Source organism: Plutella xylostella, chromosome 12 (assembly GCF_932276165.1).
Source record: "Plutella xylostella chromosome 12, ilPluXylo3.1, whole genome shotgun sequence".
In the NCBI taxonomy this organism is placed as follows: Eukaryota; Metazoa; Arthropoda; class Insecta; order Lepidoptera; family Plutellidae; genus Plutella; species Plutella xylostella.
The window spans coordinates 4544426-4616514 of NC_063992.1; the positions used below are offsets into that span (position 1 = coordinate 4544426).

Here is a 72089-nt window from a genome sequence, read left to right on the forward strand (position 1 = left end):
ACGGACGACCGAATGGCGTAGTGGTTAGTGACCTGACTACTGAGCCGAAGGTCCCGGGTTCGATTCCCGGCTGGGGCAGATATTTGTTTAAACACAGATATTTGTACTCGGGTCTTGGGTGTTGATATGTATATTTAGTATCTATCTATCTATGTATTTGTGTAGATATATCAGCTGTCCGACACCATAACACAGGTTCTGCCTAGCTTGGGGTCGGATGGCCCTGTGTGAGATGTCCCCACATATTTATTTATATTTATTTATTTATTTACATCCTTTCTCAACTCTTTCGCACATACTACACCATCTTCTTTCAAATCATTTTCTAAATAAATATGATGAATTGATTCGGATCTTGCAGGTAGAACTAAAACGTCATCAGAATAAGATTTTGGTTTTTCACAAATACCTAATAAACATTCTTTTCCGTTATTGTTCAATGATAAAGTATTTTGTTCAAGATTAATTTTCGATTCGTACTTAGCCAAGAAATCTAAACCGAGAATTCCATCTGCCTTTAATGGCAAGTTATTAAAAACATGAAACTTGTGATCAAACGTATCATTTTCATTTGTAACCAATCTTAAATAAACATGTCCTAACGAGTGAATCTGGCCTCCTATACCGTTGACGACAGTGTCATCTCTATATATGGAAATGGAATGTGGCAATACTTCTTTTCTTATTACCGATAATGATGCCCCCGTATCAATGAGCCAAAAATATTTTTTACTATTTAATCGTAAAGGGACAAAACTGGATAACCCGTTAAAAGATAGAATAGCGTGGTTAGTCTCGAAAAAACTGATTATTTATGCTTTCATTTTCATTTGTAGTAGTGGCATCGCTACTATGTTCTTGTTGTTCTTGCGCCGTGAATACATTTCTTTGGTTGCGATAATTTCCGCGAAATGATGAGTGGCCTCTCTGCATGTTTCCTTGCTGCGGTCCAGCTGACGATGACGTAAAGCGTCCGCGACCGTTGTAATTCCGATTGTAATTATTAAAGTTTCGGCTAAAATCGTTAGAATTCTGCTCGGCCGCATCCCGTGTACGGTTATAATTCGAATATCCACGTCGCTGCGGTATAAAATTATTAGACCTACCTCTGTTGTATGTTGCTGAAAACTGTAGCACTTCCGAGGAACTCGTTGACATGGTCTCCTCGTCCTTGGCAGCCTGGATCGCCTCCGATAGTGAGCTGTAGTTCCTGGCGGCTATGATTGTACTTAACCGTGAACTACGCAGGCCGTCTGAAAACCTCTTAATAGCCGTTTTTTCGTTAAGCGGCTTGAGAACCCCATAAGCCTCGGAATTGTCGTCGGATTGCGATATGGTTAGGTCTGTGAATAATTTTTCAATATAACTACCGTATTGGTCGATCGTCCTTGATCCTTGCGTCGCCTGCTGTAAACGTGCTTGGATGGCTGTAAATGATTTTTTCAACAACAAATGCTTTTTTAAATCTTTTATTAATTCCGAAACTGAAGTACAGTGAAACTATAAAGTCCTGAAATTAATGTTTGAGGAACTAAAATTTTCAGGAGCCTGGCACCATTAGAAAAGAAACATAAAAGTCATAACAATTGTTTATGTCAATAGGCGGTTGGCTGTTTTTTGAATTTTCTTATTAATTATAAGGATAATCTAGATAAAAGCAACAATTTACGCTTGGTTGCAATTAGGAAGATGAAGAAAAATATTCGTAGTCAAGCTAGTGAAGTTATTTATCGAGTTTTAATACAATGTTTAGCGGAACATCAAGCTGGACACATTTTGTCGGATTTGGAGGATGTTTACGCTCGTACAGCGTCTATGACGGGTATGTAGCATTGTACAAATTGTAATAACTCATTTTATATTAGTACCAACGCTTCATTTATCGATAAACCTAGGTTTAGAGCCCAAGTCGAACATTGTTTACATACCACTGATTGTAGGTTTCATCTGGTTTCAGTTGAGTCAAACCTTAACATTTTGATACTTGAAGATATATTTTTTGTCTACTTACTAAATTCACATTGTGTGAATTTGGGGGGCATTGTGTAACTCAAAAAGATTTTTTTATTTTATTTTATAGTTATATCGGACCAGCGTGCCAAAGAGGGCCAAATATGGAATATTTCTAACTCCTGGAAGAAACAGAACTGGCCGTCCAAAAAGAGAAATTGATGTCTTTACCATGTGTGCCCTTCGTCAACAGATCCAGTTTTTTTATACAGTTGTAATAACGTTATCTAAATAAATATTTATTGGTTTCACTATTAGCCTTCATATTAACACCTTCAAGCTTGTATAAGAGATTTTTTGTGGATGGTAAGATGTTTTTAAAATACATAAATAGGTAGGAAGTTAACAGGCAAAATTTCAAGTATCAAAGTCAGTTATGTTCGCTATATAGGGTTGCTACATGAAAGATAGCAGTGCCCTCATTTAATTTCAGGACTTTATAGTTTCACTGTATACTGAGTCAAAATACGTAATTTTGCGTTTTCGGACAGTCTGCTTTTCAGTACAAATGTTATCAAAAGTGACTTACCAGTTTCATTCAGCATACCGGCGTACATCTCGACAGCATCAATCATTTTCTTGGAAGTGGCCTCCTCGCCGTCCATCACCGGGATCAAGCTGCAGGCGGACTTTAAATCAAACTCCATTGTGGCTGAACAAAATCAGAACTAGAAGGCAAAACACACAAACTAGTTATTTCCGTATAAACCGACCTTATTTTACTATATAGCTGAGTACACTCATAAAATAAACCCTTTTCTTCATCAGAAATATTTAAAATAATATCCTCACACTCATTAACAATTTCATTAGCCTGTTCTAATTTAACTGTGGTAGTTTTACAACTGTACCTTGATTTACCCTTTTTTATTAAATATTTTCTAATCTGCACAAGAGTATCATAGTATTCATTTAAAGTATTTTCCGTTATAGGTAAAATTATAATATACAGAATAAATGCAAATAAACAATTTGATTAAATCATACCCTTAATTATCATTAATTGTCCATAAAATCATACCGTGATAAAGTTCATCAGTCAGGAATGCGCAACAATTCCATTTACGTTCGGGAGTATCGAGTTCGCGGAGGTAAACGCGCACTTATTAACACCGTTTCGCTTCACTATTCATTTATATTACGAGCACTATATGTAAATATTTATTTTTTTAAACACTCAAACACTTGAAGAGACCCGACGAGCTGCTTCCTCGCGCCCACGGTACCGGGCTTCCAGACGTCGATCAGCAATCGCTTCTACTCGCTGGTTCAAGCACCTCTCCAGCTTGATTATTATTTTGTAGACTGCATACAGCGCTAGCATAATTAATATAGCCATAACAGTCCAAGACAATAATGTCATATTTTCCTTCAAGGGGTGTTCCACATTCGTAATAGTATTGGAATATCCAATTTGTGACAAAATGTCCTGACGCGGAGGGGCGGGTGTTGTAGATTTAGTATTGCCCATTTTCACGTAATATTTATATAATTATTTAAACATTTTATTCACACACGAGCGCGATACTTTTTGAGAATGTCTATCCCGCGAACCAAATACGGCATGGCAGGGTCGCCATGGAATATGGTTGGACTAGTAAATAAAAGAGGACCGCTAGAGTCAAGAGATGTTTAATGACTGACTAAATATGGGTTGAGTAACATACAAAGATACATGCTTACACTATGGTTATACACGGGTTATATATAGTATACAGCTAATATATGTTGATAGATACATAGGTACTGCACACTAATTGGAAATACATGAGAATTTGCATTTTACTTTGTCGTCTCGAACGCGTGGAGTTCCTGTGTTAATGCGCCCCGCCATCTACCGAACCAGCCAGTAGAACATGTAATATCTTATTATTTTACTATTCTGATTTAAACACGACCTGAACTGATTGGTATAAATAGTCTTAAAACCATAATAAAGTACCAATAGCATTAACTGATGTTTAGTTATTGTATTTGCCTAGGTACTTGTAGCACAAAGCTCCGTGAAAGCTTTAGTTATTTGTCAACACTCAGCGCAAACAAAAGCTTTAGTTACACTTTAAGCTTGTTTGTTATTTAGCTATAAATAACACGAAATTTGCATTATTCTCATCATAAGAAAATAGCGTCGTTGTACTAAAATTTTCATCTAATGCGACACTTCAATTTAATATCTCGTTACTACAGCTAATACGCCGCGGGACGTACTTAGACTTCGCTAAAAAGATCGGCATTTCATAAATTATGAAAACGGTGAGTCTACAGACGGCTGGTGCTAATTAAAAAGTGTCTCTAAAAGCTTTTCAGTCGGCACTGCAAGCCTCTTGAAATATGAAAATGAAAGTAGCAATTTACAAGAAATGTAAATTATTTTAATTGAATATTTAATAAGTGTTGTTAATTTTTGCTTTGGAAGAACTATTCAAATTGCTATAGGATGCTTGGAAAATCTTGAAATCTCTTATTGCTCTGTCTTAAACATTACGAGAAGTGAGAAAACCCCGCCTGTCTGATCGTCAAGGAAAAATGTCGTCAACCCTCGCACCTGTTGCTTGTCGCTTTTTCACTGACAGATTCAGCTTCAGGCTGCATCTGTTTAAATCGCATTTATAAAGCTTACCGACGTTGAGTTATGTGACCCTAGTAGTGGGTGTCTAGTCGAAGATTTACCGTCTGCTGGTGTCATATAAGATTTTTGTCTTTGCATTTATAGAAAATACGTACTAAACATTTTCTTATTTGGCTATAAAATAAGAAACACTTATCTCTTGTTAGATATAAATAAATAAGTAGGTACTTTTACCTTGAGTTATCCAGGATTTCACGACGACGTAGCGTGGGAGCGCCCTTGAAGTCAAATCCAATAAAATCTTCTCGATCACTCACACTTCTGGTTCGTCCAATTTATAATAATACGCACAAAGTTCATGCCTATCAGCTGGTAGCAAAATAAATTTGATCAAAATTTGACACACATATAAGTATTCCGATTAATTTAAGTTAATCCGATCGCGATAGCGCATGAGAGGCTAAAAACCGACCGCCCGAGGTAAAGACCGAACTACGAACTAAACCTACCGTAGAAAAAGCATATTGACAATTACAATACAAAATAATTCTAACCTACCCACATTTATTTAAAAAAAATATTCGACGACTTAACTCATTCAAGTTATAAATTATAACATTCTAGTTATAATTTAATTACCATGATGCTATTCAAGCAGCACAACAAAGGGATTCGCATCTTGTATTTTGAACCAGAATATCATAAAACACGGAATGCTATTAATCTAATGGTAGCAAATGCCGCGGTGTCCGATGTTCCAGGAAATGATAAAGTTGGCTTTGCGAGACGCGAACTTTGCAGAGGTCTCTCTAGCGGGGCGCTCCTTACTGGTGCTTCATTTTGATGAAATATTTACTTTTTATGTAGCCTGTGTAGTTTCCCACCGCTGGGCAAAGGCCTCCTTATAAATTTACCACCGCATTTATAAATACTTACATTATAATTATTTTATTATATAGGAAAGGTTATTTTTACTAACCATGTTGATCCCAAGAAGTTTTTAGGGTATCTGTAGGAAGATAGTTTATGTAATACTATAGTTAAATTACTTATTAATTATTAAACTCATACAAACTAGCGAGTTTGCCAAAGTTGAGCAGTTCAAAACATGTAAAAGTATGTAGGTAGTAGCAAAAGCGTGTAGCGGAGAGTTTTGATTTTCTAGTTTCAAAGTATAGGTACCTCGAAGTGGGTACTGAAATACGCTTCCAGTAAAGTGTATTCACTGCAAATCTGCTGAATGGGTCTGAATTTCGAAGTCCGAGTCGAATATTATTGCAGAGAGTCTAGAATGGCCCGCCAATTCCAGATATTTTTCTATTTATTCCAAGTCGAATATAAATCTCGAATAAAATATTTGACCGTAGACGTGCCAGAGTACGCGGACCAAACACTTACCTGATTGACCTCAGCCCGGTATTTTTATTGTTTCTGAATTCCTAGTCCAAGATAGGAATTCCACCGAAAAAAAGGAAAGAATTTTGGATCGCAGACGACCAAAACAATTCGTAATGCGTATTTTCTCCTATACATACGACTTCTCAACATATGTTCTGAAGTTAATTTATTCAATCCGACGCGGCACAGGGTGTGTAAGTGAAATTGCATTGTAATAAGCAACATGTGTGCAACCGGAGCCGAGGCAATCACGCCCGCCAACCGACACCATTAATGTAAAATTAAGACGCGGAATATATGCAAATCTACGAGATGGAAGCCTAAACAAATATTGTCTCTAATAAATGGTGCTCAGGTTTTAGTCGGATTGAAGAAGCCAAAGGTATGCGCTGGAGCGAGTACAATTAAGTTATATTGGGATTTAGGATTGGGGCTGCCATGTTGTTATTTGAATTAGAATATCGTCAAGGTGCTATGATGGTGATTGATAAGATAGCAATATTATGTAGAAGGTACAGAATGAAGAATATTTTTGTCCAGGACAGAATAATAAAGTTTGTCGCGCGATATTTTTTTTCACTTAGTTGTAATGTATACTATTGGTAACCACTGGTAAATAGGAGTGTAGGGTAGGTACAACGCTTTCCTTTGTACCTACCTGAAATGCTCCACATTCCTTTGAACTAGCAGCAGACATAAAATAATATAAAAGCGAGTTTGCATTTCCGCATCGCGTTTGTTGGTCGTTTGCTCAAACAGCCGTGGCATCCTTCGGTTCCCTTTCTATTTGTGATAAAATATCACAAGTTTCGGTCGCGCATTCTTTCAGTTCTAAAGCGAAATCCAACGACTTGGAAAACTTTTCAGCTTTCTTGTTTAGTTGCACGATAGCGGCGATGTATACGAAAACTTTGTAAGACACTCGCGCGAAACAAAATAAAACTGGCGACGATAAATCGCTGCACTTTGAAAAGGTTTTCAATTTAACTTGTAAATATGGCGCCGGCACCAAGCGTTGATCTAGATCACCTTGCAGGTATCCTATAAATAAAGTCAACTAGGTTTAAGATTTCCTTGGCGCTGTAAGAAGGGTGGAGCAATTTTCCAATACAGCCATCACAAGTCTGGGACGGAGGTAGTCATCTTACAAGCTGAATTGATACTTCAGACACGCTGTGAAGCACTATTCTCTTGAAAGCTTTTCTATTATATTATCTAAGACCTTTCAACACGTGGTGAAATGTCTGTCGTACCGATCTATCGATTCCGAATCCCCCTGGGGATCAAACAAAGTGCTTGTGAGAGCAGGGAAACCATATGCTACGAGAACCACATTGAAAATGAAAGGGTTCAATTGAAAATAAATTGTAGTAGGAATAAATTAATGAATTTCTAATCTGATAAGCCACCGTCCATGTTGAATACTCACGTGTTCGAAAGTATAAGTAAGAAAGTTCTAGAGGATCTATCCTATTAATAGATTTATAGGTTTAAATTTCGATTACAGGAATAGTAAGGGATTAGTATGCACCAGGAGCGCATAAGAGCGAGTGGGTAGAGCTCGTCACTTTCCCGCAAATTGCTGGGCTCACCCGCTCGCGACGTGGTTCCGCTTTAGCGGTCTCGCGCCTCGTATAAATCCACATTATGCAAGTAACGCCGTCTTGGTTCACTGCCAGCAGTCTGGGGCTTATATCCACTTACTAATGCTACGGTTTAATAGGTATACAAATAACCCAGGGGAGCAGCATGGACTTCTACTAGCTATGTAATTAGAGAAAGAAGTTTATTCACGCCTAAGTTTTCCCTAATTCTTTTTTGTTTTTCTCGTACCTTCGTCTCGGTGACACTGGCTTAATTCTTCACGATTGAAATTCAAATCCGAAGTTTCCAGCATAATACAATTAAGACGCTCCGGTAATTGAGTAGACATCCACCCCACTGTTTTTGTGAAAAACTTCGACGAATAATGAAGCAACAAAAACGCCAGACACTCTTTTATTGTTTGATTGCGTTACGAAAAATATTCTAAACGACCGACGGACGAAAAGGCTTCGGGGCACTGCGTCTGCATTATTAATTTATATGCTATGGATATATTTGTGATGTCGTTTATAAAGTATATTCCGCCGGTGCTGCAGCTGCAATTAATTCATATGTGAGTATTGCTATGACGATAACGATCGATCGATGCCGGCTAGCATACACTGAAGATTCTAGGGACGATTTCCGGGCTGAGCAGACATTAATATTGATAGGCTCGTGGCGCTTGAAGTAAATAAAGAGTGGCGCTAGAAGTAAATAAAGATGTATTATTATTATTTGAACCGTGTATTTTTTCACACGTAGCAGAAACCATAGAGAAAATAACACTACGTTTTAGCAGAAACCTCGCAGAAACGGAAGAAGTTTTTCATACGCAAAAGACGCAAACATACGAGTACATAAATCATAGACATTTTGTTACTAGCCTACATAAAAGTTGACGTGCGTATACGGGGTGTTTACTTACTTTCTCAACGAGGAGTCTGTAAAGAGTTGATAATAAAAATCTGAAAATTACTCAACTTTAATAACTCTACTATTAATTTCAGGGTGGAATATTAACAAAAAGTTTATGTATTTAAATTCTCAATCTCATTTATTTACTAATTAATAAATCACATTTTAATAAAGGCACCACAATAATGTTAAATCACAATTATTTTAATTTGTATGTCTGAACTGAAAGTTACTATTTATTCTTTTAACCTAGATTTAATATACATATTCTTTGTAAAATATAGCATGAGTTCTATGACATTTGATTGATACATGCTATTTTAATGCCATGCCTGATGAATAAAGTTCGTTTTCCGTTGAAAAATAACAAATTACAGATTAATTGTACGGATTTGACCGCTGTCACAGGATCATGTTATATTTTACAAAGTATACAGGGTGTTAGACAATGGATATTTTAGAACTTTGCAAAATACACGAAAAAAAATATTCCTTCACTATATACAACTTTTTTTTAACAGTTTTTTAATAGATAGTTTATCCATTTGTTATTCCAGTGATTATTTAGAATTTATATCGGTAAGTGAACTCTTCATGTATTTTTACTTTATTTAGGAAGGCACAATTAATCAATTTGAGCTTTACTCAAAGGTTAACAAGTGTTTTACCCTATTTAATGATAATTTTGTACTTTATTTAAGTTGATAATCCATGATCATGAACTGCGTAATTCGTATAAGCATTTAACATTAACAAAAATAATTTTAGAACTTCATTATTATAAATCTTATTTACAAAAACTTGTCAATGCAAGCAGTATTTTTAATTTCGTAAAATATTTGATCAAAACTAAAACAGAACGAATTAAGTTTTATCTTTCACTTTTAAACATAATATTTTTGTAATAAACTATGTACATACTTATGAAATATCGTTAATTCAGTGGTTTACGGTTATGGCACTACATAAAGTTTAGGTAGGACTTACCTAAATATCATATTTAAATAACAGTAGTAAATCGGTGAGTAAATATCGGTATTTAAATTATAAGTTTGACTTATAATTAGCGGTGTTAATCTATTTAATAGCACCTTACAATATAAAAAAAAGAAAATGATATAGATGATGCTAAAATAGCATTAAAATAGTATTTTACAGAATACAAGTATGATAAAAGGCACCATTGTAAAAAAGTATGTCCTACACGTTTTGATAATAATAACGAAAATAAAGTTGTCCTCCATAGGTACATATTATATGGATATTTCTATCGTCTTTTAAATTGTATATTTGTTGATTATTTTGTTTACGATAGTAATACATTGGTTCTATGAAACGAATGACGCATTGTGTAACCTGCTTTTTACACCTGTAAAGATTCATTTTTTTATAGAGTATGAATTAAATTAGAATATTATGCAGATAATTTCAGGTTTCCAAAAAAACTAAAATATATATTTACATACGACTAGTATTATACTTATTGAAACAAAAATCCCAACTGGATGATACACTCAAGGCGAAAGCAACATATTAGTACCTATATATAAATGTTACGTGTTTAAAAGCGTTAATTTAATATATTTGTAGCCACGCTGTTTAAAAATACTATTTTATAATCATAAACTTTACAGCACCTACTTTGTGGTACATTTGTACAATTTTGTGCGTTTGTATTGCTTTTATTAATACACATTACTTTTCTATATTACAGACTCTATGAGCAGGAAGTGTTAAGAGATTCTCAATCAAATCAATTATTTTATTATTGTCTGTGCAACGCGTGACATAAAGTTTTAAATACGTATCTCAGGTTTTCTTAATCACAAATCAAATCAATACACAACCAGTTTAAACACCAAGACTTTCACAGTAACACTAGAAAAATAACATAGTACTCGTAACAATATTGCTTACCGACCTTTCATTGTAGAGTGCACCATCCCGGTAATTGTCAGAGGTTGACTATTCCGTTCTCTCCGTAAAACTCGATTTCATCTCCATTCACTCTGGCCTGGTCGCGGATGACCACTGTGGGATTATTCGAGCACGACTCCTCTGTTACCGTGGATGGCAGTGAGTTGTGACATCGCTGGCATTCTAGCACCACCATAGGGGAATCCATGTCGGTGTCAGCGCTGCTTGTTCGTCGCAAGCGCCGGTTGGAAGGGCTGTTGAGACGGTGCTCGAGTATTGCGCGCCAGATTCGCAGTTCTACGCCGCCTCTGCAAAGGGAAATTTATGTTAGAACAAGACATCATATCGACTTTTACAAGTTTTATTTTTCTGTAACTTTCTCAGTGGTTTTATGTCTTCAGAATCTGTCCCTACTGTACGGGTTAGAAGGCCCAAGGAGGTTTTTGTGCGACATAAAGCTCGCGGACAGGCATTAATTGATGATAATCTGCTATAAATACAGTCTATATGAAAGAGATCCGGGGTTTTCAGCCGGTATATACAGTCCGTATGGCAACGGTAACTCGGCATATTAGAATTTGAGTTCCGCAAAATCTTCCTTGAAGGATACAGTAGGTGAGACCTACTGTATCCTTACTCCTATCTAACACTGTATCCTTCAGTATGTACTTAGTGCGTTTACATATCTCGCAGATACAGATCGCACTTACGGGCTATTTCATACATCAAATAACGTACTTAAGGTTGAGTTTGGCCAAGTCCTCCCTGGAGCAGTGGTCCAGCAGGTCCTGCAGAGTGTACTCCTGTGCACATATCTCGCGTATGCTGTCGGCGCCGACGCCGCGCTCCCGCAGCCAGGACGTCAGCTCTCCGCACGGCTCCTGCTCTGGGGGCTCCGGGCTTCTAGAAGGTAAAGGGTGGTTATTGTTTTGAAAAGATGGTAAAAATGATTACTATTAAAAAAGTGTCCATTTGGCTTACTATACCACTTCTACAACACATAAGTACTGTATAAGCTACAAAGAATTTTGGGAGACACTCACCTGTGAGTCTTCTTATCTATCATCATTTCTTTGAGCAGCATCCGCATAGACTTCTGCTCCTCCAGCATCGCTTTCAGCAACATCTGGTTCTGCTGATAGCACTCTACGAGCTCTTGTTGGAGTCTGCAACAAGATGTAAACATATTTATTTGTTTAAATACAGATATTATGTGTTCCGTAGCGACATCTGAAATCCATGTTATGAGATAGCATCTCCCTTATCATCGTAGCAGCTTGCAGTTTTCAAATTTTCGCGCCAAAATCCCACGCTTTCTACGATTGGTCAAGCCTCGGCCGCGGGCGGCGTCGCTTTCTAGCTGTCAGATTAGTGACTTTTCCACCATTATTGCGTCAAACTTAAAGTCGTACGCATTGCAGTTTTTTAGAAATCTTGTCTTATCTGAAATATTAGCAAATTTCCAACAAGATTTTGTTCGCGTTTCGCGTGTTGTGTGAAAATACCAATATTAAGATGGATGCAGTGTCAGATGGGTGCAATTCGACCGGGGAAGTGTTTTTCCGCATGTCAAAATGGCGGGCCCGACGCGTGCCTTTCCGAAGAAAATGAGTGTTTGGTGTACATTATGCTGCGGTCCCCCGTAGCAGGCGCGCCGGAGGAACACAACACGCAAGTGCAGGAGGCGGGCGGCCCGGCGCCGCGCCCGGTCGGCGCGGCCGCCGCCCCCGCCACGCCCACGCCGCTACTGCCGCCGCCCTCCCGCTCTCGTAAGAGACGTCGAGTTTGGCTCTCGGAGTAGCATTAGCAGGGCCAGCTACTCATTAGAGTGCGCGCGCCGCAGCCGCAAGGATCGCCGCGGCACGCGCCGCGCGTCCCACCGCCGTCACGCGCGCTCGCGCCCGCGCCACCGCCGCCGCCGCCGCCGCCGCCCGGGTCCGCTCATCGAGTTTTTCGGAGCTTGATACACAAGGTTTGAAGTTCTGTCGCAGCAGCCGGTAAGTCAATTACCTATCTGACTTAGTGAGTGCTAATAAGGAAAACCAACTAAGGCCACAAGACTTTTTACTTACACCACAATCAAATGACGAGGTGTGTAATTTATCAATTTCCATAAAAGAACCGTTAGTTCCGGCGGCACCATCTTTTAGAGTGGCTAAAATTGAGGAACACCAACACTTTAACAAAAGTGTCTGGAAGTCTTAGGGATATGCGGACACCCATAAGAAATACTTAGCATGTGACATGTCCCGCGTTCGTAGACTTTAAAGTTAACGAAGAGTTGGCCAACGAGTCGAATTCCTTTATTAACTGGCCTCGTATGCAGCGTAGTGTTGCAGAATTATCTAATGCATTTTTAACTCAAAATAAAATAGTTAATTCTTCACTGCAAAATGTTATTGACTGGGGGTCAAAGGTCAATGAACCGATAACAGCTACTACCTTGTATTCGAAAATAAAAGAAATTTTTGATAAGGATTCTAAGCATGAACTAGTCTCAGGATATATTACAGATTATTTGCAGAAAGCGAAAATACGGAACGAATGTATTGCAGCACGTAGGGGGGCACTTTTGAAACTTCTTGGCGATAAATATATCAGACAGGGCGTAGGCAATATTCCTCTGTCATCTGAATATTTATTTAATCCACTAATGCTGGCAGAGTCTACTCATCAATAAGATACAAATATGTTTATTATAGAAAGTAAATTACAAGTGACACAAAATATAATTACCTACTTAGCATGTACAAAATGGTTACTTAAACAAACTAACAATAACATTGGTTTTTGATGGTACTTTTGTAAATTTATCGTCACTCCCAACTCTGCACTAGGCGGTATTGACAAGTTTTAACGTGCTACCGTAATATATAACACTGAACCACAACCTTCGACGTCTAGGTCAAGGCAAGGTTATCGGTCTTTACACAGCCGACAAGACAACCCGCGCGCAGTGCTATGCCGTTACAGTCGGTAGGTAGGTACAGTTGCCCCAGCATACCTACTCTGCTCAACTGTCTAATAAGCCAATGTCCTTTCCTGGTTTTCAAGCAGGGGGAGGAGACAAAAAGATCAATAACAAATACAAGCCCCTTACAATAAATTCAAAGAATCTTATAAAAAATTACTAATTGCCATTTGTAGGCTGCCTTCAATACTACCTTTACTACGTTTGGGAATCACTCATAGCACCACCTGTAGTACCTACCTACTTAAAAGTAATAAAATCAGCTTCCCATTTTACAAAACCACCACTGATTTTACCTTCAGCAGAAAACATAATAAGATTCCATACTGGTGTCGCAAAGAATGCTCGCTCAGATAAACCAAATGTTCACAACAATCACCAATTGGATAGCGGAAACCCTCAGGACTCGAGGAATTCGCATGATTGAGTATCTCAACGATTATTGCCTTGTCAGTCAGTCCAAAGAGAACCTCTTAAACACACAAGAGCAACGATAGACCATTGATCTTCTACAAAGCTTATGATGGATCATCAAAAGTCCATAACGACTCCATCAAAAAGAGCCTGGAATTCTTTGGTGTGGGTTGGGACACACATGCAAACCGCAAGTTCCTCCCACCGTCAAAGACAGACAGTATTCAACAGTCAATTATTGGTATGCTGACATGTGGCAGTTGGAACCTAAAGCAGGCACAACGCCTCTTAGGGAAATTCAACTTTGTAGCCTTCATCACCCACCGGGGAAGGCTACATTGCCGTTTTATGCAAAGACACTGTCAAAAAATCGACTATGCCCCCAGACAGAGTTATTGATTCCAGAAGAGATTACATCAGAGCTAAAATGGTGGTATTCAACAGTCAATTACTGGTATGCTGACATGTGGCAGTTGGAACCTGAAGCAGGCACAACGCCTCTTAGGGAAATTCAACTTTGTAGCCTTCATCACCCATCAGGGAAGGCTGCATTGCCGTTTTATGCAAAGACACTGTCAAAAATCTTGTCTATGCCGCCAGACAGAGTTATTGATTCCAGAAGAGGTTTCAACAGAACTAAAGTGGTGGCTACAGAATCTGCACATCCCGTACTTGATCCACGAACCACAACGAGTGATGAATTAACTGACCACAGATGCCTCAGACCAGGCATGGGTTGCCCAAATAAACGATTCAAAGGTTTCGGCCAGTGGGAGAGTTTACAGATGTCATGACATTGTAATTTGAAGGAAATGTTCACTGTTATAGGTGCCATAAGCATGAAATACAAGACACTCAGACAGACAACAGTATTACTACTACAGAGGGACAACAGGACAGTTATGGCCTACATCAAACAAGAAGGAGGGACCAGGTCGTTGACCCTACATTGCCTAGCCAAGACACTACTGGACCTCATCGACGAGCTTGACAGTATGTTGACACCACAGTACCTTCCAGGCGTTACAATGCAAACTGCTTGTCACGCGGACGAACTCCAGAGTGACACTTACTCAGCCCAGCAGTAGAACGGATCGTCAGCTTTTGGGGCATACATACCTCAAATGTCAACAAGGAAATACCTACACACCTATTTGGAATAAATGGTCGGTTTGGTGCTCTAAGCTCATTGACATACTCGTATATATTACTGCGTAAGGACAGGCCCAACCACTCAAGAAAATGGCACCCGCACGTTGGCCCTAAAATGTCTATTCTCTTGCGTGCGGGTCCTCAGTCGACAGTTGTCTGTGACGGAGAGATGAGTCTTTGTTTCTTGTGATAAATATGCCTATTTTTGTTGTGAAAGGCTAAAAAACTATGATACGAAGGTCAAAAAGGAATATGGAATATCGTATCATCCTTAATTAATAAATAAACACATTTTAAAGCGATAATTATTTTACTACCAAAGTCTACAATGGCCGCACGATGTAACCTTGTACGGACGTCCGCATGCAACTCACTCATATTATTATGTACCTACTGTCCGGTGACGGTAAAATATGAACGCACGTACAAGGTTGCGTCGTCAGGATAAGTAGCTCGGCTCTGACATAGTTCCAACAAATTGGCCATGCTACCAATTTATGATATGTATTTTTTATAATTTATTTTGAAAATATAGACCATTTTAAGAAACTAATTTCGTTATTTTTGATTTTTATTCATTACAACTATTTTTAATATAATTTTAAAATTTGGCCGGCTGAATGGATGTATGACGTCACAGAACGTACTAAAATATTGGTGCCTTTGCCTGCGCCACAAAAAAAGCAAGTGTCACTTAACGTCAGTGAGGTAGAATGTCATTGTCATCTGTCATCTGACTCTTAACCTACAAATAATACTCTGTGAAGCAATAATACTCACTGAAGAAATACTATCTCTGTTCTTGTTGTCATCGTAGTATCCACTGGTTATTACTTATTCGTAGTAGAGATTCAAAACAAGGTAAAAAATAAATAAATAAAATCAATAAAGAGAAATAAACACACGGGCACCTACTCTGTGCACACGGGTGACACGGGCTGTGAGGTTCACAGAGTACATGAGGTTTGCGTTTATTGACGTTTGACGTTTACTTTTGTTTTGTAGGCAAATGCATTCTGTGCATATATCCTAATCAGTATGTATATTATACTCTATGATCCTAATGTGGCGTCATAGAAAGGACAAATGAAGGTTATTAGTTTTTATTGAATAATTAAAAAAATAGAGACCTAATTTAAAATCTGATGACCAGAAATTGTACTGGAAGCATATTCCTCGAAACGGTTTTAAGCATTTCAATCTTGTTCAAAAAGTTAGCATGGCCAATTATGACAGATGGCAGTTATTTTGCTTGTATGAAGAAGGTTTGAGTAAAATGTTCTGAAGGGCGTATCCTTCCTTTTGAAATCATTGTCTAAGCTACATATAAACAAGTTTATTCCTTCGTCAGTAATGGTCGCAAAATATTTAGCTTCTATATTTCTTAATAATGATGTAGCGAGTCCGCGTTGTTCTATGGTGTAGCTTATCGATCTGTTCTTGTTCATAAATCTGTAATTTCTATAAAAATATCACAGAATCTGGTCGTAAAACACGTTTTAAAGGCTATTTCAGTAGCAAAACCTGTGCCCATGAAGCCACCCATGTGGAATGCACGTGTGCTCATAGAATATCTACAGCATTCTTCTCCACTGGTAGATAAATTTTTTGGAGTAACTAAGAGAACAGCTACTTTACTCCTATTATACTCGGGGCGCAGGGTACATGATTTAACTTTGCTGCATTGTGACAATGATCATTTAATTGACGATGGTAAGAGTATAGTCATAGTTCCTGTGTTTGGTTCAAAACCAGATACAAACTCATTTCTACAGTCAGGTTAGAAGCTGCTATCGGGGGCAGATCATAATATAAATGTAATTAAAAAAAAAAAAAAAATCTGCTAAATGAATTATTGTGTGATATACATGCCTAAATAGGTATATAATTATTGTAAGTTTGTTGTGATTAGGTCTATTAGGTTCATGGCCAATTTATTTTTTAATAAATTAGTATAAGGTATTTTAATATGGTCACCTCCATTTCATTGGTATTTCCATAGTTAGTACCTATATTTCTCATCACGGATTTATATCTGATGATCAAAGTAAGTTACCTACTTCACATTATTGCGTCATCTCTAGCTGCCAGGTGATAACAGACATTTCTCATAACATGGATTTCAGATGTCGCTACGGAACACATAATATTGGAGTTTTACCTACCATTAAAACTCTTATTATGTTTCCAGCGACATCTGAAATCCAGCAAGCGCTACCTGGCGCTGCTATTATTATTCGGGAATATAATGGTGGAAAAGTCACTAATCTGACAGCTAGAAAGCGACGCCGCCCGCGGCCGAGGCTTGACCAATCGTAGAAAGCGTGGGATTTTGGCGCGAAAATTTGAAAACTGCAAGCTGCTACGATGATAAGGGAGATGCTATCTCATAACATGGATTTCAGATGTCGCTGGAAACATAATAAGAGTTTTAATGGTAGGTAAAACTCCAATATTTATTCTTGGATGTGGTAGGTTAGAGGTGCATTTGCTGCACTCAAGACGTGAGCTTTTATATTATGTATTAGGAGTGCATAGCTTAGTTGAGGTTGCCGTGTCAGAGTAGCGTCAGCAGTCGAGTAGTCGGTGGACACGGGCGACGCATGCTATGGCTCTGAAGGCTCCACTTACACACAACTATGTCTATGTTAGTTCATAAGTACCAGGAGTGCATAGCTTACTTGTGATTGTCATGTCGCAGTAGTGTCAGTTCCCTGGTGGAGTTGACGGTGGAAACAGCTGAAGGCGTCGCGTGCTCAGTGCCTGATGATGCGGGCTCCGCTTCGACGCCGCCGCGGCAACGGCCCTCCTGGCCGGCCAGGTTTGCGCCTAGTTCTGTAGGTATTGAGGAGGTTAGAGTAATGTTTGTAAAGTAGTAATCTTGTTGATAGGTCACAAATAGATAAGGATAAAAATGGTAAAGAATGTTGGAAAATAGTATGTATTTGTGTTTAATAAAGTAAAAGTAAAGGATATGATGTCCTGCAGCCCAATGAACCCACTGAATGAGTGTAGCGGAACTCATTGGATAATTGTGTCTATACCCAGAAAGGACCATCTAATAGTTACATTGAAAAAAAGGCTAACTAACCAGGCGACAAAACAGTAATGGCAGCTTGCACAGCATTCCTAACTAGATTATCCAGCGCGAACATCCAATGCGGCTTTATGCTGTGCATTCTCAACACTGCGTTCACGGCTTCTTGGAACATGTAGATGGCTGCGTGAAGTTCGTTGATGGCATTTGAGTCGAAATCTAGTTCTTCCTTGAGGGTAGTCATAGCTTGTTCAATGACCCGTCGGTTCTGGTCCATTATGTAGTCTTTGAGCGCGCAACGCAGGATTTCTAGGTGGTGCTGGAAAGAAATGTATAAGAATTATTAGGTGTTAGTGTAGTGGTTGAGAACTAGGGGCCACTTGCAGAAACATATTAAATCTATATTTAGTGGTAAATCTCGATTTAGTGTCGAATTTTATATGGACTGACGTTTCTTAAATCGAGATTTGACACTAAATCTAGATTTAATATGTTTGTGCAAGTGGGGCTAAGTCGGAATCATGGAGTCGATGGTTCCATTAGTTTCTTCCAGTTAGTTAGTGAAAGATCACGTGACCACAAATGTACTCTTTTCTCCGACCATCAAGAGATAGAACCCGTCTTTTCAGTAGAAAAATTTCACGTAATGCTACAGATAAAAGAGTCTTACCAAAGCCAGCACGGTAGTCCCGAAGTCCTGTTCAATACTCAACATCCACTTGGAGCAGATCTTCTCTCCGTCCTGCTCCAACACGCGAGAGAGAGTGAGACGGCGCTGGGAGTCCTTCTTCAGGAGGTAGAAGCCATCTTCCACGTCTATTGAGGAGCGCGGCAAGTTTGTCATGTCCACCTGAGGGGGTGGAGGTTTTATTATCTCTCGATCATATGCATATGCACTCACAACTATAATCCCCGAAGGGCTAGTCACAGGTGGCTAACAAGTGGGTCATCCACTTTTCGCAGCACATTTGTACTCACGTGATAGGTTGCGAACTATATCGCCGTTTTGGAATAAGTACAATGCACTTAGAATACACTTCTAGAATCTAGATGTGCAGGTTTCCTCACGATGTTTTCATCACCGTTAGAGCACGTGGTATTATTGTACTTAAACTCCTTAATTGAAAACACAATTGAAAGAATTCATTGGTACGGTCAGGTGCAAAGAAACCTAACCCCCGCTCTTACTAACAATGCTACTGAGGGGGGTCAGATTTATCTGCCCCTTACTGTACAAGCCAGGATTTGAGCCCACGGCCTCTCGATTGAGAGGATCCATTACGCCACCACCGCTCTATCTCTCGATCTTATGTGTCCTTGTTACCTATTATGAATTTTATTGCGAATAATGATTACCTCAGGTGACAGTAGTCCACCGGAGGAGCTGCGTCTATTCAACAACGTATCGTTGCTGTCCATTTCATCTGTAGACGGCGTGTTCGGCATGGTACTGGAAAATAACACTTATATCAATATTAACATGGTAAGTATTCGGTTGTGCTGACTTATTGTGTCTGAATATATTATTATTTGTACTCTTCATGATTTACATACATTATAGCTGTTTATTATAAGCTCCGTTTTTAATAAGCCAAACAAGCTAACCAATTTAATAGACGCCACAGACTATAACTATTGTTTTTAGTTTAAAGGCATTATAACGAAGCCCAGTTAATTCAATAGAAAATTTATAAATTAGTAACTTACATATTTATATTTTTTTAAACAAAGAGTTATAGGTTTTTTAACACACTACAAAGATTTACGATCACACAAACATTAGATAGGTATGATACAAGAAAACAAACATGAATGAAATTTCCAAGCGTTATCGGTTATCAGCGGTCTATCCGAGATCTAGTATTGATTTACGCATGTGTTATCAATGTTGTGATGAGAGTTATTTGGTGCGATTGTGAGATTATGATATATGATAAAAGATAAGGTAATTTCGTAATTTGTATCAACACGTGCCAAAATCAAATATAAGAAGAATACAAGTTTTTTTAAAATGTATTTATGGAGTTATTTCTTGAAAAATACATTGGCAATAGTTGTTACCAATTTAGAGCGCAGGAATGAATAATTATTTTGATGCTAACTATTGTGCAAGTGATGTTTTAACAATATTGAACTAGGAAATCTATAATTTTGAATAAATTTTATATTAAACGAGCCTAAAATCCAATATTAACAAACCACAAAAATTAAAAAAAGACTATAATTTATTTTTGATTTATTAATGAGTCTGGCTCATTTTTCATAATCATTATAGCTAAGTCTATTCTCTAGACCTTTGCCTAGCAGTAACAAATATGTAGAGGCTAAACGATATCAAAATATAACTACAACTCTCAGTTAACATTGGATTTCCGACCTAAAATTTTATTATAAGTGCAAAAAAGGTGCTTTTGAACAAAAAGTTTTACCTGCTATTGGACAAGTCCGGTGGGTAAATGCGAATCGGTGATAACATCGAGGATGCAGTCCGGGTGATTGTGGGGTTGGACCGGATCGTTTTGACCCTTTGTGGAAACAAATACAGGCTTAGGTGCAAAGCAATCAACGGGTTTATGAGGGCTTCTAGGGAACAGCAGTCAAAGACTGATGCTAATCTGACTAGACAATGCTTTCACCATGATGACCAAACTTAGTTGAGCGCTAATGTTTGTCACTGAAGAAGAAGACAAAAGCCTAACTACATTGCTATTTGTCTAGCTTCTTTTATGATGAAGAAGCCCTCATAAGTTTTAGATACGACTGTGGTTCTAATTTCTACTTTGCACCTGCTTTAGCTGGTGATTAAGTATGATAAAATAAGGAATGATTATTTACTGAAACATAACTAGGTATATGTATAACTTTCATGCTCAGAAATAAGTTTTAACTAGGTGATTTGGAGTAAGATATATAGTAGCCACAACCATTCATAAAAAATGATTCGGATTAATGGCAGATTTGAACAAGAAGATTTTTTATATTCATAAAATGTGGGCGTTTCAGTTAAAAGTAGAACAGAGACAAAGCCATGCGTTTCTAGCTACATACCTAATAGATCTAAATGTTATATTTTCATGTAATCGTGTCAGTAGTTGACAAAATTAGTAAAAATCATAGGATTATCATAATTAAAACCAAAGTTACATTAGTTATTGTAACACAATGAGTATACAATTTAAAAAAAATTATAAAATATTGGGCCTAGTACAGAAGTTGAGCTTTATTGTTATTAAGTATATTTTCAGCAGAAAAAGGTCAATCTCTGTTCTAGGGCATAGGTATTTTAAATATCCAAATGATAGTTTCCTAACATGCGTAGATATAACTGAATGTAGCTTTATTTAAGTGACTGCTTTACAAAACCAAACACGGATATATGAATTCATACACAAACGATCATTGCACTGTCCATATCACAGTATTACACAAATCAAAACGTTTACAAAAATCAACACATACCATGACCCACGGGAGAACTCAATACTTTATAACCCACCCAAAAACAAGCACGATTTATGTACAGCCGTCACCTTAATGAAGCTGCATTGCACAAGTATACTAAGTACAAAGTACGTACTATATTTAGTATAAATACTATAACACTTACTCGATTTCCGGAGAACTGGGCAGGTTGCCAGCCATGCAAGGCTCGGATATCTTCTTGTGTGAAACCGGCTTTACTTTGTCTGACGGTACGGATATGCTTCTGCTGTAGTCCACACTGCTGCCTAGACGGTTGGTTTGTTTCTTCTTTCTGCAATTGGTTCATATATTTAAATAAGTCAACGTTTTTACATAAAAAGATTTAATTAAATGTTTACATAAGAGCTAAATTCAAATTCAAATGGTTTAATCGACGTAAAATTTTACAATTATTTGTCGATAGTCATCTACCACCATTTCACAAAGGCCCCGTCATTGAGAAGGAAAGAAATGGCGAAAGAAACTCCTTGAGCATCTTTTCAACTTTTTCCTTATATATCTATTACAATTTTTACTTATATCTAGTACCTACAATTTTACTTAAGTACCTATATCCATTTCATTTTTTCAATAGCCTTAGCTGAGGTGGACAAGACCACGCGTTTTTGTCGTTTAGATAATCATTTATACTATAATAAGCTTTACTACATAATGTCGTTTTTACAAAATTCTTAAATTTAGTCTCAGTTAGGCTAAGTGTTTCATTTGATAATTTATTATAAAAACGTATACAGTTCCCCATGAATGATGTGTTTGTTTTCGAAAGTCTGAGTGTGGGGAAAAGCAACTTATTTTTGTTTCTGGTCTCAAAACCGTGACTGGCTCCTACTTTACTAAATGAATTTAAGTTTTTACGAACATACATAATATTTTCATAGATATATTGGCTAGCTAAGCTATCATCGATTTGTAAATATGTAAATTTTTTAAGGCAGACTTCCTTATTCAGAGTTTCATCACTACACCAAGGTCGTAAGTCAGGAGGATCGTTTCTTTCTTAAAAATTTATCTATTTATATAAAAAAGGTAAACATAGGACTTACTCGCATAGGAAGCTGTCCTCTAACAGTTCGGCGGCGGTGGCGCGCTGGTCCGGGTCCGGTATGAAACACCGAAGGATGAAACTCTTCGCTTTAGGAGTCATTTCACTAGGGATCTCTGGATGCATCTTGTAGTATCCCACCTGTAGAAGAAATCAGGAAATTTTAGGATAACATTAAGCTCGTATATGCGCGATTGGTACCTACCGACACAACACTTTTTTTAACCTTGTAGACACGCCGAAAAATACGCTCGTCTGAAATTGCTCTAAAATAGCAATGAATATAGCATAACACCTGTGCTGTGATTGATGTGTAATATGATAAAAATCAGGTCAATTCAAAATCTTGCGACAACAATAACACCAAACATATTAGGTAAAACATGTGATTGATGCTTTGATAAAATAAGATCTCTATCTAATCTTGTTTACCTTAAACACAGCTGCTTGTGGAGATCCCAGTTCGATGAAGGGAGGTTTTCCAGTCGCCATTTCAACCACGGTGCATCCCAGGGACCAAATGTCTGCCTGTAAAGAAGATTGTATTTTGTTATTTATAGCCCACATGGAGAATTACAGTCGATGGCAATTTGATGATGAAGGTTAGATAATGTAATATCTACCGTTTCCTCCCACCAAGACGTACCAGGACGTCATAAGTTCATAACCCAAAAGAGTCAACATCACAACATTCACAACTTACGGGAGCTCCGTATCCCCTCTGCCCTTTATCGATGACCTCTGGCGCCATATACTGCAGTGTGCCAGCAAAGGTCTCAGTAGACGGACACAGGCCGGCCAGCCGTTTTGAAGTACCGAAGTCGGATATCTTGACGACCCCGCTGTAAGTGTTCACTAGCACGTTGTCGCCTTTTATGTCGCGATGCACGATTTTCTGGTCGTGGAGGTATTTTAGACCTGAGGAATTGAGGTTTGTTTAGTACTTGAATAAGTAAAACTTAAAAAATCCGAGAGTCAGGTAAAAATGGCTGCCGGATAAAATGAAATATAATGCAGGACGAGATGAATAAGGGATCTTTTATTCAGTTATTACAGTTTTAAAATAAATTAACGTTTTTGCTACCTATATACAGCTAAGGTACAAATTTGTAGTTCTATAACTTACCTTCAAGAATCTGTTTAGTATAATATGCGATGGTGGCCTCGTTTTCCTTCAGTGGTCCCCACTTGGATCTCAACAAAGCCGATAGAGATCCTCCAGGCACTTGTTCCATGAAGATTTTGAAGTAGTTGTCTTCAGATATTGATCCGAGGTACTGTAAAAATTACAATGAAAAATTAAAATCAGACTTCGTTGTTTTTAAAGCTGTGTCTCAATCTATCATTCTATGTAAATCCCGAACACCGTATGGTTTTAGCTAATCGATATTAATAAAATGTTGAACAACTGCAGAGGCTTCTAACCATTGATCAAGTAAACCAAGAAAAATAAATCAAATCGGTTCATACATTCAACTACGTGGCTACCAGACAAACACTAGGTATTCAAAAAATCTGAAAATCATCACCAGAAATTACCAGGATCGCATAACCCCGCAACAGTTTAACTAACCTGCACAATATTCCGATGCCTCAGCTGCGAGTGCAGTAAGATCTCCTCATGCAGCGGCTGCACATCACCCAGGTTCCTCTCGGGGATCTCCTTCACTGCTATACGCACTTGCGTGTTGAGGTCTCTGGCTGCATATACGATGCCGTATGTTCCTTTGCCGAGGACCACTCGCTTGTTGATGTCGTCTAGCTCGTATTCGAACTGGAATGATGAAAGAAGATTTATTAGGAGCTGGTAAGTGGGTGATAATTATATTTAATTCGTATCAGTATGGAATTTCATCAGTGAATGAGCCAAACTCTGTTAATAAGATTGTCATAGTACAAAAATCTGATATTTCAGCTGACGCCGCTAGCACAATGACGGAAGGCATTGTCGTTCGGCAATTCAACAGCTTTCAGCTACAAAACTACCACAGGAGGAACCGAGGAACATGTAATGCTGTCTCGCTCTAACCTCGTGCTGTCTCACTCTAATCCCGTGCTGCCTCGCTCTACCCTCAGCGCTGTGTATACAGGTATACAGGGTGTTACCTTGAGTTGGTCCTGCATGCCGCTAGTATCCAGGTCGGTGACCTTCTCGTGGTCGGCGGTCAGCTCTCCCAGCAGGTCGTGTAAGCGCTGTCGGCACTCGTGCGAGGGGAGAAACATCTGGAAGTCGTCGGAGTTCTCGCTCACGTAGAGGAAGAGGCAGCGCTCGTCGCGTTTGTAGAGGCTGTGGGGTGAGAAATTCAAATGTAAGGATTGGTAAAATCATCTATGATATTTACAGACACAAGACACTGTATTGGTTCTCTTTGAGGTGCGGGGCGAAGGGTGGGTGAAATGTGTCAAAGAGACGCAACGCCATTGGTGTGCGCTATGCTGCAAGGCTAGCGCGCACCAATAGCGCTCCAAATCGCTTTTTTAAGTGTCAGATAGACGTGCGAGTAAGTACGCGTACTTATGGCTTTATAAACTTTTTCGCCCGTTTGCCACCTTAAATTCGCGTCGATACTTCACAAACAAATCGTTCGTCGAGCTTTAAATACGCGTACTTACTCGTACGTCTATCTGGCCCTATAGTCTCTCAGTTTTATGAAAGAAAGAAGATTTGAAAGCTTATTTTCTAGTAAATTACCTGTAGCTCCGTATCATGTCGGCGGTGAAGAGCCAGCGGTGTACCTGGCGGCACTCGCCCCGGATGGAGTCGATGCACAGGTTGAGGATCTCCACCGACTTCTGTTCAGCGCCCATGTTCACGTTCACGTACGACGGCATGAACACTTTTGTTGTCTCTAATATTAATACCTGCGGATTTTGGGGGAATATTTAATTGAATTTATTTTATTGTACTAAACCTAAGCGAAGTGAGCAGCGAGTGTTTTCGGCGGCAAACGGTTTTAACAAAAGGTTTGTTACATATCTTAGTATCTACTCCTAAAAGTTATTTGATACTTACTGGAAAACGGATACTATTATCACTACTGCTTTCACTGGTAGCCTCGAAAAAGTACTCCATCCAAAACTGGAAGACTTGTTGCTCGGGGGAGAAATCCTCACTCTTTTTTCTAAATCTGTAAGCATAAGAATGGCACGACATGACTTCATACAAGAAGATTAGGAAAAATAATTTGTATGATCCATATCTATTTTACCGTGTGTGTGATAATGAAGTGGAACTACAGCGCCTCTAGCGGTTACTAATACAAAAAATATTTGTCAGGATAATTATGTATGAAGTTGGCAGTTTCCATACATAAACAATATGAAAATGGCAGCCGTCACGAGAGTGACTGGAAGAAGCAATGGCAGGCCTACGAGTAGCATACGACACGGTGACATCGATTCCATCCGCAATTTTCAAACTGTATCTTGATCTACGCAACGTTTACTGATCAAATACATACCTATCAATCAATTCAATGTTCCCAATAGTAGACTTCAGGTACCAGTTAGGTGGCTTCAGTTTGAACATGCATTCTGCCGCTTGTATTGCCTTCACGTAGTCTTGCGCTAGCACTGAGATCTCGAAGAATGTCGCCACATCCCAGTAGTCCTTTAGAGAGGATAAACTACCCTTCTTGCCTATGAGATGGTTCAGTACCATACCTGAAAATCACAATATATCTTTTTATTTGGGACAAAAGCAACACTAATACCAAAAGAAGTGGAGTGAAATCTGCGCCGGCCAAATGGTCAAATGGATAATAAAAAAGAAGTAAAAAAGTTGGCCAGATATATTTTACATAAGAATCTTAATTAACAATTAGAGAGTATTTGAACTTACCAATATGTTGAAGTTCTTGTGAATTTTTGAAATCATTGCCAGCTATTACGAGAAGTGTTGCCAAATTTATACCAGCATACTCATTGGGTTGCACTTCAAAGCCTTGTCTGTACCTAGAACATTATATTTATTTACTCATAGAACTTTTACAAAATTGGCATAAGTGATGGTGAGATGTAGAAAGGAATGCCTTGTTTTGATACTATACGGACAGAAAGAGACAGATATAGATTTAATATCGACATTAGCAAGTTCCTTATTGTATCTTGGCATAGTAAAGCAATTTTAAATAATTACCAATGTATAGCATTATTCAGACTCTCCGTGTCTGAATGTTGAGATTCAACGAACTTGTCTTTGTAAATGCGTCCGCAGAGACACAGCATGTCGGGAAATCTGTTCTCTTTCTTCTCCAACGCTTTTACACACACTTTCAGCGCATTCTCACGATCGCCTTCTTTGTTTCTCCTGAAATTGTTAATATTTATAATAATTGATTTACGTATACTTAGGTAATCATATTTAATAAGCTAGTATTTATGCATAACTAATTTCCTTTCCATAACAGAGATAAAAGGTTGATTTACCCATAAACAATAAGAGAGAGTACAGAGTGAAATTTTATCAATAACATTCCCGTTGCGTTAGAGCTACATTAGAGCAAAATAGTTACTTTAACCTTACCTGTTCATAGCAAAAGCGTACAAAAACCGTATCACTGGCATGTTAACATAATTCTTTCTATTCATAATAGTCTTCAGATCATCAACCACTTGTACTATGGCGTCATAGTCTTGAATCTCCCTGTATGATATGAGCATGTTGAGTATGGTGTCTCCAGACAGGACGGCTGGGTCGTCGAGCCTCTTGCGCATGGCATGGAGCACACTTGCCAGTTCTGCACCGTTGTAGGTCTCTCGCGCTTTCCGGAGGTCTGATAGGAACTTCTCTTGGAGGTGAGCTCTGAAAAAATTAAATGGCTTTAAGATTACAATTTTTCAAATATTTTCTCATGATGTAATCATCACTATCATACTTTGTTCTAGATTATCTACATTCATATTATGCACATTATTTTATCAATGACAGAAATTCACAGAAGTGAAGTGAAGCATAAAAAGAACTTGAGCATAGATTGCAGTGCTATGATTGGCTAAATTGTTGTCAAGTAGGGTTTAGGTTCAAAAGTTTAGTTAATTTAGTCAAGTGAAAAACTGGACAATACAATCACAATAATTCACAACTCACTTAGTCTGCACTTCAACATCTTGGAGTATATTCTTCAGCCTCAGTGTGAGGTGTTGCTTCGGATCAGCCGCCTCTTCCCCCTTGAACTTGGCGGCTGCCGGGTTGGTGGTCACACAGGTGCCCGCATCGGTCAGCTTGTATGATACAAACAGGAAGTTCGGTAGGGATATCTGAAAGCGAAATTGATTATACAGTTAAGCTTTTATACAACACATTGCATAAAAAGAGGTTTAATAAAAAAATTGCAAATATAAGTAGTCGCCTCACAAGTCACAAAGTTCATTGTGGGTCCAATTACTTACTGATGAAGAACTCATGTTTGCACAGCGCTGCTGTATTTAAATTAGGAGCTTACTAATACTAGTTTGCTATGCTCAAATGGACGGAAAAACTATCATTGTGTATCCCAGGCACGGAACATAGTGACTGACCTCTAATCTGACTAGCTAATCCATTCACCATGCTAGTCCAGCTCTAGTTGTACTGGAATGCTAAAAAGACTGGGTTTACAGTTAAAATGTTTACCTTCAGTCTCAGCGTAGCATCGGCATCATTATCATTGTACAGCAGTACATTCTTGTTCATATCGAAGCTCTCGCGCACACCGAGGTGGTACAGTAGAGAGCTCTGCTGCACCTGCAGACTGAGATCCACAAGGGCCACATCCGCATTGTAGAAGGTGTCTAGTACACTCGTCTCGCCAAAGTCTAGCTTCTCAAACTGGAATTTGAAATGATATATTGTTGTTCAGAAATATTGAGTGATTTGGTGGTTAAATTTGGTGCTTAGCTGTGATTTAAATTACAGAATTAATGAATCTCTGCTCTTGTCAAAATGTTAAAATAAAAATAAGCATGTAAAATAAAGTCTATTTTAGAATTGGAATATGTTCTAATCTAAATGTAATTAAATTTGAATTTACTTCATTATTTTTTCACAGTATTTTTCTTTTCAATTTTATTACAATCACACAGTTCTTGACAGCCAGTATTTATGAAGTAGCAACTCAAGAACTAAGTAAATATAAATACTCACATGAATATGATGCAGATTAGCGTTGACCAGTTCACTAGCATTCCGGACCTCGTCTAGGGCTCGTCTTCTGTGCGAGAGGTTAAGTGGATGGGTCACGTCCAAAACACAAGCAATATCCATCCGAGGCCTGACATTGGAACCTCCTTGGACCGTCGTAGTTGTGGCGTTGGACCCATCACTGCACACACTCTCGCAAACACTTCTAACTTCCCCTAAAATCATAATAACCGAAATAAAGACATCAACAAATCTAAGACGAAATGTGAAAAACAAAAGCAAAGATCAAAAATCAACTTCGCACCTGAATCTTCTAATGCCGAAGAATTATTCCCAGCTCCAAAAGCTAGCATCTCTACTGTTTTCAATTAACATTTGGATTGATAATTATTCACAATTTTGATCACAACATTTGCGTAGCATTAGAAAATTATATAGGATTTGAACAAAAAAAAAACCATTCAACTCAAGTAAACTTCAACTTGTTATTTAACACTCTAGTGATGTGACAACTTGTCGTGTCGTGCCTGTGTCGATCACGATTGATTCGATCAACACCCGCGAAGTAGTAATGAGTCGTTTGTTAAAAAAAAAAGTTTACAGTTTTGGAGAAAAAGATGGCGCTGTCTGAGTTGTACCAAACTGTCAAACCCTCAGAACACAGATTTTATGTCAGATCAGATTTTATGAGGCGTGTGTTAAAAAAAAAAGTTTATATTATTGGAGAAACAGATGGTGTTGTCTGAGTTGTACTGAACTGTCAAACCCTCAGAACACAGATTTTGTGTCAGCTCACATCTTATTTCCACAGAGGAAATTCTTTATCTGCTCTCATGCGTTCTGTACAGCAACGACGCTTGAAAAATAAACATTCTGAACTTGTAAATGAAACTAAATAGAAGTACTATTAAAAGTAGTGAGTTCTTATTCTGAGTTAAATACTTCAACCTCTTTGCTCTGTGTGTGCAATATTTGACAATTCTGTATACTGTGTTGTCACGACATCTATCGGATTGTACAAAAACTCAACTGACAGCTGTCAAGGAAAACGGCTCATTCAAACGCTAATGCTACAACTACAAGTGTAAGCTCTCTTTTGTTACCCGTGACTCGCAATAAACAACCTTCAGGCTGTGTAATCCTCTTGTTTTTTTTATCGAGGTATTAAACTAGGTAAAAAATACTATCGTAGGTATAAACCTTTCGAAGAGCTTACGGTATACGTTCGGTAAGTATTCTAAATTCGGAAGAAGATTTAATAATACTTACCTAGAAAGCAAATCCTTTCAATCCATGAGCACGATGTGAAATGAATGAAATGATTCACTACGTTCCATCACTAACTTTATATTACTGTGATTGCTGCCATCTATCGGAAAATATTCAAATTAATTACTTCGATGTAGTAGCTAGTTGACTTACCTTACATATACTTTCGCTAGAGGTCACCGCTAGTTCGTGATCATGAAAATCATCAATGATCAAATTTAATAATCATCGTCATTAATTTATCATCGGTACCTTTATTTTTACATTTTTTGTTGGTTACACCTACAAAACTTCGAAGTTGGAGCAAGTAATGTAGTGAGTGGTTTAATTAAGAAAATATAAAATTTTCGATGGATACTAATTAATCTAATCTCTAAAAAGTTAAGTTTCCATAAGTACAGCTATTCTTTTTCTACTCCTACCTAATTATTGGCCAGGTTTTTTTCTACTGAGGAATACCTATGTGGAATCACTATAGCTTGACCAGGGCCCCAAGTCTACTAAATGCATTAGAGTATAATTGTATGTCGATTGTATGTCGACAGCGCAAAATTACACATTTGGCAGTCTTGTATCAGGTTTTTTTTTTAAGTCTTGTTAGGTTTTGTAAGGTTTCTGTGTACCGATTCCCGAGTTACGGAGATCATTTCCAGTAACGAGATTTGGCCGAGATGATGTTTATCTCGGGTGAAATTAGAAAAATGGTATTCTGACGATCTCGCGTAAAACGTCAAACGTCAAATATTTCTATGAGTTTGACGTTAAATTTGAGATTTGAAGCGGACATACAGGGTGGCCCAAAGAGTAACGTCCAAAGGAAAATGTTTGATTCCTTAAGTCAAGGGGTAGCCAAATCACCCCCATGTATGTTCAGCAATTTTTAGTAGTTTAGGAGTTATGATTTTTTTTCCAAATTTTCTACGAAAATCGACCTCAGTGGATTAATTATGTTTTATTATTTTTTGGATAACTTTTTTAAAGCATTTTTTATTTTTGTGTCATCCTCTTAAGTTGTTCTTTAAACAATAAAAGTTTCAGCTTCCTAGCTGTAATGTAAGTTAGTTATTTTTTTATCGAAAGTTCAAATTATATCATCGAGCTAGACTGCTCTGAATTTTCTACTTGAAATTAAAAATTGAAAAAGATATTTTCATGGTGCCTTATTAATTTTAAAAACTCCGCAAGGTTCCAAAATTACATAAAAATAAAAATAAACTATTGCTTAATAGGGTATTATTTGCAGAAAAAAGCCTTCAAAGGTATCTGGGTGGAAATTACCTAATTAGTAAATTGTTTCAGAAAGTTGAAATATTCCTGTTATGTCATTACTAAGGACTAATTAAGTTAGAAAATGTGTCAAATTAAATGGAAAATTAAATTATTTACTTTTTTTAAAATTTAAGTTACATTTTTTAATGTAAATTCTTAGAAAAATGTTTTAGTCTGAGTAGTAAGATTTATGAGATAATTTTATTATTAATAATAAGTAAATAAACTCTAATAATTATTTTACACATTTAATCACAATAAATTTTCAAAATGGCGACCTCCCATAGCAATACACAACCTACATCTACGCAAGAAATTTTCTTTAAGTCAATTTTACCTCCCTCCTCACCTTTTGAAACATTTTCTTAATGTTTCAATTATTTTCAAGCACTGTGTCTAAATTAAGTTGAATATTGCAAATTTAATGATAATAATTAGTTAACTAGGGTGTCACTGATGCAAAACAATCAAAAAATTATTAATAAAATGGTTAGTTTTTTAAATATTTGGCTTTTAAACATAAATTTTGGCAAAATTATAAAAAAAAAACTTAAAACTTAAATACTTAACTCAGAAATGGTTGAGTTTCGGATAATGCATTATGGGGTTCAATAAACTCGAAATGCTTTCGTCTATAACCCATTTGAAGGAATACATCGACTTTCCAATCACCCTGTATAATATCTTGAGTTATGAGATTATCTCCCAACCTCCGGAATTGAGCCCCAGGGGGGTACTCAGTGCAGCGAGCATAGGATTCGATACTATTTTCGAATCTACACGAAGGGTCACTTTTACCAAACGCTAAACGTATTTAAATCAAATTTTAAATACATTTTGTACTAACTGACAGACGTATGACAGGCTACTAAATACGTTTAGCGTTTGGTGAAATTCCACCTAACATATGGAAAAAACTAATGTCACTTTTGGAACTAACTTTGCCTTACATTTTGACAGTGACAGTTGACGATACGCAACGTTAACGAAGGTTCGAAACTTATGCTCGTGACTCAGGGTATATTCTAGTGTTGCCACGAATAGTGAATTGGCCGAATACCGAATACCGAATATTCGGCGACACTGCCGGCCGAAGCGCCGAATATTCGGCCGCCGAATATTCGGCGCTACAACCTGTTTTTTTTGTTCCTGGAACTGGTTTGAAGAAGTCGCTACAGATTATATGAGAAATTTATTTATTTATTTATTTGATACTTTATTGCACAAATATGAAATATAAGTGTACAAAAGGTGGACTAATGCTAATTATTAGGAGACAGAATGCTGTGGCAAAGATGTTGAATTTTTATTTGATAATAGTTCGCCTAGATAATGGCCGATCCTTACAAGTGGTGGTCAGCAAACAAAAAACATTACCCGAGCATTTTGAAATTTGCAAAAACTTATCTTTCTTCACCTGGAAGTAGCGTTTATAGTTAGAGGTTATTTTCTGAGGGTGGCTACAATGAAAAGCGCAATCGTGGGCTACCAAAAAATGCTGAAATGCTCGTTTTTATCCAGCACAACTTACTACTGATTAATTTTAAGTACTAAAATGTTGTGATTGGAAATAAATACACAATTTTGATTAAAATAACAAGTAATTTTTACATGATTTACTATTCGGTATTCGGCCCGAATAGTACGCACTATTCGGCCGAATACCGAATACTGAAAAAACTGGCCGAATAGGCCGAATACCGAATAGTTGCCGAATATTCGTGGCATCTCTAGTATATTCTATGCTTCGTGTGGGTTGACATAATAATGATGAATAAATATTAAACAAAATAAAGATATCGACTCACCTTCCAAAACATACTTTAATAATCATTCTATCTGTTCTTTTTATTACAAAAACATAATTAATAATCACAATATTTTTTGTTAAAAAAATGCCATAAGTATTTCTGCGATTTTTTATAGCATCATAGGTAATACATTACTTACATAGGTTACAATAGTACATTATTTTTATTTGGGTAGCAATAAAACGAGTGACTGTAAATTACAGTTCTAAGTGTAAAAATTCATTAATTTGGGTTATAGAATTACTAAGTGAGCGACTGACTGCGAGTGACGAGAAATCAACAGAACAGTAACTTACAAACATTAATTTGAGTTACTTAAAATACAAAATGAGCAGCTTCATAATATTTGATCGACCTAATATTTGTTTGAGTGTCAACGTTACGTCCTGCATTTTTTTCAATATTTGGCAAATGTATTTTTTATACTGAGCGGCATTTTATCTTAAATGAAGTGTTTCCAATACAAAAACCACTTTGAAAAATACACTAATGAGCAGAGTATAATGAGCTCACATTTAAAAAATAAAAATAATATGAAATAACTTTTTGAAGAAACACTATTCTATTAGTTGAGAAATTTTATTATTGAAATATAAGGGTAATTAAATAAAACAATGTACTCCGTAAAAATAAAGTAATATGCATGCATTTATTTCAATCAAATGAACAAAAAATAAAATAAGACGCTTCAGTCAACTAAAAAAAAACTTCTTATTAATACTAGGAAACATTGATAGGTATGAGGAGCCCTACTACAACTCACCTGACTGCAACGATTCGTCGCCCCGCCCGCGCCCCCATTTGAATTCGCTCGCATTTAAAAATCTGTACTTTTCATTAAAAAGCGTATCAAAATAAAAAACATAAGCCCTCAAATAGAATATCAGTAACCAATAATCATTAATAAAGCAGCATAAAAAACTTTTCTCAAAGTCAACTTTTTAGTAGTTCGCTAAGTATAACCTCACTTAGAAAAATCGAATCTATTTTAATATTGAAGTTGCCCGCTCTGTATTTCCAGTCGCTCACTTAGTAATGGAGTCGCTCGGATAAAATTTTAATATCTCAAATGGATTTATCACAATCCACTTTTTATAAGCTCGTTCTGGATTTTATTATAAATCAATTTTCGTCGTCAGTTTAGTTAATTTTTCGCTTACTCAAATTCATACCGCTCAAGTTATTAAAACTGTATGTCAGCATCAGTCGCAAAGTTTTTTTTTGTTCGCTCGTTTTATAATTCCCCTTTTTATTTAAGGTGTAATTTATTATTTAGTGCTTTGTAACATATTAGGAAAGCTTACATTAAATTTCTATGGTAAATAAATAAATTATTATTCTTTAACGTTCATTCAATATAAGTTGGTCCTTCGGTATCGGTTATGTGTTATGAATTATGAAGTTGTTTCAAATCATAACCCAAACCGATTTTATAAAAAAGACAATTACTTACTTACAAAATTTTCAGGAGACAACTTATACTTAACGATTCGAGACTATCGTACGTGTGCTCTTATGGCCTATGCTGCCTTGGTACATTATTTTCCGAGGATGATTTTGCGCGAAGCCCCGAAGCTCTGTCCGGATTGCGTGGCGCCGGTGTTGGAGCCGGCTTGGAGCCCTATGACCGTCTGACCAGCCCTCAGAACGTCTTCGCTGAACTCACGACGGTTCTCCTCAGAGGGCTTGGGGCCGAGGCAGGGGCCGCGCCATTCCGGGTGTTTGTATGCCTGAAATAATAGAAAAATATTCTCCATTAGTTGGACTAATAGAATTCCAGTTGGCATTAAAATAAAGATAGGCAGGCATTAGATAGAGTTCTCCAAAAGTTGTACAGGGTAAGTTTCAGTTTACTACCTACCTACCACTTCCTCAACACTATGATCATGGTTTAGATAAACTATAGGAAAAGGTGGAGTTTTATCAGTGAACAACTTGAAGGCTGATTAGTTGTGTCTAACATTCTGAACAACTTGTGAGTAAAACAATATAAATTAATGTTAAATCATAGTGAAACATGTCTTAAAGTTACCGTTCTTCCAATAGCGAAAATGGTTGTGGTGACGAGAGCAATATTCTTCTGGTCCCACAGGTCTGTGGTCTGGAAAAGATCTACATCAGGCACTCCGTATTTGATGCACGCCTTTTGGAATCTGAAATTAAAATAAATATTATGTTATTTTCATAACTCATGCTCTGAAAGTGGCGAGAATTGCCTGAAAAGTGGCATTTAGAATTTTTCTTTTCATGCTCGGGGAAAAATGCTTTCTTGCTTCTCGTATGAATAATGTTGCACTTGCACGATTTGCGCACAACAAACCTCTGTGCAACTACGTCAAAAGTACCAGGCACCCATACAACACAAAGAGTAAACTCCACTTACTGGCTGATATTGTCCATGAATTTGTAGTCGCCGCCTGACACGTTGACTTTGGTGATGATGCCTGGCTGGAGTCGGTTCATCAGCTTGCACAGGATGATTCCGTCTCGGAGGGCGTGCTCGAAGGGAACACCAGGGGGGAATCTTTCCCCGATGACAGCCTCGATCCATTGCTGGGCTTCGGCCTCCTTTTCTGGCTCGCGTTTGCCGGCACACTGGAATGTAAAGAAATGCAACGTTTAAGAGTACCTAACTTTAATAATAGAGTGTGGAAACTAGTTTGTTGGGGCAGCAAAGGTAGGTAATAATGAGTACTGAGTTGATCTGGGTAGTCAGCGACTGACGCTAATATGACTGGCTCATCCTTTCACAACGTTACCTACCTAGTCCTTCGTCACCACCGACACACTAAGAAAAAGCCTGGCTCTCCGACTGTCGGTACTCCAAGAAAAAAGTACTTAAGGTAACGGGTCCATATTCCGAGGTAAATAACAACATTTGAAAGTAAGTAAGAAAAATAAGCATTTGTAACCATCAATATTGATGTGAAATATTGTCTTCTGTAAGAATATACGTTAAATTTTATATTTCTTAACACAGATTCATTGATAACACATTAATTATACTTAAAAAAATATAATTTATTACACATGTCGATTTGCCCTAATGCCGAGGTAGGATTATGGTTTCTTCCATATACCGAGGTAGCCTGTTCCATATTCCGAGTTAGTCCTGTCAGTGGCTCCATGAGTGTGGCCATGAACATAAGGAAATTACAATCGAAAATATCGATATACTTTTTTAACCTTAAAGTACTCCAAATAAATTTAATTATTCTAAATAGTAGTTGAAAATAATGAAAAGAATTAAATACTCTCCATTTATATTGGTTTTCGTAATAATTTCTATTATTTATGTAACATTTTCATAATTAATTATTGCAACTGGTAACATTGGCTAGAAAAAAATATTCATAATGCTTCTATGATGTTCTATGGACTTTTCCAAGCGATTAAAAAAAAATAGAGTAGAGATGGGGTAAATTGATAAAATAGTGACAGTAATCGAATAAAATCGATTATTGAACTCGAATGATTTAAACATTTTTTACTATAGTTTTTATCTAAGTAAGGTCTAAAAATTTTCCACGATATTTTATGTTCTTACTTAAATGTTTAAAAGTTGATGATACGTAATAAAAGTAGATGTGTAAGGGATGAGGAAAAGTATCGAATACTTACAAAAGCCAAATACCTTATCAGTACTAATTTCCGATGAGTACCTAATGTATTTACCATAAACGAATATGATTATAATAAAAGTATCTACCCAGGAATCGATCCAGCATCGATTATTTTTTCATTCAAGCATAGGTCGGAAGCAAGGAACATTGCACTAGGTAGGTACATCTCTATGGCGCATGCGCGCTGGACTGGAGGCGCGCCGGCGCCATGTTCAATTTTCCGCCGAAAAGTTTGCCGCTATTCTTTGAAAGTATTTTTGTTAAGTCTTTACATTAGAAAACAAACATCTTTTATTAAATTATTATGTTTGTATTTGCAATATGCAATTGGAAAATCGATAAGGTAAGCTTGTGTGCGAATTATTTTAGGAAATTACGTAAAATGGAAATATTTTTATGTTTTTATCAGTAATTTGGCATCAGTTTAGTTACTAACCTAGGTTTTTGTTCTAGCGTTTTCGTTTCTAAACTCACTAAGTTTTGTGAAAATGGGTACCAACTTATAAGGATAAGCTTAATTCTGTCAACTATCCATACAATTTACCTACTTACTTTATTTTTCAGTGACAACAACAAGAAAATGAAAAAATCAACCAGACCCCTAAACCAAACATGAAATGCAGTATACAGGATATTCATTTATCTGGGAATTCTGGGATAACAATATTACAATGGCCATCAGACCTCGAAGTAGAAGGATAATGGAAATAAAATACAGAAATGAAATTAGGCAATTGTGTATATAAGTGTTATAAAAACTCAACCGTCGTGTGTGTTATTTTATTCACCCAAATAAAGTTTTACGTCTACAAATTTCTTTCTTTCTTCTTTTATAAAGAGTAATAAGTAGGTAGTATCTAGTAGTAGTTTCGTAAAGTCAGGCATATCTATCCACACCCCTTTTATATTTAGGAAGAAAGTCGCTAATTCATCTTGATTTTATGGTTTGATGACGGCATCGGATGACACTGCGAAGGTGTGATGTAGTCATATTCCGATTTCCGAGGTACCTACCTATGTAAAATGTCATACTCCATATTAGGGGTTCAGCAAGTATTTTAATAATCCATATTTCGAGTTATCAAATTATCGATTTAGAAACAACATAGATATGTTACTCAAATCATACATAAAATATTGGTAAAAATATGTATCACTTACGTTAATAGGGATAAAATAACACTGTTTTTTATCATTTCAAATATACATACTAAGTTAAGGTTTTCTAGGTAACCATGTTTTTTGCGTCAACAATTATCGTGTCATATTAAGATTCCTAGAGGATATTTTGTACCGCCGAATTAGGTTATAAGATTGTCACGTTCATCATTATTATTATGTAATCAAGCATATACTTCAAATGTTATTATTTGTAAAGTTATAAGCTAAAAATCATGACATAGTATTTTTCCTTATACCGAGGGTACCTCGGAGTAAGGAACAACGTATAAAAATCAGGCCCTTATACCGAGGTATTTTGTTTTTGAGTTTAAAGGGGTTAAATTAGTTTAAAAAGAGTTAAAATTTAAATTTAATGTAAGTATAAGAATATAATAAACTAAATATAAACTATTTACAAAGTTGAACGTCGTATAAATATTAAAAAACACAATTATTAAATATGGCTGGCCTTACGTAAGCCGGGTCGCGTTTGTATGAAAAACATGGCGGCGTCGCCCTCACGGCACATTACATGAGTTTTTAGTAATTTTAGGCAATTTTAAACATATTTACTACATCAAGTAGTTTCAGTTAAAGATAATGAACGATTAAATGTAATTTTAGAGTATCCAAACCTATTAAAATAAGTAATAATCATGAAAATAAATATAACTCGAAATAAGGACGCCATTTTGAATACCGCGATATATGGACCCGTTACCTTATATCTTATATGTAAGTACCAAATTCCCCCTTTATTTCTCAAGGATGCCTTCACCATTTTATGAATAAGAATCTTTAGTTTATTTTTAAACCTAGTTCATAAAATTACCATAAATTATTTCTTAATAAAAATGCAGACATCTTAGATTTTTAAAGCTGTTCTTGACATTCAATAGGTCCTATTGATCATAATTTATAGGTGTATAATTAATAAACCATATTTTTTATATTTTATATTTAGCATAAATCTTCTTCCATAAGAATCAAAACGAATCTATCGAAAATGGGTTGCACATTTCTAAACGTTATATGAAAATATTGTACGTTTACATATTATTATAGTACATAGTTTTTTTATCCCACGGGAAACCCTATAAAGGTGAACCGAAATACGCAGTCAAAAGCTAGTTATTTAATAAGATCTCAGACGTCTTTTGAGTAACCTATTATTAGCATGTTCTTGACATTCAATATTGATCATAATGAATGAATAATTATGTAATTTTTACATAACGTGTGTGTATTTAATTACTCAAGTACTAAAATCTAAATAGCAGGTGTTTGGCCTAAGAGGGGCGAATGAATCTAGGTCCACATTGCTCGTGTAAGACATAATTTGTTACAAGGACTTCCAAGCTTTGGTTTAGGCGGGCAGGCCATGACCACATTACCTTGGTGACTAGGACTTTAGCCTTAAACTAAGCTGGTAGCTGCTCAATCTCTTAAACTATGATTTAAATTACATAGGTAACAAGCCTTTGAGCCGTGGTTAGATTGCCTAGATATTGTCGCGATGGTTCGAATCCATTGATCTTGCTATGTGTACAGTTAATGTAAAATCACTACCTAATTCTTTGGTTTGTGGTTTTACATTCTGGAGTATTAAGTAGTATTTACGGGAAAATTGGGCTGAAACATGTATTTTCTTACTTTAGATTAACGTCAAAGGGCTTTCCCTGCACGCACGTGGCTCCCGGAGTCCATTTTCAGTTTGGCTAACTGCCAAGTGGTATCACATTTATAGAATACTCTCAGATTCGAACATCCTTCAACTTTCTGTAACCCTAATACGCTGCTGGTGCAAAAGATATATTTTATTAGAAAAAATCTTTTTCTTTCATGAAAATATCAAAATATAAGACATGCGGTAAACGAGTAGGTTACTTAATTTCATCAAACAAAATTATGTAAGTAGTCCAAATGATTTATAATATGAAATAGTACCTATGTATACTTACTGGAGTGGATACGCTATTTTATAAGTAGGTAGGTACATTAAATAATGAATGAGTTACGATGTTATTTTTGTTTGTGTGCCGCTAGCCACATGGCCCCGGTCTATCACAACTTCCATTGACGTCACGTATGACGTAGATTTGTAAGAAGGTACTTAAAGGTTAGCGTCCACCTTTCGGCCACGTACACAATACACAACGCAACGAACGCATAGCATTCAGTATTCTTTGTCTAGAAATTCAAACAAAAGCGTCCACTTCAACGGCACCGCTGTTTAATCCATTTGGTGCGATACGTTCGATACCGATAGGTAGACGCTTATCTTTAAGTACCAACTAGCTTCGTTTTTGTGTACAACTATGTATAGCCCCTTTTATTATCACTCACGTGCAATAAAATAGTTACCCCTGCCATTGATGTTCCATATGACACTGGAACTTTTTAATTGCTCAAGAGAGGCCTAAGTCCAACTGGATTCCGTAGAGTCACATGCCGAATATTATGGTTGGCGGACTTGTGCTTTGTCCAGCTGTGATGTGACCATGCCATGGCTGTTGGCTGACGATTTTATGCCATGTCGTCGTTGCCAAAAGGGTAATTATTGTCAATCAGCCGTGAAGAGTTATTTCAGTACCTACTTATAGCGTTTATTTACATTATTTTAACTGCGACGAGATATGCTAGATTACCATTTTACATTTCAATTTAATTTCTACGAAACTCGCGATGTTTACGAAAGTAAATTTTGATAAAACGACAGAATATGCGAGTGTTTTCATGAATCAATCTAAATAAAGCTCATCTCACACATAGCAACATGGCAACGGATCGTATTTTTACGAGCTTTCCTTGGCGCTTTTCATGCAGATAGTATATAGATTTTCATGCAAATATTGAGTTTCAACTTGATGATGATGTTTTGAAGGGTTCTTTTCAGAGTTGAAACAATATCCTACCATTACAATCACTACGGTGATCTCGAATTATTTACATATTATGTACATACACGATTAGGTACATATACAAATACCCATATAGTCAAAGTCTTATTATTTTTATTAAGTAGGTATGATGTTATCATTATCATAATTTGTTCTCCCAACCAAGCTAATAGAAGCTTCAGCCGCTACATAAATTGATAATGTGATTATCGATCCAATAGTTATCGTTTTGAACTTTATCCCTTAACTTAAGGACAAAAACCAATGATAAATTTGAACTAGTCACTACTACCATAGACAAAATTGTCTATGCTACTACATAGGGCGGGCGGTAAAAAACCGAAGAGTGAGTAAACATCGGTTTGATTTAATTTCAAAGAATTCTAATGTAAGTAGGTATAGGTACCTATAGCACCGCTCCTACTCTAAAATATTGATTAATTGGCGGTTGGTGGCTGGGCGTAATAAAACCGTGTTCAGTTGTCGTAACAATAAATTTTCTTTTGTTATTAGCCAAAAAAATATTGGCACCATTTGAATGTCTTTATAGAATTTATTTATAAACACTTAGGGCATCTTAATAATTAAATTTGACCAGTAAATATAGTTCATGATTTTTTAAATATTATATTGAGAAGTAGGTAATTAATTACTAATCTACAATTGTATAATTTACAATACACTACTAACTATTGTGTAAGTAAAAGATTTAAGTGTGTACTGGTTCTGAAATACTTATTTCATTTGTATGTATTTACATTTTACATATCTATGTAGGTATAATAAATAGGAAATCTCGTTAACGTCACCATCATATTAATGTCATTTTCATAACTGAACTAAAGCATTTCTTTTGAAGCCAGTCCAACTTTTCTAGAGTTCAATGCTTTCGTTATTCTCAGTTCATTCATCTAGTATGCCTATATATATTTACTCACTCAGTGATTTAGTTCTATGACAATAATATTTAACAATATGAGTTTGATAGAGTGCGGCATACAATGTAAACTTCCCTACCCACTATCATGAAAATAAAGATACTGTCTCAAGCCAATGCTAGCTCAATTCATTCGTCACTTTCATTTCTACACACAACTAATTATTTTCTGAGTAAAAAACAAATGACTGGCCGTCTGGAGTCCACCTACTAATTTCCGCCTAAGAACAGTTCCAAATAAGAATGACGTGATGACCCAATGATGCAAACAAGTCGCCCAAACAGCCGGCTTGCTTTAGTTATGATACGTGTTTACAGAAGACATAAAGCTTCACAACATCAGTCCCACAAGGCTACGTTGGCACCACTGAATGTCAAACGAAAACGTTCTCTAGGCATACGTGACATAAAACAGTCGCGCCTGAGTTACGGGCTCTGTAGCGGGGACAAGTTAAACTGAACAGTCTCAAGGCGGTGTTTCTGCCCCCGCCCGCCTCTCGCAGTTTTCTGGGCGGGCGGGAAAAGCGCTCGCGCAGTCAAACATTTGAGTCCGCGCTGAAAAGTCGCTTGTGATTTAGACCTACTTACTGTGACACTTATAACCTTCATACACAATGGCTGTACGTATTTGTTTTCATTATTGTTTTCGATTAAGTAGCCAAAAAAGAGTGTTAATTGCTTAGGGCCAACGTTTTTTTCTTTGTTGTTAATATGCTTTCTTTTGTTTTTGTCACCGTGAGCGTTAATGTATATTGATTGTCAGTTCAGTAGTCAGTGTAATTAGTTAGTGTCACCCCGGTGTTGACGTCAATAGTGGGACGTAGCGAGTGCAGCTGCTACCCTAGTATCAATGGCCACTAATATAAAGCCGCGGTCACACTGACGCCGCCGGTGATAACAGACATCTGTTTGTGCACAAGAGTTATTTTCAGAAATGATGCTGGAACCATCGCGCCGGCCTCAACGACTTGGCACTGGAGTTTTATGGCGGTCATTCAATACCGTTTAACTTATACAAACAAGCGCTTTCCCACTAGCTTCAGTTTGACATGACAAGTTCTCCACTGAGAATTCCGGGATAAAAATTAACTTTTTCTTACTTATTCTACCCAATCTGCAGAGTGAACAATTCAATCATGTAAAGGAAGACAAACAAAGAAACCCCATTACTAACTTAACCACCTACACTACATTATCAACTACAGCTATGTCTGAAACTTTCAGCCCAGGAACAAGGAACAAGAGCAGGAGGTTCTTACCTGGATCAGCGACGTGCTCGGCGAGCCACTGCCCGCTGGAGCCTACGAGGACGTGCTTAAAGATGGCGTCGTCCTGTGCAAACTGGCCAACAAACTGGCACCCGGATCGGTGAAGAAGATACAGGAGAGGGGAACCAACTTCCAGCTTATGGAGAACATTCAGAGGTATAACCACGTCTAATTTTAATTAGTTAGTATACTGACTAATAAAAATATATTTTAGGCAAAACTGGCTTGCGATTGCGACAACGCAAAGCCGTCTTTCTCCTGTGCATTCTATCCCATCTCAACCTATCGTGCCGATTAGCAGTATTGAATCCGTTCCTAAGGGTGTTGTAGAGATATTAAAGCGCATTGGTTTGACGCCTGTTTTGTTACAGGTTCCAGGCTGCAATTAAGAAGTACGGAGTGCCAGAGGAAGAGATCTTCCAAACTGCTGACTTGTTCGAGAGGCGTAACATCCCGCAAGTCACTCTCTGCTTATACGCTCTAGGCAGAATTGTGAGTATCTCTACAAAAATTCACATAATATAATCCACTACCTAAGGAGCTGCATCTTATGATTGCATTGTTTTCAGACGCAAAAGCACCCAGAGTTCACCGGACCCCAGCTTGGCCCTAAAATGGCCGACAAAAACGAGCGTACCTTCACAGAGGAGCAACTCAGGGCCCACAACGCTGAACTCAACCTTCAGATGGGCTTCAACAAGGGAGCTTCTCAGGCCGGCATCGGTGGCTTCGGAAACACCCGCCATATGTAAACTAACTCCTTTGATGTATACTCGCCTGGTACATGTAGATGTTTACTCTACATTGTATGAGCGAAATCGGTTACTACCAGTATTAAAATTATCTTAACTGCTTTGTGCTATTCCCGTAGTTGAATATCTACGCAATCTGGATTATCTTCCGCGGAGGCTTGTGTGGAAAGATTAAAAGTTTTTAGATCTAACGCATAAGATGATGTTTTTGTAAGTTAATCAATAAGTTTATTTTATAAATATTTTTTTAGAAACTACCGTTTTTCATTTCTTTATAGGAAAGTGAACCACTAGCTCCTGTAGTCGATTATTAGTGTATAAGTTAGTATCATTCACTAAGATAAGAAGCCAAGAAAAAAATATATGAGTTTCATTTGGATTTCAGACATATTTACCTATACATTTCTTGAAGAAAATACTAAGTAAATGGAACGTCTAAATATATTTGTGTATCCCTTGGCCTTATTAAAATGTTGTCCAGCATATCGGCTGATGTAGAGCAATGCCAAGATTTTAATTAAACTAAAATTACATCATTTAGGACTAAATATAAACCACAGCAGATGGAGTTATTGCGTCTATAAACACTTCAGAAATAATTCTAGTTGAGTTTTATTTGAGTGCCAAGAATAGCAAGTTCAGTGACATTGCGACACATGTATTTCAAGAATATGAATTTTATGATGGTCAAAAATATTATAGATTTGCTAAAGTAATTGGCTAAAAGAAATAAACATGAAATCGCAAATGAAAGTAGGTAGGTACTTAGGAATTGAAACTGCTAACATTCATAACCTTAAAAATAGTAATGTATAAAAGCTGTTTCTTGTTTTGGTCTGAAACTTTTCAAGAGTGTTTTAAGCCGTGCAATGCCAAAACAAATAATTACAGTAAATTCTGTGCTATTGTTTACTTTGGCGTGGCGTGGACACAATCTACTCATTGTTCAGTATACTAATATTAAGTGAACATCATAAATCAATTAGTAAATAAACAACGTGAAATTTTCTCTCCAATAATCTTAACAAATAATGTAATTATATCGACAATCGGGCGACTCGCTTGCAAGTTATCTCTGACTACTTTTGGGTAGACACAGCAAAATTAAGTTGAATCATACCAAATGAAGATATGTACTTACTCAAAACATGAAAAGCCTGAAAGAACCTTCTGGTTACTAGTTTTCAATACTACGTAGTTAAAATGTGGTTCTCCAGCTTACGCCGAACCTACACTTATGTGGGCAAATGTTATGTTGCAGTAGAGGACTGAACTAATTACAGCCTAATGCTTAGACATTATGACTAAGGTACGTATTTAGCACCACAATACAGTTGTGTCAAGGCCAAGGTTATTTAGTAAAGTCTAGAATCTAGACATTACCTATGCTTACATAAAAGAAGTAGGTTAGTATTCTACTTATCATCCTTTCTTAGAAGAGACACAACATGGAAATTTTTCAGACGGAAAACCCCAATCTACATGAGCCAAATTGATTACTATTTACTAGCCATGCTACAAACAGTCTCTACAATCTGGGGCTACCCAGGTTGTGAATGTCTAGTCTGGGAAAACATTTCTTAGGTGTTAACTATGTATAGGCACAGAATCGGTCCAATATACGGACATTATTTTAGATTTCCTATTCTGGGTATGGAATGAACGCATCGAATAGATTACACCATCTCTACAAACACATAGTAAAACAAAGACAAATAGTAAGTATAAAGAAGTGAAAAGAAAGTTCATTGTAGAACCTCGTATAAGAAGTAGAAAATTTATAATATTTTATTCCTATTATTTATAACATACGATCCAACATTTAACTAAAATATAATTATATAGAGTAAAGTGTTTTGTTTAGGTAAAACAGTGAGGTATATACGAAAAGCAGATAATAATTGGAGAACACAATAAAGAAGATACGAAGAAAAACAACAGCTTTTTCATTGTTGCTTTTCATAATTTTCTCAGAAAAAATAAAGTTACAAATCGTTGTTGTTGACATTTTCCGCTTATTATAAACTCATTTACAACGCACAGTGGAGTAGTGACTGTCTATAAGGCGCTCCGCTCACTTCACGAGAGTCGAGAGTCGAGGTGGAATCGCGGCGGTGACGACAAAGAGGCGGGCCTTCCGAAAGGGTCACTTCCTCAGTCACTCCTTTCGCCTTTCACCCTACAAAAACTACCCATTTTGTAACACTCTGTATATGCGAGCGTCGCTTACTGAAAAAGTTGAGGCGGAGTCGAGTCGGAGTCCCAGCTTACAATTCACTGCGCCCTAAAGCCGATGCGACGCCACTACGACGCCGCCTCGACTATAGCAGTGGGCGGTGCGCCTAAAACTCAACTGGTAAAGGGTGACACTCTATTAGTGAATGAGCTGATAAGTGATTACATTTAAAACATATAAATTAACCGTAAACCAAATTTACTTATCTAAAATATGAGTAATAAGATGTTTCCCTATATTAAGCTAGCAGATATAAGGATCTTCCTTCGGCTCTTTCACTGACAAAAATTCACTCTACATTCGTTAGTATAAATCTTTCGGCGTTGGCTCCGTTTCAAAATAAGTAGCAGTAAATGTGAGGAAGGGGATTATCTCAGAAACGATTCTGGAGAGGAAAACTTAAACAATTACATCACTAATATACTAATATACCTACCCGATGTGAGAAATGAAGAGTGTTCGATGGACATGAACATGCTATTAAAAAAACTTTACGCTGTCTGTTGTCTGGCAACATTTGAGTATGTTGTTGGAAGTGAGTTTATGATCGCCAAAGTAAAATAATATTAAGATTTTATTTTTAAATAGACACTCAGGATTAGTCAGGATACATTCTAACTAAAATAATCAAAATTTATACCACCTAAATCTTTGAAAATTAAATTTATACATAAGTAATTAAGATAAGCTTGGGTGTTAATTATATGTCACATAAATTTAATAACATTTGCATAAAAAAGCTCCACGTTATAACTACCTAAAGAAGATGGAAAAATACAAGATTTTTTGTATTAATAACTAAGTATATTTATCTGTTCTATTTTTATCAACCTTGATTCAAACACTGCAATGAGACATTCCTATAAACCGAATGTAGGTATTAAGTATAATATTTACAATTTAAAATTCTTATAACAAGTACTCATAACATATTTTATTTAAAGACTATCATTTTATCAGTTAAATTGGGTCATTTCATATGAAATATTTTTATTTGATTGAATAGTTATAATTTGGAAATCTGTTTTAACTTTGTTTAACATAATAATCTGTTTTAACTTTATTAAATCCTTTCCATAGTTACTATAGTTAGATATGTTACTTGAATTATACTTACTGTAATTATTATGATTTTAATTAACCTATATTTATTTTGACATAAGTAAAGTAGCATTATTTTGGAACTTCAGAGTGGTGTCATCATCAAATGGCTCAGTAGACCGGGTACACTGAACATCCGATGGGAGTTCACTGATAAAATTTCACTCAAACTTACTTATTATATACTTATTAATCTAGACAGGTATATAGGTTCCTATATACATGCGCGTTCGCGAATCGTATCTAAAACTAACATTTCGCATTTTGTAGGTTACAGGTCAAACATAAACCAGTTTGGACTGTCGATTGGTACCAGAGCTATTGTTCTTACCACATTAACTTGATGCCATGTGAAGCGTGAATGGAAGAAAATAACTATTAATTTGCTTATTACGGAACACTAATATAGTTTCTTGGTGATGTGCGTTGCTCCAGATTACAGACTTCTTCTTCTTATCGTGTCGACGACAAACCAACAAAGTCGCTAAATAATACATACATACAGACTGAAATGAAATGACAGTTATAGATCTCCAGCTGCCCCTACACGGGTTCGTTATCGACGTAGATAAATACCTCTATATCACGATTCGCCATAAAAACAGAGCTGTCTATATGACTGGCTGTGTTTATCGACGACGATAACGAACCCGTGTAGCGGCCGCAGGTAGATATAACCTGCACAGCAAGGAGTAGGTAGATTATGGTGCCCAACAGTGTATGGGCATTAAATATCGCTATTTCATAGTAAAGGCATTTTTAGTTCTATCTTTCACTGATTCATAATATATGGATCACTTTTGAACGTCATAACAACAGGTATGAGTATTATTCTATTAGATTTATTTTTATTTCAGTCTGGAATAGTCAGGATGACATTGAAAAACAGATTTTAACATTTTTGTCATCGTTAGTTAGGGGTGGTACTAGTTATAATTCTGTGTTTAGGGAATAAGTAGCGTTCCTGAGGAGAGACCTATCTCTAGTAATGAACGATTTTTGCCTGATTATGATGATGAAACGAATTATTGGACTTCCGGCAAAAAGTATCGCAACTAACTCTATTATATGAACCTAATAAACAGATACATTACAGAGCTGACATAAACATAATGCACATTGCATGTCAAGCCACGCCGTAGAGCCAGCAAAGTCAAATCAACCTGTTCAAAGCAATATTTACACTCTGACAAATTGCGTAGCCTCCCCCCTTTTCTGAGCAAAGAGGTTGAGCCTTCGCGAGTCGGTGTAGCTTAGTCTGATACCTCCTGCTCACCCGACTGCCCTGGTGTGAGCACCCGGAGACCTATAGCACCCAAACATGAAGTTCAATCTAGTTCTAGTTATCTTAGTGCTAATACAGCAATCCACCGCCGATTACTACAAAACAAAACGTAAGTTCCCTCCGAAAAATGAGTTCCTACTTTTACTTGTGTGCCAATATGTGTTCGACCTACAATCTCAGCATTTGCGAGATATAAACAAACATAAGGCGGACGACTGTTAACAAGATTTCGTAATGAATTTCGCTTTTGCTGCATCCGATTTAATAACGGTTATGGCATAAATAGGTAACACATAAATGTTACGGTAGTGATCGAGAAGGAATGTTATTGCCATTTATTAAAGTGGGTTACAGAAACAAGATTGTATGATGTATAATTTGAAGGAGTTTACTTTATGGTTACAAAATACATATGACATCATAGAAATATCTTATGTTTCAGCTAGTTTCGTGAAAACATGTGTGAGGCGGGATCCTGAATTTGAAGATTGTTCTAAACAGGCTGTGCAACAACTTTTCGATGCTCTTGGGCCAGGTGAGTGACTATGACTATAACTATAAATAAGTATAGGATGCTCTTTATCATCTTATTCTTCCGCATCTTGTTATGAATAATTCAAAGATAATTTAATAACCTGATCGAATAGAAGATATTAATTTCGAAATACCTACCTACATCACTTTTGTTTACCTAATTAGACACTAGTGAAGTGATACATTGCCTCACTCTCCCACACTTGCACATAACAGCATGTAGGTTAGAGCTCTAAAAGCCGGCTACCGTCAACCGGTCGGCTCGCACGCCCGATCAACAACTGTTGCACAACTGCCACCAACCGACTTGGAGTTAACTCCTTTGTCCTGCTTCTCTCCTGGTGATACTCTTGGCTTCGCGCATTTCTCACAACATACATTTTGTACTCAAGAAGAAACAAAACTTCAGCAGCAGTAGGTCTGTAAATTTCAGTAAAAGATTCAGAAGCGGAACCAAGGTGATATGATCATCAAAACCAACCATTCGAGAATTTTCACAGTCAGCGGTTGACTCTGAAAATTTCAAACTGAAAACTGGTATTTGAAACTGGCTTTTGAAATAACATTGCAATACCAGTACCGGTTGAATGGCCAAACAATGTTATTGCATGTGCTTGCTAGTCAAACTAGTGGGTGTGATGAATGCCATCGGTCGAACCAGCGGGCATTGCAGGTTTTGGCAGGCTGTTGTGCATCTAGAATCTAGAATAACTGGAAATGCACGACCTTTACTATTTGATAGTAAAAAACTAACGATTTAACAACTTGTATAGGCTAAAATACAATAATATTTGACCTTTAGCAACTGTGACATGAGAGTAGCTGAACAAATTGACAAAAGAATAATGTAAAATATAGATATTTTTTGTTTCTCAATCAATCTCATTACTCAATCTAATTTCTCAAGCAATCACTAAATAGGAGGATAGGAGTACTTAGCATAAGCACTTGCAATGTTTTTTTTAAATATTGGTATTTGCTATCATTTTAGTTTGTTGGACATTGGTGAAAAATATGCAAAAAACTTTCGTAACAGCATTCCTTAGTACACTGCGTTTCAAAGAACCTTCCATATTATTCTCCTAGGATAGTAAATACTAGACATATACTAAGACCTCAGTAAGCAACAGTAGGTTATTGCTAGGTACGGGCTAGCTACATAGATAGCCTCGATGTTGAAATGTTCCTACATAACAAGCGGATAGCGAAAGCGGATTTCTTCATTCTGCGGTCGCTTGAGGATTAAAAAAAAACTTCATTGGTTAATTATTTAGGATTATTTTTAGTTTACGGCTGTTGTGGTGTCATCTGGTTGGTCAATAGTTTTAAGAACGTAAACAACACAATAACAAGCTGATGCTATATTTTTAGGCGTTTATAACTTGTTTCTATGTTTTCCTAAACATTTTCTTTCCTACGTTTCGTTTGAGTTAGTGTGTAAACTCGTAATATATAAGTACATAAAAATACTACTAGGCAATACGAAATATTTTACAAGAGCACAGTATTGTTAACGTCTAAAAATAAGTAAACAGTCCCGTGTTAACATCTACATAATATATTACTAAACTATCCACTACTAGAAATGAAAGAATAGATTTCAATAACATTCCATGGGTTACAATTTTTAACACAGACGCTATCATACTCGTATCAATCATGATTTTTACTCGTATGGTCCAAATATATACCTGTTAATAAATTTATGATTTTAAATTAAGGTGGTACCTACTTTGTATCGAGTAGAGATGTCCGTGAAAATATCTAGTTACGAGTCGAGTAAACACATCTATTTACATCCTTATTGTCTAGGAAAATTATAAATTTTATACCTACTGATTTCATCTGGTAAACAGCACGATTTGCAACCATTAGTGCAGCTCGATTTAAAATGATTGTTTTCACGCCTTGATAAGTAGATAATAGTTGCAATTTTATATGCACGTAAGGATATAAATCATAATATTATTAGCAAATAATTATAATACTCGTACCTACATAATAATATGATAGTAATAATTATTTTCGAATAGAGCGTACCTACTTAAAAATAAATAAGACTAACTATGATAATCCTATTTTTATTTTTTAAACTCCCTTCTATTGTAGGGTTGTCTACAAGCAATAAGGCCACCTTTTTGTACTATTTTTATTATAACTATGTTTTTCTGTTCTCCCCCAGGTTTACCCGAGATCGACTTGCCCAAGCTAGACCCGCTGAAGATCCCGAAGATCAGGATCCTTCAGGGCGAGGGTCCAGTCAACGTCAACGCGGCTCTTGATGACGTCATCGTCACTGGCTTCGGCAAGACTGAGGTGCAGCTGAGCCAGTGAGTATAGTTCCATCATCATTCATCAACAGTCAGTAACTTCTCCATTGACATGATCTCCTATTCCTTATTATTTATACCTCCAGGGTACAATCCGGCCCAATTTTTTTCACCACGGTGACAAACCCTATCCTAGCCTAGACCTAGCTCTTGTTCACAACGCTAGATATGGGCCTCTAGCAAGGAGCGCCGAAACACTATGTCTTCGAAACCCTGCCACTACCGGCTAAGTGTAGGTCGTCGGCGCAGCTGGCTGGAGAGCGACCCACGCTACTTTTGCCTGTTGTCTGCATTCAAGAACAAGTCTAGCTTCGTATACACACATGTCATTGTGTTATTAGTTACATACTTAAAAAGAAGCCGATAACTATAAAATGGAATGCACCTTTGAAGATGGCAATACTTAAACAATTTTCTTTCTTAATTTTCAGGGTCGACAGTAAAACGTACGATTTTTACACGAGAGTGCGCGTGCCTAAGATGAGGATTGAGGGAACTTATGACCTGAAGGGGAAGATACTGCTGATACCTCTAGTGGGGCGCGGTCAATGCTGGTTTGAGCCGAGTAAGTTGTTTGTCCTTTATGTGCACCTAGTCTACTTGCTGATAGATCCCAGGGAGATGCCTACTGTATCTAGCAGTTTTATTAACTTATGATTTGTGGAAAGTTCTAGTCTAGGCACACGGTCGTCTGCTAAATCTACTAGTTATTTAAATCTCCACCAAAATTTGTGTTATTTAATACAATCTACACCCATATTATTCTGCTGTTAGGCTAAGCCCCTGTTCCACAATGTCTGGTTAGTCGCTACCTGTCGGATAAAATACATGCTGTCACTGTCTAAAAAATAATAACAGAAAGTGACAGCATGTATTTTATCCGTCAGGTAGCCACTAACCAGACATTGTGGAACAGACCCTTAGGATTTTAATTTTACTTAATGTATATTTTTTATTTTCAGCTAATATGACCATTGATATTGTTAGCGACGTTAAGTTGTATGAAAAAGATGGTTTCACGTTCTTCAACGTTACGTCGGCACACGTGAAGTATTCTATTGGTGGTCTTAAATTACGTATGAATAATCTCTTCGATGGAATTAAATCTCTTGGTAAGCTTTACATTAATAATCTTCGTGGTACGGCTACTTCTTATGAAAAATTCAAAAGTTGTCGCTAGCGCCATCTGCATTGGATTCAACTGAACTACTGTGTAAAAGCGCCATCTACCGTTGAGTAGCACAAGTTAAAGTAACAATAAATAGTTATACAAAATTTTACTAGATGGCGCTATAAACTAACAAAGCTTCTCTAAGCTATGCGCTCCTGGTACCAGTGTACGGTACCTTTGCCGCTTAGTTTCGTCAGAAATGCGCGCGCGAATTGCGAGGCCGAGGTGACGCGACCGGCAAGGGCAGCGGCGACTACAGTCTGGCTTTTTTAATACATAAAAAAGTATAAAAAACTTTTTAATACTAATAAAAAGTATGAGACATTTTTTTCATAATGAAGAAAATTATTACTTATTTATATTTATTCATTATCATTTTTTATACCCACGCTTGATTTTTGTACCTACTTATATTTATTCGTAGTTATTAATTATTATGAATTAAGGCCCGGTTTCGCGATACTCGGTTAGATCATAACAATGGATGAATTAATGAATTATACGTCATCTTCATATTAAATTCTTGACACATGTGTCAAATTCAACAACGAATCCCTGGTGATCTAACCAAGTATTGCGAAACCGGGCCTAAGCTTGACTTTATTATTTCTTTTCATTTTTAATTTTTTTTATTAATGTTTTTTTTTTGTCTTTGTAGAGGAAACCACAAACGCTTACCTGAATGAAAATTGGCGGCCAGTATCAGAATCGTTGCGACCTATTTTGTCAAAAACAATCGAAGATATTTTACTCGGATTTATGCAAAGACTATTTAATAATTTACCCGGCAATTTCATGATTGAAGATGTTAAAATCCCAAGTAAAAAATATGACAAAAAAGATAAAGTTTGAACGTAATTATTGCCATTTGCTGAAAAGTGAATTTCGTCTAATAAATACTGTGTATTTTATTATACTTGTCAGTAGCTTTAATTTTATTATAATTTGGATTCATGTCTTATTAACTCACGATCTCTTTGTGAAATTAAATTAACATTGTTTTTTTCTGTAACGGAGGAATTTTAATCTTTGTATATGTATCATTTAGGTTAAGATTGTTATTGTAAATATTTGATAGTAGACATAAGTTAAGTTTTATGATTCCCAATAAAAATAAAATATTTCGATTTAGGTAATGAGTTTAACGTCCGCTCCCCAAAAAACAAAATGCTTAAAAATAAATATTTCAAAATTGGAATTGAAAATAAGTTCATCAGTACACTGAGCTGTAGGGAATTTTGGAAGGAGGCCAAGATCCAGCGTTTGAAATGCCGATGTCTACCAACGTTCTTGTTTATCACCTGTTATTTTCAGGTAAAAGAATAGTTTTGAGCGAAGGACGTTCAATCTTACTTCTTACTAATCGTCATAGCACTCATTTTATTATTATAATTATTTATTTATCAAAATATTTTACAGAATTATTGATTACTTATATCATTGCATCACAAAAATCACAGAGATTTGTCCGTGATGAATCATTCTACGTGATTAGGTACTTAATAACTAATTATACTTATTTATATTTTATACAATACACAAACTTATTCAATATTACACGTTAATTAAATAAGTACAATAGAGGGTAGTTTAATAATAAACCATCAGCCAAACATACAAGATAGTTGGTGCATATTCGAACAGTGTTAAGTTAAAGTAATGATATATAGTATGATTTTATTTAAATATGATTTCATAAAACCTCCTAAGCGCTAATGTAATTTTAGAGTCTTATTTATAAATAAGTAATAAAATATCCACTTCAAATTCACACTTGTAATCCTTAATCCATGATTTGTAAATACCTATATCACGATAAGAAAATAAAGTTTATTTTTATACTTTCTCTCACAGAATGTTACTATTTATTTCGAACTTGGTAGGTATCTTTTCGTACTCATTATTATTATCATTTAGGTATTATTATTATGCATACAAAATATAGCGCAGTTAATCGAATCGTCGACGTCGAGTGAACAATCATAAACATTTCACAATCAGACTTGGTACACACATAAATAAACTATTTCATAAAGCTGACCTGCCAAATCGGACGTCCAGGCATTTTCTTGGATTAGGTTTTCAAAACACTAGGACCACAGACACACTTAGATATTACACAGAGCAAACACTAGATGGCGCTCACAGAGCAAGAGTTGGGAACGAAATAAGCCGGAGTGGGTCAAATAACGTGTTATATACGGCAGTGAAACGCATCAGCTGTAAACAGTGGCGAAGAGAGACGCAGACCAGCATCAACCTTAATCTCGAGATGAACAAAAATACATGTGTTTGTGCTTGGTATTTGTACTGTTGTGCGGCGTGCAGCGGGAGTCTCTTCAGTGAAAATTCCTTTTATAACTTTACCAGTTTATTTATGAATTTCACTTAACACTATTCACATTAATTAGCTTTAGCTTCAACACCGACGACGCGCGACTCGGGACTGAATTCAAAACGTGACCGAAGTATGTACTTAGTTATTAAAATTGCGAAATGATTGAATGCGCGTAATGCGGTGGTTGCATTTTCGTGTGCGGACATAACAGCCCCCCCGTTTAAACGGAGCTTATCTCTGCGAGAGTTAAGCGCAGTATGTAATCGAAGTTGAAGCTAGAGACATCTTAACAAAAAAATGATATAGAAAATAAAAGAAAAGGGATAGAGAAAAAAAATTAATACTAAAGATCTTATGATAAGTTAAAACATCAATAATTTGATAAGTTGCGGTTTGACAGATGTTTGACACTTGGAGGCAATGATTTAACAGATTTTTTATCATCAATGGAAACTTCTATAATTCGATAGATTTACTTATTTTAGAATTAGTTAAATTTCTATTATTACATCGAAAAACGTTAATACAGCGATTAGAAGTTTGTTTACGTGTTAGGTATCTACAACATTTATAAACACAAAATAAGATAAAAAGTATTGTCAAAACATATGTAGTGCTAGTGTAATATGAACCGTATTTAATTATATGAGATTGCTTTTGAGCCTTATTTAATTCTGTTTCCAAGTTATCTAATTTATGAGAAGCATGTCTTAAAGATTCTAAATCGATACTAGTTAATGAAACCGGAGAAAGATAAGGTATTGTGTTATTAAATAAGTCTCTTTTGCAACAATCATCTTGAGTAATATCGAAATCCAAATGTAATTCACTGTTAATTGATATTGTAAACATTGTAGTAGGTATTAATTGTATAGTCTTACAGTATGCAATACAATCCTCGGTGAGTGTGAGTACACCTGTACCGAATAAAGAATACTCTTTAGCAAAATGACCACACTTAGTTATTAATTTATTAGGCTTTGACTGTACATAGATCCATTTATTATTATTTAGTGGTTGCCAAATATCAATAGTACCGTAAAGAAGTCTTGAATTGCATTCATTAGGTAATGTTACTGTTACTTCGGTTAAAAGTCTCGTCTCCCAGGACGGGTTGCTTAAACTAGAAAATATTGAACATTGAGGACAAATCGAATATTCATTATTAATGAGCTTACATTCATACATATTATCTAACAAACAGTAACTTAATCTATCATCAGTAATAGCTAAATAATTCTTACTAGGACTTATCAGAGCAAAGGTCAGCGGTTCAGATTGACCATGAGGGGTTGGTAAAGGGATGTTTTTATACAAGTTAAACTTAGTTGGGGCAATCAAAGGAATTTGAAGGACAACTAAGGATGTGCTGGTTTTATCTCATTTACATGGTATTTGACATGTTTTCTACCTATTAGCAAAGTTACATTATAGGTTCCGTTCATTTTTATAATTTTGTAAGGTCCTTTCCACACGGAAGATAAGGCTTTTCGGAGGCGATGATGATGTTTAACGTAAACTAAATCACCTGTTTTATAAGTGACGCGGCTGCTTGTTTTATCGTATTGTTTTTTGGAATTTTCTTTGCTTAGTATTATGTTTTCGAGAGCTTTTTGACGGCTAAATCGCATTCTATATTGTAAAGCGCGTATGTACTCATGATAGGTAGTGTTTGATGTTGTCTCATAAAGCGAACTTGGAATAGACGGTTTGTAGCCGTATAACAACTCGTAGGGAGTGTATTGAGTACTAGTATGTGGGGTTGTATTATATGCTAAGATGGCTGTAAATAAGTAGCAATGCCAATCATCATGATTGTCATTGACGAATGACTTTAAATACTCTTTTAGCGTAGCATGGCTGCGTTCTAGCGCACCGTTTGTTTGGGGATGGTAAGGAGTTGTGAAGAGAGATTTAATTTTGCAAATTTCATTTACTTGTCGGAAAAGTTCGGATGTGAAGCTAGTTCCTAAGTCTGTAAGGACGGATTTTGGAAAACCGAACAGTGACATAAAGTGTATTAGGCTTCTTGCAACATCTTCGCTAGTGGAGGAGGCCAATGGATAGGCGGTTGAAAATTTCGTAAGATCGTCTTGTAAGGTGAGTATGAAACGGAACTTTTCAGGACCGGATTCCGGTAGAGGTCCGACAAAATCGAGAGCGATTCTCTCAAACGGCTTGGTACTTGAGGATGTGATTTCCATTGGGGCTTTATTTTTCGACCTTAAAGGTTTATTTATTTGGCAAAGTTTGCAGTTTTTAACGAAGTTTTCGATATCAGTCCGCATAGTTTTCCAGTAATATGCAGATTTAATTCTGTTAAACATTCGTTTTATTCCGGGATGTCCAGCGATTGGGGTACCGTGATTTTCACTTAAGATTTTTGGAATTTCAGCTGGGGTTGGATATATTAATTGGTTTTTATAAACATGAATAGTAATGTTGGTATTGTGAAATATATAGGATATCATATTATAGATTTTTGTGTATGCCAACTTTGTGAAAGGCTCTGTAAAATCAGAAATAGCAAGATCGGTTTCGGTTTGATTTTCTTTCAGAATTTGATCACGTAATTTCGTTAAAAGTTCGTAAATTGTTTTGTAATTAGTTTCATCGTAATGATGTACCTTAGTATACAATAAATAGTATGTTCTATTTTTAGATTGCACACTTTGCACGGACGGTACTTCGCGCTCAGCCGATAACAGTTCAGCGGCATTCTCTAAGTCGGATAGTATTTCATAACAATGGGGCATAGAGTAGTCAAAATCTAGAGACGTCGGGCATGCAATTAATTTATATTTAGATGTAAGTAATCTTTCTGAATGTTCTTCGATGGTGGTGTTGTTTGAATTTGATTTTGTAAATTGTAATTTAAGATATGTTTCATATGCAGTTTCGTTAAGATTTTGATTTAGAACACATACCGGATATCGCGATAAAGTATCTGCATTAGAGTTCAATCTGCCTTGTTTATAGATTATCTCATAGTCGTATTCTTCTAATTTAAGGCGCCATCGAACAAGTCGGCTGCCAGGGTCTTTAACGTTAAATAACCATATTAATGGTTTGTGGTCTGTGACGATTTTAAATTTTCGCCCATAGAGATAGGGTCGAAAGTTGTTAACACCGAAAATAATAGCTAATAACTCTTTTTCCGTTGTAGAGTAGTTACCTTCTTGTTTGTTGAGTGTTCTTGAGGCGTATGCGATAGGCTTATCTTTACCTATATCTCCTTGAGATAAAATTGCACTAACAGCGTAGTTAGAGGCGTCTGTAGTGAGAACAAAAGGAATTTCGAAGTTGGGATATTGAAGCAAAGGTGCGGAAGTTAGTTTATCTTTTAATAAATTGAAAGCTTCTTGTTGCTCTTGGGACCAATTAAAGCATGCGTCTTTCTTTAAAAGTGACGTGAGAGGCTTTGTTATTTTCGAAAAGTTTTCAATAAAGCGACGGTAATAACCGGCGAGTCCGAGAAAGGATTTCACGTCCTTGGGATTTTTTGGTACTGGAAATTCGGAGACAGCTTTCACCTTTTCGGGATTTGGGGAAACACCTTTATCAGTGATGACGTGGCCTAGGTATGCGACTTCACGTCGGAGAAATTCGCATTTGTCTGGTTGAAGTTTTAAATTAAAATGACGAAGTTTGTCGAAAACAAGGTTTAGTTTTTGAATGTGGGATTCAAGGTCATGTGAATAAATGATGACGTCATCGAGGAATACGAGACAGTGGAGACCTTGAAGTCCAGAAAGAGCGGTATTCATTAATCTTTGGAATGTAGAAGGAGCATTTTTGAGTCCGAAGGGCATCCTAGTGAATTGATAGTGTCCGGAAGTGCTTCCGTTTGTGATTACGGAGAATCCAGTTTTGTCAGCATCTTGGGGGTCCATAGCTATCTGATGGAACCCACTTGCGAGGTCCAAGGTGCTAAAATATTTGGAATGACCCAACTGATCGAGAATGTCATTAATAAGTGGAAGCGGATAAACTTCTGATACAGTGACGTCATTCAATTTTCTATAGTCTATGACAACTCTCCATTTTCGTTTTCCAGAGGCGTCTAACTTTTTGGGCACTACCCAGACTGGGGCACTCCATGGTGAATTTGAGGGGATGATAATATTCTGGTCAAGCATCTTTTGAATCTGCTTGCCAACTTCCTCCTTATGGCACTCGGGGAAGCGATAGGATTTGACGTGAATGGGAGGTGAATCACCCGTATTTATAGAATGTTTTATAGCAGAAGTATACGATAAGGGTTCACCTTCCAAATAAAATATATCTGTAAATTCAGAACAGCAATTTAATAATGCTTTCTTTTCTTGTTCGTTTAAATGAGAAGTTCGTATATTATTGAGAACTTGTTGAGATCGACTGGAGTTAGAAAGTGTAATTTTATTTATTGATTCGGAAGTGGATTCAGCATCTTCCAAATTGAAATCGATAGGGGTTAAATGAACTCGGTAGTCTATGATTTTGACATCAGATTCTGTAGTATTTAAAATAGAAACATTAACTCGTTTATTAGATTTTAATGTTGCTAAGCAATTAGAAACATAGACTCCTTCAGAAACAGTGTGATCCACGATAAGCGCTACCTTGCAGTTTGATAGCTCCGACTCGTCATTCGATACGGCGCATTCAACAATGGCTATAGATCGAGAAGGTATTATGTACACGGGTTGTGTGAAATGAATGGGCAAAGAATAACCTTGTATGAGAAGAGTGTTAGTTGAATATTGAACATCTGCATCTAATGACTGCAATAGATCGTTGCCTATTATGCCATCACAGTCCAGGTTGATGTCACTCAGGACAGCGTGAAACTTGTAATCAAATGATAATGTAGTATTATTTGGAAATGGGTGCTCGATGTGTAATTGTAATGAGCCTAAAGTTTCGCTGTAATTTTCAGAGCTATTTATCCCCTTTATATGGATAACGCTGCCATCAATCGGTGGCGGTTTTTGTAGGCGTGCATGTTTAACGAGAGAGACACTTGCACCCGTATCTATTAAGAAACAAAGTTTCTCGTCAGTGTGACTTGTTTTTAGATATACATGTGGTAATGATATCTTTTTATTTAATGAATTAATTTGATAGCACGGTTTGTCACCACTGCTGTTGTTAACTGTGCAGTTTTGCGATGTAGTAGGTATAGAAGGACTCAGCTGTTGTGACTGAGGTGAATTCGATTTAGTACAACTCAAGCTCAACTTCACTGATTGAGATGTTGTATATTGAGATGAATCTGATTTAGTTTGACTCAGCATCTTTGGCTGAGATGAATTTGAGTTATAAGGACTCAACTTCTCTGGTTGAGATGTATTGGATGTAGTATGACTCAGCTGCGGGGACTGAGATGAGTTTATATTTGTAGGACTCAGCATCTTTGACTGAGATGTATTAGATTTGGTAAGACTCAGCATCTTTGACTGAGATGTATTAGATTTGGTAAGACTCAGCATCTTTGACTGAGATGTATTTGGCATAGAATGACTCAGCATCTTCTGCTGAGATGTAAGAGATGTGGTATGACTCAGTTGCGAGGACTGAGATGTGTTTGAGTTTGCATGACTCAGCATATTTGGCTGAGATGAGTTTGAGTTAGTAGGACTCAGCATCTTTGGCTGAGATGAAGATAGGATTGAGTCAGTGGATTTCGAAGGGTTAGTAATTTTTGTGCCATTTTGGGTTTGAGATTCCAGCAGACACGAAACCGAAATCTTTTTTAGTTTAAATTATTATCGTTTGACCCAGATTCATTATTGGCGTCGCAAAAGTTGATTGAACTTGAATTTACACGAGGCGGGTTATGATCACGTTGCGCATAGTTTGTGTTTTCGCGTCGTTGCATGTTATATTTCCGTTTGCGACATTCGTCGATGGTATGACCCATGTTTTTGCAATATCGGCATGACTTTATATTATTATTAGAATTAAAATTGGTATTTTGATTAACTGGAATATTCCTTGATGATGACGGCGACGGCGCGTTTATATGAAATGACCTGTGACCTTGATTGTTTTTAACTCGGTAACATTCAGAGTTGTTATGACCTTTTTTATGACAGATGGTACATTCTTTTGCGGGTTTAAATGAAATTTTACTCAAGTTATGAAGTTTTTCCTCTTCCAGGGCATGCGTGATCGCTTCGCTAAGATTTTTCGGGTTACGGCATCTAACAATAAAAGCAATGTTGGAATTTATACCTAACATAAATGCATTTAGGGCAACTCTTTCCGTGGTTGCTATTCTTCCTTTCAACTCAGACTTGTCTTCACAAGTAAATTGGGTTTCAGCCTGTAAACGGGTTAGACATGACTCAAATCTAAGTACATATTGGGAAATTGATTCTGATGGATGCTGCTTACAAGTCTGAACATCGATTAAGAGATGAGATTCATGTTTTCTTTCGCCAAAAGTACTTTTAAGAAAAGTTTTTAATTCACTCCACTCTTCAAAAGATTTAAGGGAGCATGCAACTTGAGCTTTTCCTTCTAATTGCGATATAATAAATTTGAAAAGAAAAGTTTGTTGTTCTTGAGAAGCAAGAGATATGGCATTTTCGCAATTAGTAAGAAATGCTGGGAGTGTGGCTGTATCACCATTGTAAGGCTTTATGAATTTGGTGAGGACATTGAGGGTAATTTTATCAGTCATTTTTGGGTAACAATCGGATAATTGAGAATTATCAGATTCAGTGGACTCGGATTCGGAATCTGATTGCTCTTCAGATTTGGTCTTAATCTGAAACTCTGACTTAATGCTCTTCATAAGCTATATAAATGAATACAGAGAATAGAATTATTAAAGTAAACAGTAAGATACAGTGGAATTGGAAAGTAAGAATCAGAGGAATCAGAGGAAGTAGAATAGTTGAGTTCCGCGAGTTGGAGTTGTGAACACTTCTTTAACACTGCACTTGATTAAGAGGCCTTTGGATTCACTTTAAAATTTGGGAATAGATATTGATAAGATCACTCACAGACCGAAGACCAGCAGGATACGAAGCATGGCTCTGGAACAATGGGCGAGACCGTGAGACCCAGGAGGTCTATGGCGACTCACTCACGTGGAGAGTGACCCCGTAGTACAGTGATGACTCGAAGATGTTCGGCGCGTGACGCGGGCTCCGGCTATACAGCGGAGACTGACCGTCGATCAGGAGAACAGCTGATGATGAAGCGAAGGTGGTGCGGGCTCGCGCAGGGCGGAGACTGACCGTCGACCGGAGTATGGGAACAGTGCGGCAGGTGCGGGCTCACGCTACTTGAGCGGAGACTGATCGTCGACCCAGGAGACCAAAGGGCTGCAGGCGGCTCGTTTAAGATCCTCTACTATACGAATATAGTTCTTCCAGAGGATCCCACTTCTGACACCACTGTTGTGCGGCGTGCAGCGGGAGTCTCTTCAGTGAAAATTCCTTTTATAACTTTACCAGTTTATTTATGAATTTCACTTAACACTATTCACATTAATTAGCTTTAGCTTCAACACCGACGACGCGCGACTCGGGACTGAATTCAAAACGTGACCGAAGTATGTACTTAGTTATTAAAATTGCGAAATGATTGAATGCGCGTAATGCGGTGGTTGCATTTTCGTGTGCGGACATAACAGTACGTAATAATTTGCATTTGATTGACTAATATTTATTGTTCTGCTTACATATCATGGGCTTTTAATAAAAATAAAAAGCTTCTGAAGAAATTAATGGTAAGATCAGTGATGCTGATGATGAGGACTTACTAAGTACTAATTATGTAGCTTAAATTTCATTGTATTAATATTTTTTGTGGCACCTATACGGAATATCCTACTCATTTCTGGAATCCGCATCTTCTAAGTTTCTTGTTAAACTGTGTTGGTATGAATCCTACTGATGTACTGATGTAGATCCTTTGCGATGTCAATATCAATTTTATTAAGCCGTACAACGTGATGCAAAATCATATTTTGAAGTGTTTTCTGCAGTAAAATCTATAAATATTTAGTTTATTTTTATGTCCTAAAATAAAATAATATCCCTCAGAACAATAACAGCAGCACTGTAAACTGCGTATCCAATCCACCCATGATTTTTAACCGGCGGCAGTGACCGAGACACTACGCAACGCATTGACCCAGAGAAGGGTGCGTAAGGGGATAGGGCCTCTTTGGTATCACTCTCAAAAGGAACATTCACCAGAGCTGCATGAATGCGGAGAGCTGGCTTGCAAGCATGCACTTTGCACCGAGCGTTTACGTCATCGCGGTTTCACACTGCATTGTTCGCCGTTCGGGTTATTGTGTGCAGTAGCGCCACTGTGCCGATTATTTCGCACGACTTCGTTCGTGTATTCATTTTATTAAATTATAATCTTGCCATAGTCTAAGAACACCATGAATCAACAATTAATAAATTATCATAAATAATCACTAATAGTCACTATCGAATCTCGATCATTATTGCATTAATCATATAAATTTTGTTGAGTGTTTTAAATAGTGACGATATTGCATGAAAGTAGCAATAAGATAACAATATAATAAAAAAATTACATGATTAAATTTCAGGAAATCTTTTCCTCTTTTTCTGCAATTTTAGTAGGAATTGGAATTGATTCTCCAGGCAACGAATTTATAAATTATTTGGCAAATGGTTCAAATTAATAATCTCCTGGGTTTCACCACCAAATATTAGCAAAACAAAACTCCGTAACTAGTTTTATTGCTTTTGTGACAAATGTGACGTACCTAAGTTGTATGAATCTGACAGATGTTTGACATATTCTTATAAGTTTCTGCTTAAGGGGAAGTCATAAATGAAAAAAAAAGCTTCCAAACGGAAAGCGTTTTTCCCGAAACTTCCACGTTTCACGCCCTTTTCATGCTAATTCAAATTTTTAAAACCTTCCTCCCAATACCCAGTACTTAGAATGTACGTGAGCATCAAATATTTTCTGCTCTACAACGTAAGCATTTTATTATTGCCATGAGTCAGTTAGGCTTGAAATACATAAACATTGGCACAGGCGCAGTTATTATGCAATCATTCAAAGATAGAACCTCTTAAAATTTCTTACGTTCTCACCTCATTGCTTACTTCAAAATAAAGTACTTACAAAAATAATAACACTTATGTTACAAATCTCGAATATTCGCTTAGCCAATAAACTGAAATAGGTCGTACTTTCGGCGGTTCAAGGCTGCTCGTGGTTACGGGAATAGACGAGTGAGTAAACTTCTATAAATATCAGCCACCTCCAGCAGAGCGTGGTCGTTAGTTCGTCCGTCATCGGTGGTCTCATGTCTTATGTTTATTTCTCTTACGTGTATTATCAGTAATGAATAACTTTCCTCAATACCATCTCCTGCAACGAACTGCGCTGATAATGAGAGCAATTAATGTTTGTATGGAGAATTCGTTTTTTCTTACAGAGAGGAAGTATTTTATTTAGTTACTTATGTCGAATTTACCTTAACTAATCGTGCCATTGGTGCACTGGTAAAGTCAAGCCTTAACCTCAGTCTTAGCTAAGCTTTAGTTGAGTTTATTGAAAACACTTGTTTTTTAACATGATTGTGCTACCATAAAAATCCTGAAATACTTATAAAAGAACTGAGAACCTACTTACCTATCTCTCGGTCTCGTCGACGTGATCCAAGAGCCATGGCGGTCCTTCTAAAGTTGAACTTTTTGAATAATAAAATGCACCAGAAATTATCTAGATCAGAAACTGTAAGAACTCTTTAACGGTACTGCAATTGCCAATATAAATATGCACATAATAAATAGTAATTTGTATTATATTTACAGCAATAATGGGAAAGAGAAACCAGACAAATGGAAAGGTTTAAAAAAATTACAAGCGTGTCAGACACGCTCTTTAACGTTCGTACCTACATAGTTATTAAAACATGCTTTATAATGTAATTATAGGTATCAGTATGGTGGAATATTGCAGTAATTTCTCCAGTAAAAACAATCTATCATTTGTATATTGAAATTTCAAATAGATAAAAATGAAAATGAGTAATTTTTATGCATGTTAAATTTTACATTAACAAACAAAGGTAAACAGGGTTAAGATAGAAAAATCTCAGATTAACTTTTTTTTTTTTTTTTATTATGATTAACATGACCAAAAACGAAAAAGAAAGATGGAAATGTAAGCAGGTACTTAGTGAATTTTTTAATACTCGCGGTAGATAGATATTTTTTGAGTAATTTTTACAGAGTACCTACCTATATGCCTAAAATATTTGATTTTTCAGCTTATTAATTTTAAAATGTTAAAAAAATGATAGGTTGTTGAAATTTTAATATTTAACCAAAAAGGTCTACCAAGATCCAAAAATAATCTAAACCAAACAAAATATTCCGTATGAGAAAACCTCGTTGAGTTTTACGTGTTCGACAAACAAAATCGAGAATCGAGAAAGAATTTTTACGGCAAAAGGAACGATTGGAACGCGCGTGGAGAATCTGGAGCAGGCAGTCACAATCGTTGAGTACTAGGACTGCATAAATGTTGAAGAGATCAAGACAAACGGAAAAGGTCATTTTTTCTTTTAGTGCCACCTAGCGTTGAGTAGCAGTACTAAAATATGTACGGTTCAAAATTGTAGATGGCGCTGTAGTACCCAGATTTAAAAATATTGTGAAGAAATAGAGCTAAATGTTTTTTTTGTAGAGTGTTTTTTTGTTTGAGGTATCTGCGTGTATGTTTAGTATTGTACTATTTATTGCACATTAACTATTCTAGGTAGTAAAATAATGGATTATGTTTTATTGTTCTTGTAATGATAAACGACCCATTCATGTAAAACATTCATACACCACACACAATTTATAAAAAGGCGTGAACATGTATTTTCACGGGTGTATTTCTCTTGATTTTTCTCCTTTCATTTACATAACTCAAGGTTGTACACATACTGCTTTTTTGGCCTTTTGTCAATATGTTTTTTTTGAGGAATATTTTTTTATAATGTTATTCAAACCATAATTTCTATGGGAAAACTTTATGGCGAAGCGAATCTTGCGGGAAAAGCTAGTAAACTATAGGTAGTAAAATAATGGATTATGTTTTATTGTTCTCGTAATGATAAACGCAAAATTCAAATAGTAAAGCCCCATTATAAATATTGGAAGGATGAAATAAAAATAAAACATTAATAATATCGATAGGTATTTACAGTTTATTAAATCTTTAAGCTAGACAATTAAGATTATATTGCACACAATCCGAAAGTATATTACTTTCTATGTAAGTATTTTTTACAATTTCAATAATAATACTTAAATTTACCTCATTTGTTCTAAATAAACATGGCACTAATGAAGTATAATTAATTCTTATTGCTTGTAACACGTATTGTCTGTGACTATGTACAGTTATCTAATATCCTAGTTCTAATGTGCAATAAGTGGTTACTTAATGTACATTTAGATTAATAATTTAAACTTGGCTGAGATTAATCAAATATTTGAATTATATAAATTAAAAGTCTTTCAAGCACGTGTATTAAAATTGTATCACTTTACACAAGTTCATCGCAACTGTCGTTGAAACTGTGTCCGATAATGTCGGGATCGAAGTCACTGGGGAGCTGGGAGTGAGTGACCGAGTTCTTCTCGGCTAGAACCCTGTCACACTCGTTGAGCCTGCGATGTAGAGCCTCATAAACGCGGGTCATCGACCCCACCTTCTCCTTGCAGCCAGGGTCCGTCTCTATCGCGAACAGTCTCGAGTCGAGCAGCTTGATCGCAGCCACGATGTAGTTCCGAAACGTCTTCGTTTTCCTCTCGCTTTTCACGCGCTCGAGGAAAGCGCAAACTTGTCGCTCACCGCACAGCAATAAATCAACGTCGTAGGCCAAAGGTGAGTGCTGTCGGTGCAAGTAAGCGATTAGCCGCTTCGCGTAGCGGCGGTACGTGCGGTACGCCTTGCGCTTCCGCGGCCCCACATTCCTGCCGAGCGTCATCGACTTCTTCATGTCATCTATGACAGCCTTGTACCCGGCATCTACTTTTGGGTCGAAAATGTCTCGAAGCCGCGTCTCCACGGGCGGCTGGAGCTCGTACGGGACGGGGGACGGGGGCAGGGAGGGCGAGGACGGGGGTGGGGAGGGGGGCAGCGCGCTGGTGCGGGTGTTCTCCTCTCCTTCACTGGACTCGCTGGAGGTGCCCGCGGGGGTGGACTCGGGGGGTGGGTACGGGCGCGCTCTCGGCCGCGGCCGTGATACCCTGGTAGGTCGTGGCGCAGTTCTAGCATTGTACGAGGTAAGAACATTGGCATCTTGTTCAGTGAGCGGGCGGGCGCGCTGGGTAGCCGCTAGCGGTATGATGCGTATTTTGACAAGACCGTAGCTTTGGTGTATTTTCTGTCTGATGCGAGGGTCATCATAATCGGGGCCCCAGAGGTCTCTGATGGCTGATTCTTTTAGGAACCTGACTTGGCAGAGTTCTCCGTTGAAGAACCGTTTCCGTTGTTGTTCGTTGAGGGCGTCCCGCTCGGCGCCCGTGAGGCCGTGTCGCTTGGTGAGGTGGTCCGGGAGCTTGCCGTACGTGAAGCGCGCGCAGTTCTCGATGGGGCAGGGGATGTTGGCGTGGTTCTGCTTCTTAGCGCGCGCGGCGCCGGCGGCCGGCCGGGCACTCATCGTCACGGGATCTGAAACAAACAAAGAAAGAAGTCAATAAAGAAATTGATAATCAATTAGGTACATATAATTTGCAGCATGTTGAAGTTATTGTAAAATCTTTCATTATTCTTGAATGTGATATTATTAGGTGTGAAAACCATTCAAAACAATAATACTCGTAATATTATACACTCGCGACATCGCGAGCAATGAAAAAGTTCCACCTGCCATTCTATGCGATGTCCCATCTCAAAAAACTGCGACAGTAATCAAGCAATTGTATTAAAAAACTGTCAAAACCGTAGCCTTCGTGTACAAGAAAAATGACGGTTTTTGAATAAAAATATTATGTTCATAGATATAATTAATTAGTTTCATCAGCATAGATCATGTGATTACATATTTCAGCAGAATCACTTTTACAGGGTGTTGCAAAAAGGGTATACTAAGCCGAAACCTACATGTGCAGCATGTTATATCTAAGCCCGAAACTGAAATCAGAATTTGAAAATTAGCGAAAAAAATATTTAATTTTCCATAGTAACTTTGTTGGTCACATGACTTTTTACTACGGAAAAAAAAAATTATTTTCGCGAATTTTTTTAAATTCTGATTTCAGTTTCGGGCTTAGATATAACATGCTGCACATGTAGGATTAGGCTTAGTATACCAATTTTGCAACATCCTGTATAACCTCAATTTTCGAAAATATGGGAGGGCGTACTAAACTGCTTATTTATACAGTCGACGGCAAACAGTTACTAACATTAAATTACACAGACCCTCACACTGCACTCCTTCCTCAACGAAGACGTTCAAAAACAAACGTTTAGCCGGCGCGTCCAGTTAATTTATTTAGCCATGTTGATCTCACGAAGGGCGGGCGGCTGTCCGAGCAATAATTGTGTTGACGTAGGCCCGAGGCAGGGCGGCCTTTGGTAATTTATTGAAAACAATGCGACCATCTTGCTAGGTGTGGGAGAGGACTCAAGTGTCCGGGCGGCCCGTTCGAGAGTTGACTTTGGCACAGAATAATAACTAGTAACTAGTGACTTTGGCTTGGAGTGGACGGTATAATGTAGAGGCAGTTAGGTACATGCGTATGGGGAAATGTAAACGTGTTCAGTACCCGTATCACGAAAATTCGAGCTAACGAATAGAATCGAATGCGAGTGCGACTATTGTCAACTTGACAGAACTTTCGAACACTTTTTACCTTTCGAATGAGTTTCGAAAAGAATGACCACAGAGTACATAATATTATTCTGACAATGACCTATGGAATCATAGCTGTCAAACTTTCGCAAATCTATACACCGCCATTTTGTTGTTGACAGGTTGACAGCACTTTCGAATAGACTATCGAATAGAATGTGCTGCGTTTTTTCCGGATCGCTCTACAGAGGTAAATTGGTAGTGAGTACTTGCGACTAGTACCTACTACTTATCTACAATAATTGTTCTTGTGGAAGAGTAAAATTACGTACTTATTACGAACATACTACCTCACATAGAGAATTTATGTATTTACATAAAATTTTAGAATGTGTCCGGGCTGAAGAAAGTGACTGATTGGGCATCAACGCACAGCCCAAAACGGTTCGAGCTAAAATCACGAATCTTGGCACTTAGGTTTCTTACGTAGTGTAGGTGAGAACTAAGAAAGGATTTTCAGAAACTCCACCCCTAAAGGGGTAAAATAAGGGATGAAAGTTTGTATGAAAGTCCTTCAGTTTATTGCAGAATTCCCACGGGAAAACTTTTTAAGGCGAAACGAAGCTCGCGGGAACAACTAGTATGTTACAACAAACAACAAATTATGTTATGCAGCTTCTTTATGTGAGCAACTGCAAAAATAATTTCTCTATAATAGGTACCTATCTGTTTTCAAATACCCAAAAACAAACCATCGCTCCCTAGAAGAACAATGGTTCTCAAATCTATAGATAAAGTCAGCGGTGGTCCACGGTCTGATTGAGCTAATATTTATTTTGGAAATTAGCTTCCACTCCCGCCGCCGTCTTCAGGCCACGAAATAATAAATAATATCGAAATTAAACCATTCCCAAGGGCCACTAGAGGGCTTATTCTGGTAAGACCAGAGATATTGTTACGATTTCGATATTTCATGTTTAAACAACACACGCTTCTTTTAAAAATACGTGCCTATACCTATGTGTAGACATATTTTTATATTATAATCCCACCAACAATTTTTACCATTTCAGTAATGTAAGTGTTATTATTAATGTTGCGACAGAATATTTTTGATCACTCTGACGATTGATATTCAATACAAAATAATGCGATGTAAATCGTTGTAAATCACAGGTAAAACTAACTCCACTTCGCTATAAAAAAACCTACTTATATGAATTCCCGTAAAAATATATAAAATGTAGTCTATATGATTGTATGTATAATCTTAGCTTCCAAAATACCCAATTTCATCTAAAACCCAATCACAATAGCTTCGCTATCCAGAATAGGGACGTAGATTTGTCTGCACAAAACTGAGGCATTGTTTAATGTTCTTTAATTAATAATTTTAATAAGTCTGTTCGGGCTATGTTTTACAAATGTTGCCTTGTTTATTGAGGGTAATTGGTTTTAGGGTTTATCTTGTGTCTTGCTTCTTGAATAATGAAGAAATTTGGTTGATTTGAATTGATTTTACTGGTTTGTTGTGGGTATCATCGTTATGGTTCTTATTAAAAGGAAAAAAAAAAATTCAAAAGTAAATTGATAGAGACAGAATAAAATTAAAAGTTCACATTTTATTTTTATAAAAAAAATGATTGAGTTTTAAAACATAATTTATCTCTATTTTTCATCCATGTGTGTTGTTTGTATAAGATACATTATAATAATAATAATAATAATCCGAACTTATAAGAATTACATAAAAAAAAGTTTCAACTTTTTTTTACCAACATCCGGGTTTTTGGTATAAAGAAATTGAATCTTAATTAAATTTCTAGTTATATCTATGAAGATTACTCATAATAAAATACGCGAGCGACACTTCTCAGACTAATTTGCAAGCGGCACAGAGGAGCAACTTGTAATCATAATTGATATGACAAGAACGCTAATATTTGTGAAAGTTTTCGTGTTTCCCCTTTAGCCCTCGTTTGTTCGCGGCTCGACTGAATAAATAACTGATTTACATATTTAATAACAGGTATCGCGGCTGATTCAATTGTCGCATCTGTAAATTATTAATCTGGGCTACGGTTAGCTTATTAAGCTGTTCACCAAGTTGGTGTAACGAAAATCCGAGCCATCTCTTCAAAGAAGCTGCTGGGACGACTATTATTTAGATACCGTTTATTTTAATAACATTATTTAATTTGGATATAAAATTAAATATTTTATAATATTATTTTATTTTACAAACGTAATAACTTATTTTCTAAGAATGCGCTCATTATACACTCACATGCAATGAAAATGTTCCGTATTCCGTTGACTTTCTACATATAATATGTATATACCTATGTGACTGTAACTTTTTAATTTCTCGTGTGTTTAGTTCGTTTTAACGTTGTAAAAATGTAGCGAACGTTACAACTAAACAAAACAAAACGGAAAAGCGAAAGTGAAAGCGCTCACACCTCACCTTCCGAACGACCAGGGCGTCATAAAACAATACAGTTGCATTCCATCACCGGCGCAATATAGTACCAGGGGTGCAGGCGGACAACCGGGGGTGCATTCCGTACACAAGTAAACATAAACAAAGGGGAGATGCGCGGTGGCGGGTGGGGTGTGGGGTGTGGGGATATTTTGTAAACGTGGGTGCTGTTTGCAATTAGTAGTGGTGTTTGATGATAAGATTGTTGTAGTTATTTGTTGAGAAATTAAAATCGTAAAAATTAGGATTATTTAGAATAGAAAAGAACATTATGTCTGTAGCCTCCTCGTCTTATAATTTTATCAAAATCCTTTATTATTATAATGTTATCAAACTGTTAGAAGGAAAAGGCATAAACATCAACGGCGAATACATCTCGCACCTTCGATTTGCTGACGACATCGTCATTATAGCCGAATCTCTGCAGGAACTTAAATAAATGCTGAACAGCCTAAACAAAGTTTCACGCCAGGTTCGCCTCGGGGTGAACCTGGATAAAACTAAGGTTATGTATAATAACTACGTTCTCCCGTGTCCAATAACCGTTGATGTCATGACCCTAGAAGTTGTTCAACAATATGTCTACCTTGGACAGACTCTGCAGCTGGGTAGAAACAACTTCCAATCAGAGGTCAATAGAAGAATACATTTAGGCTGGGCAGCATTTGGCAAACTTCGTCTAGTCTTCTCGTCGCCCATACCACAAAGTCTCCAGACGAAAGTCTTTGATCAGTGTGTCATACCGGTTATGACATATGGGGCTGAAACGTGGACACTTACAGTGGGACTGGTTCACAAACTGAAGGTCAGCGGTCACTCAGCGAGCTATGGAAAGAGCTATGCTTGGAGTCTCTCTGAAAGATCGCATCCGGAACGAAGTAATCCGACAGAGAACTAAAGTTACCGACATAGCTCACCGAGTTAGCTTAAGTGGCAGTGAGCTGGTCACATCTGTCGAAGAACCGATGACCGAGGGGGTAAACGTGTTCTGGAGTGGAGGTGCTACGCAAACGTAGTGTGGGACGCCCTCCGGCTAGATGGGGTGACGACTTGCGAAAGGTTATGATTGGATGCGGAAAGCTAAAGATCGCATCCAGTGGCGTGCTTTGGGAGAGGCCTACGTCCAGCAGTGGACTGCTGATGATGATGATGATCAAACTGATAATGTATAAGCAAAGAACCTTCTCATAATCAATGAATGATTCAGTAAACATTCC

General features: G+C 36.9%; 5 protein-coding genes across 5 annotated transcripts in view; 2 read left to right on the forward strand and 3 right to left on the reverse strand.

The window, feature by feature from the left end:
- Positions 1–8599: 8599 nt before the first annotated feature.
- On the reverse strand, positions 8600–29124 carry LOC105384192 (mitogen-activated protein kinase kinase kinase 15). The gene is made up of 26 exons (XM_048624409.1): positions 28921–29124; positions 28620–28831; positions 28110–28304; positions 27585–27754; positions 27021–27299; positions 26634–26804; positions 26337–26449; positions 25957–26158; positions 25509–25623; positions 25188–25357; positions 24602–24782; positions 24069–24269; positions 23622–23772; positions 23199–23413; positions 22928–23023; positions 22497–22636; positions 21578–21724; positions 20400–20495; positions 19327–19420; positions 18641–18820; positions 18025–18289; positions 17615–17768; positions 11440–11562; positions 11135–11299; positions 10401–10704; positions 8600–9848 (listed from the first exon to the last, which is right to left on the reverse strand). Exons 1-25 carry the CDS (start codon positions 28967–28969, stop codon positions 10434–10436), a joined length of 4155 nt encoding a protein of 1384 aa, XP_048480366.1. The 5' UTR covers positions 28970–29124; the 3' UTR covers positions 8600–9848; positions 10401–10433.
- A 5345-nt stretch (positions 29125–34469) lies between these two features.
- Positions 34470–54460, reverse strand: LOC105384191 (muscle-specific protein 20). The gene is made up of 4 exons (XM_011554385.3): positions 54305–54460; positions 35349–35560; positions 34998–35118; positions 34470–34695 (listed from the first exon to the last, which is right to left on the reverse strand). Exons 1-4 carry the CDS (start codon positions 54326–54328, stop codon positions 34504–34506), a joined length of 549 nt encoding a protein of 182 aa, XP_011552687.1. The 5' UTR covers positions 54329–54460; the 3' UTR covers positions 34470–34503.
- Positions 42049–43860, forward strand: LOC105384189 (muscle-specific protein 20). The gene is made up of 4 exons (XM_011554383.3): positions 42049–42206; positions 42811–43010; positions 43226–43346; positions 43424–43860. The coding sequence occupies exons 1-4, from the start codon at positions 42201–42203 to the stop codon at positions 43604–43606; spliced, it is 510 nt and encodes a 169-aa protein (XP_011552685.1). The 5' UTR covers positions 42049–42200; the 3' UTR covers positions 43607–43860.
- On the forward strand, positions 48185–53394 carry LOC105384190 (protein takeout). Its single transcript, XM_011554384.3, has 6 exons — positions 48185–48337; positions 48671–48763; positions 50945–51092; positions 51524–51657; positions 52055–52204; positions 52922–53394. Exons 1-6 carry the CDS (start codon positions 48265–48267, stop codon positions 53113–53115), a joined length of 792 nt encoding a protein of 263 aa, XP_011552686.3. The 5' UTR covers positions 48185–48264; the 3' UTR covers positions 53116–53394.
- An 11287-nt stretch (positions 54461–65747) lies between the features above and the next one.
- Positions 65748–72089, reverse strand: part of LOC105384225 — a 7955-nt gene continuing 1613 nt past the window's right edge. The window contains exon 2 of the mRNA XM_011554425.3: positions 65748–67264. Coding sequence (XP_011552727.3) covers positions 66135–67253 — 1119 coding nt within the window. The 5' untranslated portion in view covers positions 67254–67264 and the 3' untranslated portion in view covers positions 65748–66134. The remainder of the gene's footprint in view (positions 67265–72089) is intronic.

Bases quoted from the DNA above. Each gene is read 5' to 3' on its own strand.
- LOC105384192 (XM_048624409.1), bottom strand. From the start codon at position 28,969: ATGCTAGCTTTTGGAGCTGGGAATAATTCTTCGGCATTAGAAGATTCA. The intron at 28,832-28,920 runs GTGCGAAGTTGA...TTATGATTTTAG, and splicing joins TTCGGCATTAGAAGATTCAG to GGGAAGTTAGAAGTGTTTGC. The intron at 20,496-21,577 runs GTAAGTGTTATA...GTTTCCACAAAG, and splicing joins CCCAGTTCTCCGGAAATCGA to GGTCAAAACGATCCGGTCCA.
- LOC105384189 (XM_011554383.3), top strand. The intron at 43,011-43,225 runs GTATAACCACGT...GTTTTGTTACAG, and splicing joins CTTATGGAGAACATTCAGAG to GTTCCAGGCTGCAATTAAGA. The intron at 43,347-43,423 runs GTGAGTATCTCT...CATTGTTTTCAG, and splicing joins TATACGCTCTAGGCAGAATT to ACGCAAAAGCACCCAGAGTT.
- LOC105384190 (XM_011554384.3), top strand. From the start codon at position 48,265: ATGAAGTTCAATCTAGTTCTAGTTATCTTAGTGCTAATACAGCAATCC. The intron at 48,338-48,670 runs GTAAGTTCCCTC...CTTATGTTTCAG, and splicing joins CGATTACTACAAAACAAAAC to CTAGTTTCGTGAAAACATGT. The intron at 48,764-50,944 runs GTGAGTGACTAT...GTTCTCCCCCAG, and splicing joins TTTCGATGCTCTTGGGCCAG to GTTTACCCGAGATCGACTTG.
- LOC105384191 (XM_011554385.3), bottom strand. From the start codon at position 54,328: ATGCCTGGACGTCCGATTTGGCAG. The intron at 35,119-35,348 runs GTAAGTGGAGTT...TTTTAATTTCAG, and splicing joins TTCATGGACAATATCAGCCA to ATTCCAAAAGGCGTGCATCA. The intron at 34,696-34,997 runs GTAACTTTAAGA...CTATTATTTCAG, and splicing joins TTTTCGCTATTGGAAGAACG to GCATACAAACACCCGGAATG.